General features: G+C 42.5%; 1 protein-coding gene across 1 annotated transcript in view; it reads right to left on the reverse strand.

Moving 5' to 3' along the window:
* Positions 1-70987: 70987 nt before the first annotated feature.
* IPO11 (importin 11) overlaps positions 70988-72089 on the reverse strand; it is a 193482-nt gene continuing 192380 nt past the window's right edge. The window contains exon 30 of the mRNA XM_077751422.1: positions 70988-72089. This exon is cut by the window's right edge and continues 281 nt beyond it. The gene's annotated coding sequence lies outside the window, so the exon portion shown is untranslated.

Consider the following 72089-nt stretch of genomic DNA (forward strand, 5'->3'; position numbering starts at 1 on the left):
ATAATTTTTAGAACAGGGTAAAACCATCTAGCACGTCTCCTTAGAAGTCAGGAGAGAAGCACAACAGTCAGGCTTTCTCAGGCCTCTTCCATGTGTGCTGACAGTGGGTTAGAAATAGAGCATTTCCATGGCAGAGTGGGTGTTATGTACTAGCCGCATCTCAAGCTGTCCAGTAGGCCAGCTCTGTATTTGGTTCCTGTTCTTTGTCACTGTGTAGATTTATTATAGGCAGTTTCCCCAGACACAGAAGCTCAATGTTCCTCTTGCCACCCCCTCAATGTGCACCTGCGTTGCTTTGATGAATCACTTTAATATATACTAAAGGGCTGAAAAATAAAAATCAATGTATGCCAATCAATAGGGCTTTAGAAAGAATCCTGATTTCTCAGCTTCATGTGACTGTAAAGGGAAATGCCCTTGCAGCCTAAAAATATACTAATGAGAAAGACTAATAACGTAGAAGCTAAGTTTTGATCAAACCAAAGTCACTGCCAACCGGCTCAAAGCAGAGCGAGTCAAGTGTCTTCCCAGAGTTCTGTGTTTTCTAATTCCACACAATCAAGTGCCAGAGAAGGAGCAGCCAGAGAGCAGACCCAGAACACAACAATGCTCAAGGCTGGAAGAAATATTGAAACTCAGATCTCATGGCCTTTGTCCCTTCCATCTACCTTATTCCTATTCTGAGCTACCCCTAGGGGCTTTTGGATCAGAAAAAGAAGCTTGGGAGGGAGTCCCCATGTTGTTCTGATTTGACGGGCATGGGTAACAGATGGCCTGACCAGAAACATCCTATACTCTGACCACTGCAGAAATGGAAGTCCTTATTTTGATCTTTTTTTGAAGAGTCCTAGACATTTTTTGAGAGTAAGAGGTGGGTAGACCATGTTATACATCATTAAGAGGTACTGACAATTAGCATGGCCACATAAATCAGTTACGAGGTCTCTATACCCAAGAGCATTCTGCAATGGAAGGATCAAGATTGATGTGGAGAAGGGAACAGGGATGTTAAAACAGTCAAGAGCCTCAAAGCTAAACAGATCATCTCTGCATTCATCTCTTGCGAATGAGACTCCCAAATTAAGCCAGCTTTGAGCTTTCTTGACAGCCATTGCCTCCCTCTAGGCATTTGGCTACACAGGGAGGGAAGAAAAGTGACAAGCATTCATTATGTTAATTATATTATGAGAAATTCTTATCAACACTGCTACACTTCCAGAGGGAAACACTGGTGAAAGTTGAGATCTGCAGTGTCTCTATACGCTGACCATGGCAAGAACCATTTCACCTAGCAAAGCCAAGGAATTCTGTTCCCATTCTGGAGAGTCAAAATTTTCTGAAGCAAAGATACTGCTAGCCTTTATTCCTAAGAACCTAGGTTTGCTAAATTTGCACAGTTACCTGGCCCGCTAACGTCTCTTCCCCAGACTTGATACTGTCACCTGTCTTACAAAGTTTTGCATCTTCCTGGATTGGTACAAAGGATTTTGACTCACCTGTGTGCACCTGAAACTCTCACTTGCTCTGCTTTTCTCTCCTTCCTCCTTTTCCAGGAACTGGATCCTCCCCTTCTCCAACTTTCTAAAACATTTATTTTTCTTTCCATCCAGTAGTTTTCTAAAAATGCTTCTCTACCTAGAAAATGCACCACTTGTACACGTGAATATCTCCCACGAACAAAATGCCATTACCTTTCCTGAATCCAGTTACACATCTGCCATCCCATGTGGACTCTGCAGTCCAGCCTGCAATACTGGCACACCAGACACTCTCACCATCCTGGCCTGCTCTCACTTCCTCATGATGACAGGAGAGTTCCAGACCTCAGGCAGGCATTGCCTACCCCTGTATTCTTTGGTCTGGACAGCACCACCCAACAGAAACATGACAAGAACCACATCTGTAAATTTAAATTTTCTGATAGTCAATTCCAAATGTAAAAAGAAAAGGGTAAGATTAATGTAAGCAATACATCTCATTTATCTCAATGTATCCAAATTTAGGTATCAACATGCAATCAACAGAAGAAAATCGAGGCACCTGGTGGCTAAGTTGGTTAAGCATTTAACTCTTGATTTCAGCTCAGGTCATGATCTCACAGTTTTGGGAGTCTGAGCCCCACATAGCGCTCTGCGCTGCAAATGCAAAGCTTGCTTGGGATTTACTCTTTCTCTCTGCCTCTGCCCCCACTCTCGTCTCTGTCTCTCAGAAATAAATAAAAAAAAAATTTTAAAGAGAGAGAGAAGAAAATTATCAGTGAGATGTTTTACATTCTTTCCCCTCCATTTACTACTGGGAGTTTAGTCATATATTTTAACTTTATAGCATATCTAGTTTGGATGTTTATGTTTTCATACAAGTACTTGCCTTTTACCTAGATTCCATAGAATTTAGAATGGAAAAGTAAACTCACACAGCCAAGGTGTTCCAAACAGACAAAAAGTGTGGCAGTGACAGAATCAGTGTCAGTTGTTAAATTTCAATTATTTAAAATTAAAAGTTAGGCCCACCTACAGTCATCCCCGTTTCAGAGAACTTCAGGATGAAACGGTAGTGTGACATTTCTCCTTGCTCACCGACAACACTTCCAAGTATCAAATGCCCTCTTCTTGGATCTCATTCTACCTTCTCCCCTCATGCAGTCTAGCACAACCCAGACGTCCCCCCACATCTGTCAGATGCTTGCAGCTGCTTCCTGTTCTCTGTCTCCACTTCCAGCCCTTCCACTCCCAGCCTTCCACTCAGGGTCATCTCAGGGCTGTGTGATGTTGCAGCCCACACCTGCCCTCAGAGAGTTCTGACCTCTGAATTCCAGGGACCTTCAACTCTTCCCTATTTCTGCTGCCCAAGTTCAGGGCTACCTTTGAGATATTGTCATAACCCCAAACTAGTCCACATCTCAAGTCAAATGCCTCACTCTGTGTCTCCACTCTCATTTTCTCATCTTCTCATTCCTCTGACTTCTCATTCCTCTCAGTCCCCAGAGGCTTCCCTTCCCTCCTAGTCTACCGCCCTTACTCCTGTCCTCACAGTGCACGATGAAGAGATAAGGAACAGAATTCTGGAAACCAGATTCCCTGAGGTTGCTCCTAACCTCTGCCCCTTAAAGACTATGTGACCTTGGGCAAAGTATTCAACCTGTGTACCGCCATTCTGCCCCTGTCTAAAATGAGGGCAACAACTCTGTCAAACTAGTTTTGTGAGAATCAATTATAAAACACTTAGCATCTTGTGGTCTTTAAACAAATGTTTCTTCCAAAAACAACAGCTTCCCCAGCAGGCCCTTTGTCCTTCTGCCTCAGCTGGTGAGTTACACCATGCCCAGACCAACATGCTTTCTACCTTCTTCCTATCTATACTGTGGCAACCAAGTCCTACTGGGGAAAATGGTAGCATGGTGTGAATTGTCGCTCCTACAAATTCTCTCTCAAGACATCAGCATTACTGCAGGAGCAATTTACTTGTCAGCCCTTGCTACCATTCTGCATGCCTAACAGGCTTTTCCCCAGTCAGAACTTGAGGCTATGAGGCCAGGGTAAGCAGTAACAAATCTCAAAAGAGAAATTTCTAGAGAACTGAACACTAGTCAGAAACTAATGGATTTTTCTATTTATATTTTGCCTGACTTCAAACTGTAGTAGTAGTTACATTATAAAAAGATGTAAATGGCCTCTGCCCAGCTTAATTCCTACCTAGAGAGTCAAATTTTTTTTTTTAATATTTTTATTTATTTCTAGGAGAGAGAGAGAGACAGCGTGAGCAGGGGAGGGTCAGAGAGAGAGGGAGTCACAGACTCTGAAACAGGCTCCAGGCTCTGAGCTGGCAGTCAGCACAGAGCCCGACGCGGGGCTCAAACCCATGAACTGAGAGATCATGACCTGAGTGAAAGTCAGACGCTCAACCGACTAAGCCACCCAAGCGCCCCGTAGAGGGTCAAATTTATACAGACTCAAGAAACTGTGATTGGAAATCAAAACAGAGGAGTAGAAGAAATAAAGCAACTTAAAGAAGACTTGGAAATGAAGATGAAGGAACAAAGGAATGTCCTTCTGAAGAAAGATAGGACTTAAAGGCCAGACTGGGAAAACCCACTTTTAAACCAGCAGCAGTAGGCTGAGTAACAGCCACAAAGATGTCTGTGCCCACAGCACCAAAACCTGTGAGTATTTCTTAAGAAAATCTGCAGCGAATATTACATTAAGGATACTGAGATGGGGAGAATATCCTGCATTATCTGGTGAGTCCCAAACATATTCAAAAGTGTCCATAGAAGAGGAAGGTAGAGGGAGATTTGATGTTGAAGGAGTTGTTGTTATGACAAAAAACAGAGATGAGAATGATGGGAAAAAGGACATGCAAGCCAGGAAATGTCAAGGCAACTTCCAGAAGCTAGAAAAGACATGGAAATAGATGTTCCCCAGGGTCTGTAAAAGGAACCAGCCTTCCGACATCCTGACTTTAGCTCAGGGACAGTGATTTTAGACTTCCAAACTGCAGAACCCTAAGAGACAACAATCCTGTTGTTTTAAGCTATCAACTTTGTGTTAACTCATCACAGCAGCACTAAGAACCTAATATACAAGGCAGTGAAGAAAACCTCTTATGCTCTAGGAACATTTCAAGGGGACAGGCTTGGCCTGTGTCATAAGGGAACACAGTCAGATTTGGTCATGAGGACCTGAGCCCTGATGCTCAGACCAGCCTACAGGAGACTCATCAGGACAGCCCTGGGTTCTATGTTGCCTTGGGAGGAATCAGCCTGCTCAGAGCGGGTGGTGAGTAGGATTTGTTGGGGAAAAAAGATGCTCTGGGTTTTCCCAGAATTCAGGGACTTTTCACAAATCTAAGTATTGGGGACCCCACAGAACCAAAATGGATGGAGTATGTTAGGAAAAGAAGTCTCTGTATAGACCAGTTATGGGTTGAATTGTGTTCGCCGAAAATTCACATGAAGTCTTAACACCAGTACTTCAGAATGTGACCTTATTTGGAAATAGGGTCACTGCAGCTGTCATCGGTGAAGATGTCACTGGAGTAAACCCCCGCCTACAGTATGACCAGTGTCCTCATAAGAAAGGGAAAATCAGACACAGTAACTCACAAGAGAACATCATGTGAAGATTGGCATTCTCTCACGAGCCAAGGAACTACCAGAAGTAAAGTGAGTGGCCTGAAACAGATCATTCCCTGCAGAGGGAACATGACTCTACCCACATCTTGATCTTGGAATTCTGGCCTCCAGAGGCCAAGGCATTGTCATATGCATATCTGTCATATGCATATCAGAGACAATGCATATCTGTTATTTAAGCCACTCAGTTTGCAGTACTTTGTTATGGCAGCCCTGGCACTCTCATACAAAATCCTGAAAAGAAGAAAACATACTAAAGCTGCCTGCCAGCACTGGCCTGATCTGGACCAAAGAAAGACAGACCCAAAGGAAGAAGCTGGATGCAAATGGTAAAGCTCAGCTGGCAGGCAGCTTATTTAAACAAAAATATTAAGTACAACCATACAGATAATACTTCAAATGTTTCTTTCCTTATTGCCTCTTTCAACAAGAATGCAAGTTTTCAGGAGCAGGACTTTGGTTTGTCTTACTCACTACTGTATTCCCAGTTCCTAGAGCAATGCTTGACATGCAGTGGCTGCTCAATAAATGTTGTTGAATTAAGTTTAAAAACAAAACAAAGAAAGAAACAAAAAAACAGGGCACCTGGGTGGCTCAGTCCGTTAGGCATCTGACTTTGGCTTGGGTCATGATCTCACAGTCCTGTGGGTTTGAGCCCTGCACTGGCTTCTGTGCTGACAGCTCAGAGCTTGGAGCCTGCTTCAGATTCTGTGTCTCCCCCTTCTCTCTGCCCTTCCATGCTCTTGTTCTCCCTCTCTCTCTCAACAAAATAAATAAATAAACACTAAAAAATTAAAAAAAAAAAAAGAATGCCTGGGATCTCCTAATGATGAAGACATTCAAAAAGACTGGGACAGCGGACACCGTGAGGAAATGATTCATGTCTGTACCTTATTGAAAAATTCCTGGCAAAATACCTCACTTCCCATCATAGTTCTTCTGTGTTCTCTGCCCACCTCCGCTAAGAAAATGTTCATACAAATTGCACAAAATCTGCTTCCATCAATTAATTATAGGTTTATAACCACTGCTCGAAGAGTGAGAAAATGAACAGTTTATACTGAGAATTAGAAAAGAATTTTAACGGAAAGAAAAGTGACTTCCTGACCAGATGAGAGGTTTCCTGAAGAAGAAACAGAATTTCTTTTTTTTTTTTTTAATAGTTTATTGTCAAATTAGTTTCCACATAACACTCAGTGCTCATCCCCACAAGTGTCCTCCTCCATGCCCATCCCCCCTTCCCCCCACATCCATCAGTCCTCAGTTTTTGTCAGCATTCAAGAGTCTCTCATGGTTTGCCTCTCTCCCTTTCCCCCACCATTTCCGCCCTTCTTCTCCCCCTTGTTCCTCCGTCAAGTTCCTCCTAATCCTCCTATACGTGCAAACATATGATATTTGTCCTTCTCTGCCTGACTTATTTCGCTCAGCATAACACCCTCAAGGTCCATCCATGTTGCTACACATGGCCAGATTTCATTGTTTCTCATTGCCATGTAGTATTCCATGGTATAGATAAACCACATCTTCTTGATCCATTCATCTGTTGATGGACACTTAGGCTCTTTCCATGTTTTAGCTATTGTGGAGAGTGCTGCTATGAACATTGGGGTCCATGTGCTCCTATGCCTCAGCATTTCTGTATCCCTTGGGTAAATTCCTAGCAGTGCTATTGCTGGGTCATAGGGGAGTTCTATTGTTAGTTTCCTGAGGAACCTCCACACTGTTTTCCAGATGGGCTGTACCAGTTTACATTCCCACCAACAGTGTAGGAGGGTGCCCGTTTCTCCACATCCTCGCCAGCATCTAGAGTTCTCTGATTTGCTCATTTTAGCCACTCTGACTGGTGTGAGGTGGTATCTCAGTGTGGTTTTGATTTGTATTTCCCTGATGAGGAGGGATGCTGAACATCGTTTCATGTGTCTGTTGGCCATCTGGATGTCCTCTTTGGAGAAGTGTCTGTTCATATCTTCTGCCCATTTCTTCACTGGGTTGTTTGTGAGAAGAAACAGAATTTCAACACATAGAACCCCACTTGGTTTTCACCCCAGATTTCTTATAGTGGTTGTGGGTGGAAGCCTCATGGACCGTTGAACAGCCCCGGGCCATCTGCTTACCGTCATGCCCTTCCTCAGCTTTCAGGCTCCCAGGGCCAGAGTCATCTTCTCTTGCATCCAGAACAGTCTCCTGTCTTCCTTATCACTTATTTACAAAAACAGATGCACTAAGTCATGCCAACTCATAATCATTTTCAAAGTACCAGACAAGGAAAACCCTTGATTACTGTCACCTTGATTTCTAAACAAAAGCATCATTAGATCAATCCTTGATGGGCCTAGGCTGAGGGAACTCAGGGAAACAGAAGTTTAGTCCAGAGAAAACTTTAATATTTTTTGTTCCCTTCACGGTGTGATTCATCAGAAAATATTTTCTTGTCCTGTGGTATTTAAAACACATTAATTCAGGTCCTTTTTCCCCCACACACCCCTCCCAGGGATCTATTCCCAAGGTCACCACCAGCCCTCAAGTTCTGTTCCTTAGAGACCTTCCACACCTCTTTTAGACATCCCTGTGAGGGCTGTTTTCTTGGAAATTACTCATTTTACCTTCAATTGCCCTACAACTTTGACATTGCTACCACCAAAACAAAACAAACATGAAACACCACTCACCCAAGTGATTAGTGCACGTAGAGTGCAAGGCTCCAGAAGTTCAGAGGGGTATACAGTGGGACAAAGCAAACAGTAAATAATGTTAAAATGAATGTTAAAAACCCCTGTTCGTAAAAGGGCTTGCCCAAATCTCTGCTAGAAAGACCTCTTGGTCCACCCCTTCCAAGCTCCTATACCATGGTCGCTTCACCACCCACCTCAACACAAGATATGTGTCTGATGATGATCAACAATGGTACTTCCTCTAGGCCAGACATTAAGGGAATCACCTTCCTCTTCTAATGGCTCCAAAGGTTTTCCTAAATTGGGACAATGCCCTCCCTAAGATATGGTAACACTACCATATCCCCAGTACTATTCAGATCTGGTTAAAACTGGCTTATTTTTTTTTAAATTCTGCCTGGTTTTCCTTCTTTTTAAAAAACAATTAATGAGATTTGTTCCATTTTTTTAGTTTACTGCTGCATTTGGCTCAAGTTCTTGCTTATAAATAGACCTACTCTGGTTCACCTACTCCATGCATTTTTGCTTTATATCATGTTTTGACAAATTCTGACGAAGTTAAAAAGGAATACGAAGCAACCAACTGCCTTCACTTCAAACTTAAGAAGTTCAATTTTATTCTTGCTAACAGCAACCCAGGAAATGGATACTTACATGAATTAGAAAATCTTGCTTTTCTAAAAACAAAAAAAAAATTTCACTCCTATTCAGAAGTAATTGCGGTAACAGAGTATATGAAGAATTTATATTGAGTTATTAAATTAGTAACAAATGTGTTTTCTTCTAATCCAGGAATAACCAATAAAGGACTTCACACATACTTGGACACCTACAGTGCCCTTAAATTCATTTTGCCTCATGATAAATTTTAAAAAGCAAGGAGGAGAGAAGAAATATCTATTTGCTAATACGTTTTGCTAATTTATCTCTTTCCAGATCTGTCCCACATCCATCAGAGACCAGGAGTTTTTTCTATATATTCTAGTCATCTCCTTAAAGAGTGAATGAGAAGAAGAAATAGGATTACTGAAAAGAACACAGACATGTGGGCATCTGAATTCTGGCTCTGCCATTTCTAGCCATACAACTCTGTTGAAGTTATTTAGCTCCTATGAGACTCAGTCTCCCTATTCATACCTTAAAAGTTACTGGAAAAGCTATCCAAAATCTCAAAATAGGCAAAGGGAATGTTTCTAATGTTTGTTTATTTTTGAGAGAGACAGAGAGAGAGTGGGGGAGGGGCAGAGAGAGAGACAGAAACAGAACCCAAAGCAGGCTCCAGGCTCTGAGCTGTTGGCACAGAGCCTGACACGGGGCTCGAATTCATGGACTGAGAGATCATGACCTGAGCCAACATTGGAGGCCTAACTGACTGAGCCACCCAGATCCCACTAACCTGCCAAGTTTTATCCAGTAGGAATTGATGGGATTTAGGATACACCCACAGTACAGCACTTTGGCATATTCAGTATCATTTACTAAAAGAATTTGAGAAAAATGGCAAAAGGAGGAAGGTCACTCTGACGTCCCTGTCTACCCCTACTTCCCTGAAACAGGTCATAAAAGTCCCATGGGAAAGGTGCCCTCCCTGTACCAGGAGGAAGGAGGATATTCTTACCACCAGAGACAAGGAATTTGGGGCTGAAAATCTACATGAACAAACCTTGTTCAACTAACACTCATCTTCCTGGTTACTTCTCTACACTTACCACCTCTATCCCAAACTCCTCTGTCTTGCTAATTCTTCACAAATGTATTGTTTCTTTGGCTAAAAGGTATAAAAGCTTCCTGCTCTGGCCACTCATTTAGATCTTTGCTCTATTGAAGTTTTCTGTGTCCCTAAACATTTAGGGACATATAGTAAACATTTAGTAAGGGGTGCCTGGGTGGCTCAGTCAATTAAGTGTTTGGCTCTTGGTTTTGGCTCAAGTCAAGATTTCATGGTTTGGTTCATGAGTTTGAGCCCATCAGACTCTGCACTAAGGGCCCAGAGTCTGCTTGGGATTCTGACTCCTTCTCTTTCTTCCCCTCCCTGCTCACACACTCTCCCTAAATATACATTTTTTAAAATTTTTGATAAAATTTGTCTACTTTTCTCCTGTTAATGATCCTTTGTCAGTTTAATTTTCAGACCCAACCAGAACTTGAAGAGGGTCAAGGAAAACTTTGTTCCCAACAGGACACAGGTAATTTCTATCAACTAGAATATAAAACCACCAATATTATGGGTTTTAACCCTGATGGACATTATTCACTTTTTTTTATCTTATCCAGCAACATCATCTTGACATTGTCTACAGAATATCCAGCTTCTCAACTGCTCTCTGAACTAGCGTTAACATCTTAATGGTTCTTTGATTAATTAATGAGCTAACTAAAATCTTTGATGTGTGTTAATTTTATATTTGCATGAAACTCATGAGATTATCTATGTGAAATTATGCCTTAACAAAAGTAATCACTTCAGGGCATCTGAGTGGCTTAGTCAGTTAAGCGTCCTACTTCAGCTTAGGTCATGATCTCATGGCTCGTTAGTCCAAGCCCCGTGCCAGGCTCTGTGCGAACAGCTCAGAGCCTGGAGCCTGCTTCAGATGCTGTGTCTCCCTCTCTCTCTCCGCCCCTCCCCTGCTCCTACTCTTGCTTTTGCTCTCTCAAAAATAAACAAACATTAAAAAAAAGACAAGTAATCACTTCTATCTCTTTGGGTTATAAGAGGATTCAAGGAAGTGAAATTAATAATAATAGTTTATATTTTATTTATCACTTATCCTGGCTAGTACTGTTTCTAAACATGCACTTTACATGTACTAACCCATTTATCCTTACCACCCTTATGGTAAGCATGATCCCTATTTATAGACAAAAATACGACATCAAATAGTAGAGAAAGTTACCCAAGGTCAGGGGGCTAGTAAATGTCAGAACTGATGTACAAAACCTTTACAGAAAGTAAGGGACTTAAGTACTTTCTACTTGGTGATAAACTTCTCCCTTTTCTAGGACTTCAGGAGCACCAGGACCTTAACATACAGCCTGTGAAGAGACTGTTGTCATTAGCAATTCCTTGATGGCTAAGCATTTACTGAGGAGTATATTATTTCAGTGGGGCCATCTTCCACCAGCCAGTCTTGCACCCAGACTATTTTGTCCATCCATTCTCTGTTCATATTCTGATCCACATCACCTCCTCCAGGTGTCCCCCAGTATCCAGGAATGCTCCTTCCTTTGAACTCTGACACAGGTCTTTCAGATACTAAACAGACTGATGCTCCCTGTTAAAATTATGTTGGCCAGTGCCAGGATCCCTCTTGAAACACCTTGGTCCTTTGAGGCTTTCAAGTAACTTAAAACAAGAAAAGAGAAGTCTGGAGATTCATCTTTAGGTCATGGTTCTTGTATAAGAAGACACCCTCACAGCTAAAAAACCAGGTACTTTGAACCAAGCTTCTATGAAGGAAAGCGAGAGATAATGAAAAGACAAAAATCTCTTTCCCAAGTTCAGAACACCATCATAAGCACACACACTACAGGAAAGAAGAATTACGACTTGTCCCTAAGCACTCAAATATCCTGACTCTTCTAGATGTCTTGAGATCTGGTCCCTCAAAGGTGTTCACCATCAAAAGGCCTGAAGGAAAACCATGACTGCAAGACTTGCACATCATCTGAGGGAAGCAAAATACTCCAAATCAGCAGTTCTCAGAGTCCAGCCCACAGAATGTCCAGGGTCCCTGAGACCCTATCAGGCGGTCCGTGAGGCTGAAATGTCTTAATACTATTAGGACATCATTTGCTTTCTTCACAGTTTCTGACATTTACAAATGCAGTGATGAGTAAAACTTCTGGCATTTTAACACAAACCAAGGCAGTAGCACCAAAGCACACTAATGTTCACAGTATTCTTCAGGAGCATACATTCACAGTTAAAAAATAACAAAAAAAAAGCCTGTTTCACTTAAAAATCTCCTCGATGAGTCACTTTAAGAAATAGCTGTTTTATTCATCTCAACCCTGAGTACACGCATTTTTAATAAGCTTTGTGTCAAAATAGGAAGTGTGCATACAGCACTCTGGCTCTCTTGAGATGGTCTCTAGGAGAAGTGACTGCAGGATTGTTCGAGTTTAGAACTGAACTGCTTGGTTCACGGAACATCTTTACTTGAAAGAATGACTGACCAATTGGTTGATGGACATTTTTCCACCAACAAATAGAGTATGCCTGTCATTTCGAGGCAAAGTGACAATATTTGTTAGCAATAATACAAATTTGATCTCTCAAGCAAGAATTAGAATTTTAGGGGGCACCTGGATGGCTCATTTGGCTGACTGTTTGACTCTTGATTCCGGCTCAGGTCAGGATCTCACAGTCATGAAATCAAGCTCAGCTCTGTGCTGAGAGTGGAACTTGCTTAAGATTCTCTCTCCCCCAACCCTGCTCACACATTCTCTCTCTTAAAAAAATAGAATTTTAAAAAATTTCTATCTACCACCATGATATGGATAGTTTCCAAACACATAAAGACTTTTGTGATACGATAGCTGGTGATATCAACATCTGTGATTTTTTTGATACCATGTAACAAAATGTGTCAGCATTTCGAAGACCTACATAACTTAGCGACCTAGTATTTTCCAAAAGACCAATGTATCATGCTACAAAATCGTGTATGGAAAAATGATCCATCCAAACTGCAAGATAATAATAATAGTAAGATAAAATAAGAAAAAACAAAGTACAAGCTAGACCTGTGGATTTCAACATGCAGAGGGAAAAAAATTCACTGCGGGTTCTTGCATGCTGCCACTCAGCATGAAGACACCACCTCCTATTATGGTGCATCGTGGTTTAGCATCAAAGAAGAACGTTCACAATTATCTGAAAAGACTAATGACATAGTTGTCCTTTTTCCAACCGGATATTCAGGGAAGTTCAAATTTCCTTCACATGCTTCAACCAACACAAAAGATTACAAGAGACAAGGCAGAAGCAGAGTGCAGCCCAGTCATCTCCCTTCAAGCCAGACGTTATTCAGATCTGTAAAAATATAGAAAATGTCGCTCTTCTCAATTTTTTGTTTTGGACAACAGAGTTATGTTATATACATATTTATATTTAATAGTGTAAAGGGGACTGAGACCCAAAAGTGCTAGAACTGCTCTCTAAACAGGGGTTTAGATATCCACAGACAGCGCTGTTTAGTACGTAAGGGAGGACCTTCGCAGGTGGAAAGCTGACATGGGCATATCCTGGACCCTGCCTGTCTGCAGGGTGCCATCCTTAAGTGAGGAAGAAAGAATACTCCCCATTCATATCAGGAACTACCCTAACACAATGTCTTTACGTATCAACACCACGTGCTTCTCTACAGCGAAGTGTAGGCATCCTTACGAATAAGAACCACAACTTCTACTGTTTAGTGTTTGCTGAGTACCTTACAAATGATAAACATAATAGATTTCCTAAGGGGCTAGGTTCTAAGATGGACTCAGAAGATTTGCTTTAGTAAATCAATTTGCTGTAGTAACACTTACATAACCTGGGATTAAGTATACTGTACCTCTTTCTAGAAGGATCGTTCTCTTGAACCAAAAGGGCATGAGAAAAGGACGACTCCTATCTAGTCAGCCAAACTGACCCAATTTTACATTCTCCATGTAGTGTTGGAACCAGATTCCCCACATCCTGAGTGCATTCTTTGTGAGCCCATAGCAGAGTGATGTGGATATATATATAATATGCATATATTCTATATATACCACCGGATCGTTATAAAACTGCTCTGAGAAAGGGCAGCATTATACTCCCCATTAATCAATGAGCAAACAGGCAAGGAGAAATGAAATCACCCACCAACACCCATACAGCAGCTTGAAGCACATCAGGTGAAGCCAGGTCTCCTGACCCTCAGCCCAATGTTCTCTCCTCTTCCCTGAGTGAACTCTGACTCTTGCTGCCACTTTGATTTTCAAAGGGCCAAGGGGAAAGCCCGCAGTCATCTTTGCTCTCACTTTCTTGCTTCTTGTGGGCTCTAATTCTTTGATTCAGATGCAAGAGTACTCCATTTTTAAATACACTGGATCCCTATGTGGAATATTTTCATCTGCAAAAATGCCCAATATGTCTGTGAGATTCCTTATTGGCACCCCCATACATCACAACTCAAACAATTTGGCCAGAAACAAGTAAAGTTTGCTCTGTGATGTGGTAATGTGGTTACCTGCCCTTTCTCTCCTGTCTGGCCTAGTAATATGTGTCAGAGCGCTGCAGGTGTGACAGATATATCCTGGCAGTTTATGTTCCCGTACTTTCCAGATGGTTAGATACAGATCAAGTCTGGAGATCACTTTCCAAAAATACTTGGCTGTTAGAAAAGATACAAAAGCTAAAAACCAAAATACTGTAGAATTTCAGGGCTTCCTACCTAAGTCACTCATTGTTTCAGGTGTCTGGAATAATCATTTGGGGGTCTAGAACACTAGTAAATGCAGAATGCAGGAGCAAGGCCATCGGGGTTTCTATGAATAAGAGACAGGTATTTACACACAAGCTCACTTGTTTTTACTTTCAGGCTGTAAAAGCACAAGGTTATCTTCTAGAGAGACTGCAAATACTCAAGATGCATATTTTCAAGGCCATCATAGTTTGCAAGCAGGGTCAGATATGTACTCCGATCTGACAGACCACTCTCAAGATAGTCAGGTTATAACTATTTTGCCAGCGACTTCTCACTTCCACCCATGACAAGCCACGGGTAGCAGAACGTACTCACCTAGGGCCGGCTCCCGTTCCAGAACTCAGGCCTTCCCGAGATGCGCATCTAGCTGAGGTCCTTGGGGTCTGTGGCTCTTTCACTTCATGAATATTAATAAGAACAATGAAGACTGGGACTGAGGAAGGCCTCTGCCCTCTCTTTCTCTATGGAGAAATCCCTTTTGCGTTTCTCTTCTTATTGCTTTGCGCTGCACTCAGCCTTTTCTCCTGCCAAAGCCTCAGCTCCATCAAACAAGAGCCTCCCAGGAAATGAAAGCACAGGAGATCCCAAGCCTCCTTGTTGCTGACTCCCAACTCCAGGAAGATGGGATAGGCCTGCGAGGGCCATCCCCTACCCATGCAGCTGATTCTTATCATGTTTCCCATCTGTTGGAAGCAGATGCCTGCTCAGCAACTCCTCTTAAAGTTTTCCCAGCAACTTTTATACGTTTTCACTGCTAAACTTTGCCAAGGCAGCATTACTATGTTCTGAGACTAGGCTTTTAGAGGAGGACGATGGGCCCAGGTTCAAATCCCAACTGCATCCGAGTTTGTCTTTGAGCAAACGACTTCACTTCTCTGAGTCTCAACCTTTTCATAATGAAGTGGGAGACAAAAATACCCATTTCTAAAGATTAAAAGAGATATGTTATGTAGTTTCCAGAACAAGGTCTAGTACATAAACGTACTGCCTTTGCCTTCCATACTTGTCTCAAAAGGAGAGAAAATCAGGTCCATCAATACAGAAGAGCAACAGCTCTTTCTAATCTTGTCTGTCATCCTTTTGCCATGTTCTGTGTATGTTACATCCACTTATCCAGCAAAAGTTACCAAACATGGGCTCCTAGGAATCAAAACTTATTGCCCCAGAATCACTCCTTTCCTTGGTAATGGAGACAATATTGACCAAAGCCTGGAAAGATTGTTTCTACCACCCACAGGTAAAACCAACGGCTCTTACGCTGGCTACACATTGGAATCATCTGGAGAGCTACGGCAACCTCTAAGGGGTCAAAGAGAGGCCCGAGTATTTGTATTTTTTTTTTAATATTTTTATTTATTTCTAGGAGAGAGAGAGACAGCATGAGCAGGGGAGGGTCAGAGAGAGAGGGAGATACAGACTCAGAAACGGGCTCCAGGCTCCGAGCTGGCAGTCAGCACAGAGCCCGACGCGGGGCTCGAACCCACGAACCGCGAGATCATGACCTAAGCGAAAGTCGGACGCTTAACCGACTAAGCCACCCAGGCGCCCCGAGTATTTGTATTTTTAAGGGCTCCACATGATTCCAGCATGCACAGGACTTAGTGTACTCTTGTTGAAAAACACCTGGGTTACTTGGACTTTGTCTTCTCCACGGATGCCCCTGTCAGAAGTGGATTCAGGATGTTAATATGTTTGTGTCATTGGGACTGATAATAACCCTACCCAGCAACTATTTGGGGGAAACATGCCCTACTCACTTACTTACATTTAAAATTTTTAATTCAGCCCCAAAGCCTCAACCACTTTCCGATCTTGTGTCAAGGAACTACTACCTCCTTACCGTTGATGGAGGACTGAGGCAGTGACGCGTCCTGCCCTTGTTCTTTCCATTATTCTTGTCCTGGCATATTTTGTGCTTTGAATATGTGGCCCTGCTTTTACTATAGTTTATTTCAGTGGTACCTATCATTACTGATTCCAGACAGTCCAACAATAATAATTGGTTAAACTGTAAAATATTCAAGCAAAAAAAGAAGGTATTTTTTATATTCCCCTCCTGTCAAGTGAGATTTAGATTGCATAAGAAAGTGTAAACAATCTTCAAGTTTATTCTCTAGACTGACGTTCTGATATCCAAGCTAGGGGGATGGGGAGAAAAGGAAGGGAGCCAAGGGGGACGTGGAGAAAGGGAAGAGACAGATGAAAGAATAAAAGCCCACTAGGGAAGATTTTCCAGACAGCCATGGCATAGTTCATGATGCTAGAGCCCTGGCTGGAACACCACCACCTGGGCAAGAAGTGAGGGGGCTCCAGGCAGGTGAAAGAATGTCCTGACTTTTCCTCGCCTTTCCTCAAATAGCTGGTGGCTGTGACTTCTAGTGTGCGCTGCCACCTTCTGGAAAAAGCATGAATTTCATTCTCACGTCACCCTTTAGTGGAGCATAGATCACAACCCAATTTAGAGGTGAGTAAACTGAGCTTCTGAGAGGCAGGTCACTTAATCAGAACCAAGGTCAACCTCTAACCTGTGTCTTCCAAGTCCAGTGTCCTTTCCAGGCCCCTCACACATGATGAATATAGTATTTTGTCTTGAAAGCACAAATCTTGGGCACAGTAGGATCACAGTAAAAGTAAATTAATATACCTGCTCTGAAATCACAGTCAGAGGCTGGCCCAGCATCCTTGGCTAGATTTCAGGGTCTGGCCGAGTCCTCTCAGTGGCTGACAGCTTAACTAATCCATCGAAGCTTTCATGGACTTGCTTCCTACCTCAATTAAAAATATTCATTATTGGGACTCAGACACAGTCAATAGAGACTTCCCATGTAGGCCTCTTTTCTCTTCAGGTCCACCTTAAATCTCAAACCCCTGCCATTTAGATCTGGAAACATCTAGGCCCAGCTCACAATTTATCCTTTTTTTTCTGGATTTTCCCTTCATTTCCCTTCCCCTTCACCGGATTTTCTGGATTAACTGTTACCCTAACCCTAATCCTAATCTTCTCAAAATAACAGGGCAATGCTGCCTCATCCTAGCAGACGTGGGAAGTGCACCCACTGCTCCACAGCAGAGGAAGATGAGAAGGCCCCAGAAGAGTCACCCAGGCCCAACAGGCTTTCAGGGAAGTCACAGCACCAAGTCATGAGTACTGAGTTCACCAACATTGATGGAGAGAGTCAAGGAAATGGAAGCCTCCATCACACCACCACCACCACCTCTGCCTCCCAGACTTTACAATCTAATGGTGCAGGAGGGAGGATGGAGACTGGTAGTTCGGGGCCCTCACGGTGCATCAGAATCACTGCGCCCCACTGCCAGAGATGCTGATTCCATTACTGTGGATGGGACTCAGCCATCAGTACTTGTTTAGAGATGCCAGGTGTGCCTAATGCAAAGCCAGGACTCAGATCCACTGAACTGAACCAGACAAATGCAGCCAGAATAAGAGGACACAATACTCACGCCTAAGAAAGTGTCACTGCATTGCTGCTGCAAGAAGACACTAGACTGGTAAAGGTGGCTGAAACAGCTGGGGTTTACATTCCATGAGAGCTTTTGTGAGGCAAGGGGGTAAACCCCAAGGAAGACGAGCTCAGAAGGTGTCCAGAAGGGGGAGATGAGTTGTGTGCCAGGGAAAGAAGAGACACACCCCGCAGTCAGAGTACGGCGCTGGTGGTCCCCCTGAGACCTCTTATTTGTAGTTGTTACAAGCTGACTAAAAAGACAACTATGATAGAGAAAGACAAATACCGTATGATTTCGCTCATTTGTGAAATTTAATGAACAAAACAGATGAACATAGGGGAAGGGAAGGAAAGACAAAAACAGAGAGGGAGGCAGGCCATAAGAGACTCTTAAATACAGAGAACAAATTGAGGGTGGCTGGAGCCAGGAGTGGGGGAGAAGGGGACGCTGTAAATGGGTGAGGGGCATTAAGGAGGCACATGCTGGGATGAGTGCTGGGTGTTACATGTAAGTGAGGAATCACTAAATTCTACTCCTGAAAGCATTACTACACTATACATTAAGTAACTTGAATTTAAATAAAATTTAAAACTAATAATAAAAATAAATTTAAAAAAAGATGACTTTGAGCTATTTATTCCAAATGAGCTCTTCTTTACCCTTCCTTTATTGATTGAAGGCTTTTCTAGAGTTGCAGCTATAGCAACCATCCCTAAGTTGTTCACATCACAGTCGGTGAGGGACACCATTTTTCCACCTTCTTTCTTACCATTTTGTTCAAACTTGTTAGGTGTGGTAACTCAGTTGTTTAGAAATCAGTATCCCCGAACCCTCAAGTGACCTTCTCCTGTGGCTTTTGCTCCAAAACTCAATAGAACCTCCCTGTAAGGTAGGCTGAGTGGGGAGGAGTTGGAGCATTATAGGTGCCGGCAGACCCAAGACCCACACCGGCTTTCAAGTTAGCCTATGGTTGTCCAAAGCCTCCCAACCTCTTATCTCTGTCCATCTCCCCAGCTGGGCTGCAAACACTTTGGGAAGTAGAGCAACCTTCCATTTATTTCTTCTGTACTGTCCCTGCTGCTTAGTGTTTAGGACCTCTCACAGAACTGACCTTAATGAAAATAGAGTACAGACATAAAGGAAAGTCTTTGTTTGTAGTGCCTCAAGTTCTAGTTTCCTGACTGACCCAGTTCTTCCACCTATGGACCCCTGAAGGAAAGTGAGGCTTTCTCCAGCCTCCTTCATGCCGACCGTCAGCATACCCTGTCCTAGGAGTCACCTTCAAAGCCTTTCATGGTGCTGATTCAGATCCTGGCCTTATAGGATAACCCCAGGGATTAATGAACTCCTTCAGGGAAAACTGTTCCTGGTCCTAAACATTAAATTATACAAAATGTTGGTCCCTGATCCATTTTCAAGAGAATTACAAATTTAAAATATGTAAATAAAATCAGGTCCTTTGTATGTACATAAAGCTCGGTACTGTGAGCTTATCAAAGAGATTCTATAAAAATTTAACAGTCTCCTTCAAAGAAGTGAGAATTGCCTTTCCATGATAGATGACTCAGAAATACTAAAGCAATTCTCTGAAATTTTGCTGAAATTTTCCCCTGAGCCTCAAAATCGGTAGAACCTGCTTTTGTATGAATCAGAAAGCTGAATATCTAACGAGCTGAAGTTATGTCAGACACATAGAAATAAATAACCATCTTTCATCAGTTGTCTTCTTCTGAGACATAGGTCTCAGTGGGCCAGTCTTTATTGAGCACCTACGGTGTACACATCTCTTTACCCACGATTCAGCATTTACTCAGCTCATATATCTCCAGACAGAATTGAATTCTTTGAGAAGACCTGAGTTGTTCTCAGTTCTTTCTGACTTTTCAAAGCTCAAAGCTAGCATTGAATAGTCACAAAACACATGTTAATGAAGTCTAAGTCCTCCTTAAGTCTTAGAATAAAAGAACACCCATTTCGATTTGGTAATTTATCAGCAAAATAACAAAATGAGAGGATATTAATCATATGTGCTTGCAGGTATCATTAAAGCATCTCTGTGAGGCCGGATCTACCACAAGCAGTCAAATGAAACAAAACCTTTATAAGGGACATCAGGAAAAGCAGAACGATGCCAGCCCCCTCTTGGTTATGCTTCAAATCAGTCACCACTCACTAGGACTTACTGGATGCCAGGTACACAGCTCCAGGTCTGGAGTGCGAGACATAAAAAAATTATTTTTAAAACAACATGGGAAGGACTGTTGAAGAGGCATGAGCAAAGGCTGTAGAAGCCAAAAGGGAGATTCGTGGATCCTGAAAGAGCCAAGGAAGGCTTCATGGTGAGTTGACATCCGAGCTGTGATGTTGGAATGTATCAGCACTTACTAGGCAAGAAGCGGGGGAGAAGGCAACATATGTCAGCAGAGGAGCGTGGGGGCTCTCTCAGGAATGGGACACATTCGGAGCAGCTGGAGTAGGGCGCATGGTGAGAAGTGAGGCATTCTCTAGCCAGCAGAGAGGGAGCCCCTGGAGGCTTTCAGACAAGATATCCTAGAATAAGCTTTGGTGCCCCGAAAGACCTCCCTGGCAAGAGTGTGGGGGAAATCTGAAGAGGGAAGAGATGTGGAGAAAAGGAACAGGCACAGCTCTGTCCCTTCCTTCCTCTAGAAGACATGTGAATGGTGCCACGAGGTGTCACATTGTCACGGGGAAGCAGTGCTGATGCAGCCTGGGGAGGCCAGACCTTACTCATAAATTCTGCACTGTAGCAGCCACCACATGGAGCTTGATTTGGGACCAGGGACACTGCAGAGGCATTTGTCTTACTTCCATCTCAGCTGTTCCTTGTGCACCAAACACGGTAAGACAAAATGTGATGGATGTATTAGCAAATGTCCTGTATGGAGGACTCCACTCTCTCAACACCCCAAAGTGACAGTGTTTCCCTTGATGGTTTTGAAGTGCCAGTTTCTGTAGCAGCTATTCTCATATTGTCTGACAAGGTGAAAATTTAACTCTTTGCAACAACAGAAAGATATCTAAAAGCATTTGTCTCTGACCCTATAACCTGTGGCTACAGAATTGGGGCTCAAGTTTTGCAGTTCTAGGGATCAAGTCTGCATTGGAGGGCAATGAAAATAAGGGACCAGAGTTGTTTCCTTGGAAGGAATTTCAGAAGAACCAGCACTCTGTTCCCTATTGCCTTCCAGGGCTATGGAATTCCTTCCTTACCTTGTTTCTTTCTTCTCCAGGGAAGAATGACTGAGTTGTTCTGTAGTTTCTCCTTATTCCCTAAAGGAAAACCAATTATTGGGGTGCATGGGTGGAATAGTCAGTTGAACATCAGACTTTGGCTTAGGTCATGGTCTCATGGTTTGTGAGTTCGAGCCCCACATTGGGCTCACTGCTGTCAGCCTGTCAATGCATAGCCCACTTCGGATCCTCTTTTCCCCTCTCTCTGCCCCTCCCCCACTTACACTCTTCCCAAAATAAATAAATATTAAAAAAAAAAAAAACACAAGAAAAACCAATTGCACTGAAGGCAATTTTGAACCCTCCCTATTTTAAATACTTCCCTGTGAAACCAAACCAGACTTATCTGGTCTTTCAGTTTAACACCTTGGGAGAACAAAACTGAGTCAAGTAACACCTTTTTTGAGAGAGGACTGCTGTTTTCTACTCATAGAGCTGGGAAAGAAGAGACATCTCTGTCACATAATGAGAACACACACAAGAAAGCAGAGAGCTCCCTTGTCTCCAGGCAGTGGGGATCCCCTGTGCTGGGGGCTGGTTCCTCATGCACCCATCAGGCCTGCATCATTTCTGGTTTCTTATCTGTCTTCCCTTCCACATCTCAGGCAGTCTGAGTCTTATTCATCTCTGTACCAGCACTGCCTATCACTGTGGATGGCCCCATCATAGGTAACTTCGATAAAGTGAGGCCTCATATATCCTAGGCCTTGTGCCAATTACTTCAGATATATATGAAGTTGCTTAATTTACTCAAAAATCCCATTTTACATATGGAAAACTAAAGCTCACAAGGTTTATTTAACTTACTCAAAGTCACATTTCCAGGAAGAGTCAGCAGAGATTTGAGCTCAGTCCCTATGACTCCAAACCCTTTCCTCTTCCACTCACCATGCTACCTTGAAAGGGGAGAAATGTACCACATGAGGGCTTCAGCTCTTCGGTGAATTCTCCAAAGTCCAAGTCATGTATATGGACTAACTGATTTGCCAAGTTACATTTTAAAGCAAATTCACATTTCCATTTGACTTGCAGTATAAAATCAAAAATATATATATTTCCATTAGAAAATGTCCTTCATAAGACCAAGGTGGACAGTTTTTAGCACAACTGTAACAGACTCTTAGAACATATTACTCAAAGGATGGTCCACAAACCAGCAGCAGCACATGGGAACTTTTAAAATTGCCGCTTTTGATCTTCTTTGGTACTCCATCTTGTTTTATGATGTAATAATATTTTTACTATTTATTGAATTTCAGCAATATGCTGAGCACATCCAGGGATCATGGATTGGACTCAATCCTAACCAAAGAGTTGGTCATATTACTAAGGCAAGCTTTGAGGGAATGCTGTTTCCAAGAATGCAGAAGGAATAGAGTAGAACTACCCTTGCTGTTGAGTAATGGCCCCAGTACTTGGTCCCTCAGTTAAATAGAGATGTAAAGATGTGAAATGGTAGTTAGAGCTGGGGCACCAGAACAAAAAAATGCCACATTCAAAAGTGGGTGTGAGACTGTCATCATGCGGGATTTACATTAGCGGTGATCAAAATCTGTTTTTGTGACTCTTAACTGTGAACCTTCTTCTGTCACACACCCAACCTTCTCAAACACAAAAAGACTAATGTTAGAATTAGGTGAAACACTTATGAGACACTTATTGCTACTCTGAGTCCAGACACCCCTTCCAGGGTCTCTTATTTCAAGCCTAAGGAAAAAGACCACAATATGACCACTTGGAGAGACTGATAGGTGTCTTCTGGCTTAGGGGATACTGTGACTCCCACATGGAAAATCTGGCTGACTGTTTCAAAGCCAGAGCAAAGGATGAGGGCGGTAGGCCACTGCACAGTTGCCTGAACACATTCTTTTGGACTAGATGCAGGTGACTCACAGGAGGGAACCAATGGAAGGCTTCTTAGATTCTCTCCAATATGGCTGTCTAGCGGGAAAAGTAGTCCTGAGCAGAAAGATGCCAGGGACACCACCAAATACCTTGGGCTGAGCAAGAGGAAGCAACCCATCACAGTGAGAACATTACCCTCACTAAAAGAAACTGCAGGTGAGAGATCACCAGCAGAAGCAGGAGAGAAAGTGGAGGTCTCTGAGGAGCCTAAAAAGTATAGCTAAGGAAAGAATCCACCTTAAATACCCACCAGTCCAGAGAATAAAATGCTAGTTCCTGACAGTGTTCGTCAAGTTTGAATTCTCCTGGCCTTTTCTTTTCTCCAATCCTCTGTTACTGCCCTTGAGGGTCAGAAATTGAGATAAGCAAGACGGAGGAGAGGGAAAAGTATGAGGCTGGGGAGAGGTGAAAGGGCAGCCCACAGGAAGCATGGGGCTTCAGTGAGTCTTAGCAGGGGAAAAGAACTGAAATTTATTCTCTCACTGTTGTGGAGGCCAGAAGTTCAAACGCAGCTTCACTGGACTGAAATCAAGGTGTCAGCAAGGATGCCCTCCCACTGGAGGATCTAGGAGAGACTCCATTCCTGCCTCTTCCTGAAGGCTGTCAGTCTTCCCTGTCCCATAGCCGCATCACCATCTCTGCCTTCATGGTCACACTCCCTCTTCTCTTCTGTATAATAAAATCTCTCTCTGATTCTCTCTTACAAGGATACATGCGATTGCATTCTGGGCCCACCCTGAATATCCAAGATTATTTCCCCATCTCAGAATCCTTACTTTAATCACATCTTTTGCCCTATAAAGTGTTATTGAACCTTTTGTCATACAAGGTAGTGTTCACAGGTTCAAGGGATTATGATTCTTGAGGGAACATTATTCAGCCTACCATAGAGGGTTAAGGAAATTAACGAATGTGTTTAGGGGTTAATACCTAATGAATAATGAAACAGTGTTTACATAACTTTCTTAGAATTGCACAGCTGAATAGTAGGCGAGTTAGGTCTTAAAGAAGCCAAGTCTCCTGACTTCTAGTCAAAAGCTTTGCCTTCTTCAATACACAGTGACAAATGACACTGTAGTCCTTTACATGCTGTAGCTATTTTAAAGTTTTATTCAAGCATGTGATAACAGTTTCTTTTTTTTTTTTGCTGGTTTTTATTTATTTTTATTTTATTCATATTTTTATTTTTTAAATTTTATTTAAATCCAAGTTAGTTAACATACAGTGTAGTATTGGTTTCAGGAGTAGAACCCAGTGATTCGTCACTTCCATATAACACCCAGTGCCCTCCTTAAGGTCCATCACCCATTTAGCTCATCCCTCCACCCTTTCCCCTCCAGTAACTTTCTTTAGTTTGTTCTCTGTACCTAAGACTGTCTTATGGTTTGCCTCCCTCTGTTTTTACTTTATTTTTCCTTCCCTTCCCCTGTGTTCATCTGTTATGTTTCTTAAATTCCACATATGAGTGAAATCATATATTTGTCTTTCTCTGACTAACTTATTTCGCTTAGCATTACACATTCAAGTTCCATTCATGTTGTTACAAATGGCAAGACTTCATTCTTTTTGATCACTGAGTAATATTCCATGTATAACAGTATTCTCAAAGAAAATCTCCATTGGAGGCTTCTAAGTAAACATGAAGGAAAAAAAGATGGCATCAAAGTCAGCTTACTGAGGTTCTCACTCATTCCCATGCCAGTTTTGTTTAGGGTCCTCACAGAGCAAACGTGGGATTTCTTTTCTGGGAGAGGAAGGGTTGGAGAAATGATAGATTACCACCTGACAGTGATCATGAAGTCTGTACAGAAAGCGCTCAGAGAGCACCTACTTTGAGCAGAGACATGTCTAATTATTTACCATGAAATTAGAGTAGAAGGGCCAGCAGGCAATTGCTTCCAATCGTCTTCATCACTTAAGCATAGCCAAGGCACTACAGGCACACTTCTGGGTGTTGCACTTTACTTTATTGCGCTTCACAGATACTGCATTTTTTACAAAGTGAAGGTTTGCAGCAACCCTGCATCAAGCAAATCTACTGGCGCTATTTTTCCTAGAGCATTTGCTCACTCTGTGTCATGTGTTGGTAATTCTCACATTATTTCAAACTTTTCCATTATTATTATATTTGTTATCTGTGATTGGTGATTATGACTCACTGAAAGCTCAGATGATGGTTAGCTATTAATTAAGCAGTGTTTTTAAATTAAGGAATGTACATTTTTGTAGACATAATGGTATTGAACATTTAATAGACTACAATACAGTGTAAACATAATATTTATATGCCCTGGGAAGTGAAAAAGTTCATTTGACTTGCCTGAAGGCAATATTCACTTTGTTGCAGTGGCCTGGGACCAAATCCACATTATCTCCAGAGTATTCCTGTATGTATTATGAGTCCTTATGCCCTGGATGTGTGAGTTGTAGTCTGGACTGAAGGAAGAGAGGACTAGCCCAGTGCTGGTGATGGATGAGGGCAAACACACCAACATTTGGAGAAGTCCCCAAAATATCTGCTTGCTGAAACCTCTACAGCGCAGAATCTGTCCACCTCCATGTGTCCACAAGCCTAGTGTTGACATGGAGCCATGCTCCAGAGATGGAACACAGCAAGCCATCTGTGGTAACATAGAAATCCAAGAACCCAAGGAAATGAACCATAGGCATCAGGTAGGTGATGTCGATAGAGGAACTACAGAGAAAACAAATGGGAGAGAAAAGAAGTAGGACCACAGAGGAACCATGAGGCAAGGATGGGTTCCTGGTGGGCCACCTCCCTTCAGACCTGATGATAATGGGAGAAAACAGATGACTCGGAATAGAACAAGATTCACAGAACGTTGCATGGCTTGGCACATCAAGACAAGAGTGGGAAGCTTCATTTCCCTTATAGTTTTTCATAGAGAGGCACTGAGGTAAAGCCAAAGTCTGTTTAGATAACTTGAAAAGCTCTTGTCTTAGACATCAAGAGACCAGTGGGATTTGCAATCTGTACTTATTTTAAAATCAGTGGCTGTCAACATGCTAAGTGCTAAAAATATGTTCGTTCCCCCTTCGCCATATTACAGACCTGAAAATATTGAAGTTATAAGGGTGTTTCTGCCTCTGCCACCCACTTAGTGTCAATTCAAAGGTGAAGCTGTTATAATTAGTTCTTTTCAAACGATCTTGACTTTCTTCTACTGTCTTCTAAATTCAAGAATATAAAATTTGTTGAAGGGGAACTTGCCTCTCTCAAGAAAACTTGTCAGCTAATTATATCCTTGAGTTGAGCAAATCTTGGTTGCTTTCCTCTTAGTGAAATCAGCAAACTCACTCCTACCCTTCCTGAGGTGAACATGAGGTGGTTACGCTTCCTGGATTTTCCACTCAACCCTGACCTCTGAGGTCTCCGGGCTGACGCTAACAAAAAAAGAAAAACTTTTGCTTTTGTTGACTTTACACAGCTTCAGCCCAACGTGAAAGCAGACACAAGGGACTTGACCCTCACACACAACCAAAGTGTTTGACAAGAGCAATAGAAAATGTTTGATCTGACTTGCACCAGTAGTAGCTCCCACTTCAATCCTGAGCTCACCCATTTTATAGGTAAAAGCTACAAAGTCCTGCTCAATCTGGCTCCTCTGCCAATCTGTCCCATATCATTCTATTTTCCATGACAGTTTCCAGCGAGGTTTCAGGTCAGAGTGATATTTCCTTTCAAGAGCCACACGGGGATTGTGATGCAGCCTCTTCAGGCAGAAGACAAGACCTGCTAGCATTTTAGCCCACCTTCTGGATCATAAATGGCAATCCTATCTGTTGCAAACACTGATTGAAATCATGGCTTGGACAGCACTGCTGGGGAGGATTCTGAGGCTACAAATTGCCTGAATGTGAAAGAATGTCATGATCGGTCAGCAAAGACATACCAGCACCCACGGCCATATATTTGCCAACCTTGTTCAAGGGGGAGATATCAGCTGACAAAGTGTTTGTTGACCTGGTACACAGACTTCTGGAAGCTCATCCTAGATCTGTGGTTGACCTCCTGTGATTTCAGACAATATCTCTTTGTTTCACTTCCTCCTGCAGGAAAACATTCTGTTGACAGTAATCCCTCTCCAGGGTATTTGAAGGTGAATCGGTTAATTTAAAAGCACGTAGCGCTTTTTGAAAGGAAAGTACTACGTAAATCCCAAGTGATAGCACCATTATTGTCTAGATTACTTATAAAAGAAATAAGTCTCTTGGGTCATTGAATTTCTTTGACTGGATTTCAGTCTCAGTGAGGAGGAAAAAAATTGCTATCATATGTGGCTGAGACTAACTGACCAAAAAGAATACTACATACAGGTTAATTTTATATTGAAGAGTTTGACATTCTCTGTCAATAGCATCTGGTCCAATCTCTGGCATACTGACAAACAGAACACAGTAATACTGGACATGACCACCTCAAGCACAAACAAGAGATGGCTTTTTACGTTCATGCTGTAAGGCTGGTGGAACCTGGCGTTCCATCGTACGCCTCACTGGACCATCGCCATGGTCATCATTACTATTCCCAGGCACCCGATTTAGCCCTGCACCCAAGGAATGGAGTTGTTGGATTCACCAAAAAAGTAATCCCACAGTGCAGCATTAGCCTCAATGCAACAGATTTAGTGACTTCTGTAGCGGGCACCCAGGGCAGGAAACAAGTATATCTGTCATGGCCTACAACTTGGATCCCCACAGGCTTTGGGCAGAATAAGAAATAGGAACAAATCTACCTTTAAAATTCTGTGTTATTAACACAGTGACAACAGTGGAAAGTGAACACAAATAATGCAGCATTGGAGGCACAGTGAGCGAGAACCCCAGAAATGGACAGATGAAACCCGAATTCCTGTCCTTGCTGGGCACCCTTGACCCATCACTCTACCTCTCTGTCACCTCATTGATATGAGAGGAAATTGAACCAGGTGACCTCTAAGGCTCTTCACATTCTAAGTTCCCAGTGATCCATGATTCTAGCTGTGGGTACCCTGCTAGCCTAACAGCCTTCTGAAATCCACATGATGCCTTTTCACCCTGACAGTATTCGGACAAGACAGGTGCACATTTCTGAGTTGTCAAGGCCACCTGGGGGAAGAAAGTATCAACACAGCCTCCAGGGCCTTCAGCCTTCAGGAGGCAGGAGGCTGCCCTGTCCTCTCTCCTGACACTGGAACCAGTAAGGCAGGAGCACACACCTGTTCAGACACTATCAAGGATGCCGATGAACAAGTGGGTCCACCCCTGCACCTTCCAATGATATCCCAAACCAAAGAGACCCATGCTACCAAGTGTTTTAGGAACATAAATAAGAAATTTGGGGACCAAGTACACCAGAGCCCCTCAGAGGTGAGAGGGCCCCTCTGCATACACTTTCTATTAGTAAAAGGAATTCAATAGCAGGTGTTCCCTTGACCAGTCCCCCAATGGATTTCCACTCTTCAAGGCCTAGAGCTTCCGGAAGGAGGGGGGCAGGCTCCATAATTGGGCAGAGGCTCTCTTGCCTTCTGCTGAGGGAACAACACAGGCACAAACACAGACATCATATCATGAATCGTGGAGAAACCAGGAAAGACTTCTTTCTGAAGTAAGGATCTACTTTGGTCATGTTTAGTGTCAGGACATGGAGCCTGGAAGACAGCACCAGCCTTGGCATTGCACAGGTTAGGCATCCTAAATAATAGCAGTTTAAATAAATGGAGATATAACTTATTATTAAGCTTTTGTGCAGTGCTTTAGCACAAGTGGTCTCCAAAAAGCAAAAGAACTATTTTGTAAACACCTTCTAATAAATGCCCCAAGTCAGGTGATCTACTTCCAACTCTAGAGAAGTTCTGTGACTCTTCACTGTTCCTTCTCATTCTGAAGAGCTCTCCGGAACTTTGTTTTCAATCATGAACAGAAGCCCTTTCCAACTTCTTCACCTTTTAGACTTTTTAAAATTTTATGTGTTTTCACATTTGATTCTGAAAAAAAATTTTCCCATGATCTTCCAAAGAACTTTCATCCAATAACATGACTGCAGGTAGATGGGGGTATAGTGCCATACGGTTTAAAAGGCACTCTCCTTCCAGGGCTGGGGGTGGGGGGGGGGAAGGCTACTTTCATTACAATGCCAGTGAATCCCACAATAATCAGCTGAATCCTGACAAGTGCAATCATCCCTCAGTTGAAGGAAAAGAGACAATTCCACAATCTGGAAGTTTCTATCATCCAGCAGATAAAGAGATCTGATGACTGAATTTTCCTGGCTTCTGCACATGCCTCTCTCTCAAATCTCCATCCCCAAAGCCCTCCTGCCTTTAGGTCTCAGGGCAGGAATTTGGTTTATGTGTTCATGGTTCTGTCCCTTCATTCCTATAAAGATGACCAAATCCACTGTCCTGAAAGCCTTCCAGCTAACAGACGTTTATTGACCCTTACTCAATCCAGGAACTTCTCTGGGGGCTGAAGATAAGTTATTGGCATTAGGAGCTTGCTTTGTAGTTGGAAAAACATTATCTTTTGTTTACTTCTAAATATATTTTGGGGGTGCCTGGGTGGCTCTGTTGATTAAACATCCAGCTTTGGCTCAGGTCATTGTCTCGAGGTTCATGAGTTCAAGCCCCACGTTGGGCTCTGTGAGAACAGCTTAGAGCCTGGAGCCTGCTTTGGATGCTGTGTCTCCCTCTCTCTCTGCCCTTCCCTTGCTCATGCTCTCTCAAAAATAATAAACATTAAAAAAAATTAAATATATATTTACCTTCTTTCCTTCTCTTACTTTAATATATGAATAAGTGAGTAATTTCAGAAAGTAGAAAGGTTTTATGAGGAGCATGAAATTGGGTCATGGGATGGAAGTGATGACAGGCAGGGACAGAGCTCAGGGCATGAATCTGAGGAGCTACACGTAGATCTGGAGTGTGGAAGCTTGTAGAAGTTGCCACATATTCTTCCCTTCCCTCAAGAGGTGGGATCTACGTCTCTGGCCTCCAGCCTGCTTTGACCATAAGACCTGATTTTCCTAAGGGGGTGTTAGCAAACGTCATACAAAGGCTTGAAAAGCATGGGAACGTTGGGACTTGCTACTCCTGAGAATCTATGACTTCCAGCATGTGAAGATGCCCAGGCCTACCTGCTGGATGACAAATTAGCCAGTTGCCCCCATGGTCCTGCTCAACAGTCTGACAACCACCCTTTCCACCAGCCCGTGCCTGCCTGTGCCCAGATGAAACCAGCTGAACCCGCTGAGTTGGGCCTGGAAGAACCATTCAGTCAAATGCCAGATTCCTGAGCTAAATAAGTAGTTGTTGTTTTAAACCATTAGCTGTTGGGACGTCTGTTAGATAGAAATGCTCAATGATACATGGGCACCGTGGGTACTTGCTTGTTACACTGGCGATGGGTCCTAGGAAACTTCATAAAGCCTGCTGTCTCCCTCAATGTTCAGCTTTATCCACACCTCCAAGGCCACTCCATGCTATTACTGACGTACTCTGGGGACACCATTCCCTGTGGGTGGCTCACCTGTCTTCCAAGCAGAGGAACTGACAGTCCTTGTTCTGTAACACCTTTCCAAGGATTTCTGGTCAGTACATAGCCTTGGGAGTCGGGGGATGGCTCTAAGAGCACACTGTAGAAGATTCAAGATCCCTAAGCTCAGAGGTTCTTTTCTGTGACACACCCCACTGCATAAGCAGGCATAACGGGGTCCTGTTTGTGTCACCCTGTGAGTGGGCTGGGGCTTGGAAGCACAAAAAGTTGCCCATATGGTCACATATAATAAAAACCTTTGTCTCCCTCTCAGGAGTCTCCAGTCTTTGCCACCATCCATAACACTGTGGCAGACTAACTTGTTAAACTTCAAGAGGGTAAAACCTCAGACCTTTCTCAGTTCCTGACACCAACTAACCAAAACTCCCGTATATAAAACTATCAGCCAGACTCACATAGGGGTTGCTGCTTCATGCCTATAAAGGTCCATTTCTCTGTAAATGGCCCTGGAAAAGCACACGATGTGCCTGTTCCCAGAAACTCCAGGGTAGGGACATCTGTACTCATCCTTCTTGTTCTTTTAAAGGACTTGGGATAAAAGTATGGGGCCAAATCCATTTTTCAGATCATTACAAAATTAGGAAATGGTGGGCTAGATACAAAAACAGTAAGAACACAGAGCTTTCGAGGCAAAAGGAAAATAGAGCTGGTCTGCCCTCTTTTTGCTTTTGCTCCCCACCTCGCCCAGCCTGGCCCAGGCACTCATCAGAAAGGCAGTCAACTTGAGCAGCCCTGTGTACACACTCCATCACTGGGGCACAGGGATTCAGAAGTCAGTGAAGCCAGGGTGCTTGGGTGGCTCAGTCGGTTGAGTGTCTGACTTTGGCTCAGGTCATGATCTTGCAATTCATGAGTTCGATCCCTGCACTGGGCTGTGTGCTGACAGCTCAGAGCCCGGAGCCTGCTTCAGATTCTATGTCTCCCTCTCTCTCTGTCCCTCCCTCCCCCTTTTATCTCTCTCTCAAAAATAAATAAACATTAAACAAAACTTGACAACAAGAAATCAATGTGGCCAAAATACTTTTTTAAAGCCTTTGATATGCCAGCCCAAGAAAAGCAATCACAGTTCTTGCTCCATTGGCTGCATACACAGAACTTTTCAGACATCTTAGCATTTTAACACCATTCAAAACTCCATTTTCAAGGCAAGAAAGATTTTATCTGTTTCTAATCCCAGTGTCTTCAATTCAGCATTTCCTCTAGGAAGCTGCATCTGTACATTTAACTCATTCTCAGATTTATCAGATAAGCACTGCCCTTATGAGAACATGGGAAGAGAAAGCTAATGTGGAAAAAGAGGCTAAAGCTCCTCAAAGAAACCACTTACGGCATCAGTCCCACAGATGAGCAGTTATTTAACCAGAGCACCTTAGGAGAGCTGAGCCCCCAAGTTGAGCTTCCAAAAAATGTCCTTGCCTTTTGTCTCTGGGTAAATGGTTTCGGGAACCATTATCTCTTCCCCCACAAGGTTCAGATTCTGCTGGACATGCACGATCTCATGCACAGCTCCTTCAGCTGTGAGGTAGGATACTAACTCCTCTAGGCATGTGGAATGGTGGTTTTCAACCCTGATTGCTCAAGATAAACGCCTAGAGACTTTTAAAAATAATACTGATTTCCATAGACCTATCCCAGGCCAATTAAGTTACAATCACAGAGAGAACCAGAAAAGAAAATCTTGTTAGAGCCTAACACAAAGGTACAGCTCAGCATGTAAATGTCAACTCCAATGGCCTTACTCCCAAATTTGTTCCACTCTAGAGGGGAAGATAAAGGTGAGTGTTAAGATATTTATTTATTTACATATTTAGCCTGAACTGGACACCAGAACTCTCATTCATTTGTTCATTCATTCAGTATTTGTTGAGCACCTGGTAAATGGTAAGTACTATCCTCAAGGAGTCACAATCCACTGGGGAAGACAAGAAGAGAACCAGCAACTCTAATGCCCCAGAGCTGAAACGCAGAACACTACAAGAACACAGCAGAGGGGCTCCCACTCTTCATTTGGAGGGCACATGGCTTTCTTTCTTCCACCCACCTCAGTCCTTGTCCTCCTCACCTTCACGTTTGTACCTCCAGTCATCAGGCACTTGTGGCTGTGGGGTCTGGGTCCTAAGGGAAGTTTTAACCTTCATGTGCAATCCTTTTCCAAAGCTAGGTAGTGCTTTTAATAAACCTTGTGAACACCTGAATGACATTTTCCCTTCTGATTTGGAACAGAGATTCTCAGAAAGAACAGGAAAAAACAACTGACATTCCTAAACCCCAAGGTTACATGGAAATTCCGAAGTGACACATACTGAGTGGGTTTGAAGATAGTGAACGAGCTGACACAATGGGTGCCTGGTATCATTTACATGGAGGAAGCAAGTGCCATGGCAGAAACATCTTTGGAAAAATATCTTCCCAGAGCAGAGGTGGATACCAAGGAGCACAGTGTAAAATCAGAGCTGGGGAAAACAAGACCATGCTCAGATCTTGAACTACAAAATATTATTTATTCTTAGGAAATGGGTAGTAATGGATAGTAACTGTCTTCTGTCAGATTACCAACCAGTGTAATTTGCTTTTTTTTTTCATGGACTACCAAGCGTCCCCCACAAAATGACCATATAGACCAACCTCTTTTCTGGGAATGCCGAATCCCATAGTGCACCTTTTTCGGTTTTCTAGAATAAACACTGCTGTGTGGGTCGTTCACACTGTGCTGTGACTAAGACAGGAAAACTGGACTTGAATATCAGCTCCATGACTTGAAAGCTGGATGATTTTAGGAAAGTCATTTAACAGCTCTGAAATGTACATCCCTGGTCTGTAGACTGGGCATGACGAGCACAGGATTGTTGCAGAGAATGAATGAAATGATACAAACAGAGCCTTTAGTCCAGCACCTGGCACATAGTAGTTATTCAGGAAGAGGAGCTACCGGTCCCTCTACAATCCAAACCCACCCTGAGAAGGGAGCCTAACATAGCAACTTTGAATTTCTGGCTTCCTGCAACCATGCCCTGTTGTTTTCCCTTATCTAACAAGGAGAAAGCAAAGAGCCTGCATTTAATAAACAGTATCTCACAGATCAGCACCATGTGACTGGTTCTGAGCAGATACAGGACAATATCAGGAAGCTGACACGCCAAAGCCCAGCTCTCTCACACACTGTTGAATTGAAAATGTCTGTAATATCCTGTTGCTGTGTATCTATTCGGACTCTTCAACGTTAGCACTTTTAAGCCAAGTTTTTCAAAAACTCTGGTAGATAAATGAAAAATGTGACTTCCTTTCAAGTTTGACAAGGTTCTTCTAGTTCAAATCCCTTTTCTAGAGTCAGGCCAGTTACTGTGAGCTGAGGGAAATGAGCAGGGAGGTAAGATGACGAGGCTAAGGACTCTTTAAGAAGCATCCAAGTTAAAGATAAGAAAGGTCTTACTCGGGCGCCCTAATGAGGGTACATCTGGGGCTCAAGTCTGCTGGGCTCAGGGACGAGCAGGGACAGACGCCTCAGACTGCAGGAGTTTTAAATGGCAAGCACTCACCTCCAGGGCCAGCATCCACTTCCTCAATTCATCAGAATGGCTCTTCCTGATGCAGAAGGACCAACTAGGACCATTTACTGACAGCCCCTCTGACAGGGACTTCCAGCAGTTCACTGAGTTGCCAGAAATTAAGCTCCTTTGTACTGAGTCTCCAAGAAAACACAGAGTCATCTGGACTTTTTTAGCAGGCATTGTGTGGAAGCAAAACTGGACATCCCAAGTACTTTCTCATCGTCTTTAATCTTAGACTTTTCTTCTTTTGGCACTGCATAGAGAGTAGGTAAATGTAGATATTACTGTCTTCCTGACTTACCTTAATCGGTTGGCCACATCTGAAGCACTGAGCTAACTCTACATTTTCTTTCAAAATCAGGTAGCTCAGTCAGTTAGCGTCTGACTTCAGTTCAGGTCATGATCTCAGTGAGTTCGAGCCTCACGTTAGGCTGTGCACCAACAGTTCAGAGCCTGAAACCTGCTTCAGATTCTGTGTCTCCCTCTCTCTCTGCCCCTCCCCTATTCACACTCTGCCTCTCTCTCAAAAATAAAATAAAAACAAAAAAAATTAAAAACAAAATCAGGAGACTACTTCAGAAATATATATGTCACGTCAAAATGATTTGTCGGCACTCAAGGAGTTTGCCATATTCTTGAGCCCCAAAAGTGAATATAAAAGGAAAATGAGAGATACTGAAGAACCTAGAAAAAGAAAGAATGTAAAGTCCTCATGTCTAATTGGTCAGTTAATTTTAAGGAATGAAGGCAATAAATCATGAAATCAGATACATCATGCCATAAACTTATTATTTTAACTTAAAATATAGACAAGCACAACACTTCACTAAGGCCTTCCCACTAGATATTAAATAATTTATTAAAGCCTCCCATTGTCCTTTTTGCAAATAAAATAAAATAAAATAAAATAAGACATATCACTCTGGTGGATTCTGCTGGCTCTTCACCCACATTTATTCTCTACCACTCCCTGAGAAAGGGTTTGGAGTTCAGTGTGTTTCTGGCCCAAACCATCCATTTTCTGGCCTCTTGCAGTTAGGCATGATCACGTGACTCAGTTTTTGTCAACAGAGTGTCTACAGAGGCATCGAGGCTTTTCTCCATGCTCTCTTGGCTCTTCCAATTCCAGAACTCGTACCATGTTTGCAGCCATTTAAATAACCAGAGATCTTATGTGTTCACAGTTCAAAATGATGAAAAAATGGGACCCTTGAATACCGACACAGACAGACTTCCCTAGAGTGCTAGGGAATGACCTAGAATGCTTGCTTTGGATTACTACATAGAAAAGCAAACAAGCCAATAAAACTTGATCTTCTGTGAATCATGGAATTACTATGAAGCATCTTTCTTCACCAACCTTAGTATTCCCTCACAGTTCAATCATCTGTGGTGTCCATTTTCAATTTGTTAAGTTGGACTAAAAACGTAGAGAAATATATATACAGGAAACACTCTGAGGGTAGAAACCATCATATTTTAATGACTTTCTCTCCATTTCTTACAGATGTCTCACCACATCTTACTTGACCTTTTTTAAAGGACTTGTTTTAACCAAGTCTTTAAAAACATTCAATTTAGTTTTCACAGAAACAATTTTCTTCATTTTCATGTTCATGTTTCATCCTTTTCAAGTAATATTTGACTAAGTTCTTTTTTTAAGTTTATTTCTGAGATACAGAGCAAATAGGGGAGGGGAAGAGAGAGAGAGAGAATCCCAACCAGGCTCCAGACTGTCAGCATAAAGCCCAAAGTAAGGCTTAAACTCACGAACCATGACCTGAGAACCATCATGAGATCATGACCTGAGCCAAAATCAAGAGTCTGACACTTCACCGACTGAGCCACCCAGGCGCCCCATGACTGAATTCTTAATCACAAAACAACACAGCCGGCAGACACATGTTGTGGCACATACTGACCTTTGGTGTATCAGCCACCGCTTCACTGCAAACCATCTTCCATCTCACATGTCTTGCCTCCAGCCATTCAGGCGGGGTTCTGCTGAGCATCTTCCTGCCTGAGGGGCAAGTCACCCATGCGACTCTGTTTCCGGGGATGGCACAATGTTGCCTGAGGTGAAGGGGTCCATAGGGCCATCAACCAGCAGGTTACCTGGGCTTGTTCAAAGATCCTCAGCGTATAAACCCTCTTGAGGGCATGTGTCACTTCCCTCATATCTTATGGTCCAAAGCAAGCCGCAAGGCCAGCCAAACTTCAAGAATAGGGGAATTGATGCCATCTCTGGCTGGAAGAAACAGCAAAGTCACATTGCAAAGAGGCACAGATACAGGAAGGGAGTCTGTCGTGAACATGTTTTCTCAACAGTCTTTCACACTCAGTATATACAGCCGAGAGGTGGGAACAGAAGTGAATGAGAATACCTCCAGAGTCACGCACTAGCCAAAAGTGTGCCAGTGGGTACCAAGCATGTCAGTCAACATGATCTGCAGTCAGAATGAAGATCAGCTGCTGTTCTAGGAAAACCATGACATGGGTACCATAAAGACACCTCCTGCTATTCTTGAAACTTGAGAAGCTTTTAGAGCAAGATGAACAGCTTTTGCCTTGCAAGTTACAAACATTCTAGGATAAGAATGATGTAGCAGAGAAAGTTGGTTGATGCGCATTAAATGCCCAGGTGCGTACTACATCTCCACACCTCCCTGCAGTTATAGTGGGGCCAAGGGGACTAGTTCTGGCTAATGGACTATATTAACTTCTGGGCTGAAACACTAGAAACCAGTATGCCTCCTCAATTCCTCTTTTGCCTTTTAGCAGTGACCTTGAAATACACATGTAGCAGATGGTAGAGCTATAAGATTAAGGAGGGCCATCCAGTCGAGATTAAACTTTACCTGAGTGAGTAAGAGCAGTGTGTTGAGTTACACCACTGAGACTTCAGGATTTATCTTTAACATATACAAGTGTATCCTGATTTATTCAAATGGTAACGCTTGCTAGAAAATGTACAAGAACTCTGAGGAGACCAGAATCATCAGTGGAGTGCATCCATGCTCCAAAATCAGAGTTCAATGATTAGGGCATGGAGTTCTTAAAAGAGTGTCCCAAGGACACAGAATTACTATAGTGTTAGGTTAGTTATATTCCAAGAAAGTAACTAATTTTTTTTTAAGATGGAGTTCTTAAATTTTTTTAACATTTATTTATATTTGAGAGACAGAGAGACAGAGCATGAGCAAAGGAGGGCAGAGAGAGAGGGAGACACAGAATCTGAAGCAGCTCCCAGGCTCCAAGCTGTCAGCCCAGAGCCCAACGCGGGGCTCGAACTCATGAACCACGAGATCATGACCTCATCTGAAGTAGACCACCCAACTGACTGAGCCACCCAGGCGCCCCAAGATGGAGTTCTTTAACAAGATTCACATTTTCCAAGACTCAGGAAAAACCTTAAAGACCACTGTATGAATGTCCAGTGTCACCCCCAACTCTGGAGCCTTGGTGGAAGTAAAGGAGATCAAGTCCCATGGTAGGTGGAAGGTGTACAGTGTGCTTATTTTTATTTTACTTGGAATAAAACCCATTACTCAGGACCATTGGATACTGACCCAATCTGTAGACCACCCACCATTCTCTCAAATGAAAGAGCAAGGAGGATCCTCATTTCACATCAAGAGACTGAGAGCAGGAAAAACTCTAGTTGTACCACGGACCCTCTGACTAGGAGCTTCACTCCACTCTAACCATCCTCTGAAGGGTATACTACTCTCACATCCGGAGTTCTCTGACTATAAGTGGGAAAGACCTTGATCAAACCCTGAAAACTAAAGTTACAGATGCAACGTTCTGTGGAGAGTCTCAGGCAGGCAAACCCTGCGTTTGAGTGTAAGTGGGCTCTACTCGCTGGGATGCCTTTTTGGCTCCTTGTAGGTGGAGAGAAGGAGTGTCAGCTTCATTATCACAATAATTAGAATTGTACAGAGCAGAAGATAAATGTGTTTGTCCATACTGTACCATAACAATATGACGTTACAAATGCTCGGAACACTGAAAGTAAACACACATTTAGAAACATGAATAAGTCCTCAGGGGGCTGAGCTTCTTTCTCTGACACAACATCACTTGAGGTGACATCCCTCTAAATCTTTAATATCCTCCCAGCCTAGTAATCTGATGAAAATGGGGGAAGTCAACCATAATGTACACACATGAGATGCTTAGGTGGCTCAAGCGTCCGACTTCGGCTCAGGTCATGATGTCACACTTTGTGGGTCTGAGCCCCATATTAGGCTCTGTGCTGACAGCTCAGCCTGCTTTGGGTTCTGTGTCTCCCTCTCTCTGTGCCCCTACCCCATTCATGCTCTATCTCTCTCTCAAAAATAAACATTAAAAAATTTTTTTTATAATGTACATTTTTTTTATAATGTACATAGGGTGACAGAGCTGTACAATGAAAGAAAGGGAAATAGTTGAGGAGGCTTGGCTCGACTTGGCAAGAAGATAGTAACAACCAAGTGAGGATGCAAATGATCCAGTTCTCATGTGCTGAGAATCCACAACCTGGACTCTTCTCTGACATGAGGTTCCATGATTTGCTCTAGAGCCTGAATCACCCAACATCACAAACTGCACCTCAGTTCTTCTTAGATGATAAGAAATGCCAGTGTCCCTTCTCCCAGGGATAATGACTGAAAACCCTAACTGGTCAAGCACAGGTAGTGATAAATAAAACACAATCGAAGATCAGTAAGGCACAGGCATAGATCAGTCCAAAGCAGTGCCAGCCTCAACCCCAAGGTGGTCCCCAATCAGCTGCCTTCTTCCACAAGTCTGGACTCTGCACCGGTGGCCCCTGTCCTGCTTCATCCAGCTCAAGCACATTCACTTTTTAAAAAATTTGTCTCTGAGAACAAACTGAGGAATGATGGGGGTGAGGGAGAGGGGAAGGGGGGGTGATGGGCACGGAGGAGGGCACTTGTGGGGATGAGCACTGGGTGTTATATGGAAACCAACTTGACAATAAACTACTTAAAAAAAAAGTTGTCTCATTCCCCTAAAAAAGGAAGTATTGAAACCATCTTTCAAATTGAAAAGGAAATAGGTCAGGTATTTTGCATTTTAACATTTTGCATCCCTCCTGGCATGTCCAACTCTCTGAGTATGTGGGTGAGGGACTGGAGCCCTAAGGATCTGCAGAAAATGTAGGACCCTGAGATCCTACAAAATGGGGACACTATCAGATCCCCTGTTCATATGCTTTCCATTCCTGAAAATCCAGTGTCAATACCAATTCTGTAAAGTTGCCTCAAACATCTTGCCTCAGACAAAGGACCAAGGGACCAAAGGACCTCATCGGAAGCTTCCTTAGGGCCCTCATGATGTCTTGTCTTTTAAAAATGGTTTCTCTCTCTTCTCAGACTTCAAACTCTGGGAAGCCAGGGCTCACACCTGTGTACTCTTTGGATCCCTGGCAAAGCTGAGGATGAGGTTGTACAGGTGACCAAATAGGTGAATGCAGGTAGTACATGCCAGCCTGGAGGAAAGGCAATGGAAAGGAAGGTGATGCAAGAGAAATGCTGGGAGTAGGGGAGGGAAGAGAGGAAGGAGATCCACATTTAGGGCCCAGGAGTAGACATGGCCAGACTCCATAATGGCCAGGGCACTACTGGGCAGGATTCAGATCCCACATCTGGGGAGGTGAGGCCCTACTGGGAAATCTGATAACATCTCCTCCGCATTTTCTTACTTAACCACCCCCCTTTACTTTCCTCTTTTCTACCGTAGGTACCATGGACTCCATATTGTATGATTGCTACAGGTCACAAAATTAAATGTGTAAGTTACTGGACACCTACGATGGGAGACATTCTATAAAACTAAAGGTCATAGTGCTTCTAGATTTTGCCAAGTGAGTGTGAAATAAAACAGGGAAATTCTCCAACCTGGGAAATGATTAAGTTCATTCCACATTACACTCAGAGATGATGTGTCATCACTTGAGTGAACATTTTCCTGGGACAAGCGCTCTTGTTTGTGAGTAAAAGCCATTCGATACTCAATGTTGACAAGGGTACAGTAAAGATGGTAAATTCGAACACTGCTGGGGGCACTGTAACTAGAAAAAAACCTTCATTTGGTCATGTAATTCCAATCCTGAGACTACATCCTTTGGCAATAAATCAAAGAAGAAAATAAATATACATAGTAGAACCATAGTCAATATCCTAAAATGGAAGCACCCCAAACGTCAGTAACAGAAAAATTATTTCAGAGTTTTACGATGAGCTTTATTACAATGTATTATACATTCATAAAAAAATTTGTAGGTGTACAAAATATTTGTAAATAATATTAGATGAGAAAAGCAGACCTAAAAGTTTTAGGGGTAGTATGGATAGGATGATGCAAAAATCTGTGTGCATATGAACAGGAACAAAAAGAGAACACTCAAAGACAAAAGGAGATGTGTTAGGGTGTTATTTTGAACTTAATAACATTAAAAACAGGGGTGCTACTTGGTGGCATTCCACAAGAAGGGAAGTAGAGGAGGAGTGAGAAGACTAAAGGCAGAAGAAAGACTGACTAGCTCAAGACAAGATTCACCAACAACATAGTTCGTATCTCAGATCTGCGATTCATATTTGCCACTGAGTACTTTCACTAAGGATAACAGTTAGATCAGCTGTAATTTGAAAGCATGATCATGAATAGAAACTATTTATTCAGAAAGATGCTTGTTCATGAATTCTTTCCTCTAACTAAATTCTATGCATGCTTGACTACATTAGATATTTATGGAAGGAGGAAAGTAATTTCAACTTAACATAAAAATGTGTCTGGAGACATGAAACGCTGCTCAGCATCCCTCCTCATCAGGGAAATACAAATCAAAACCACACTGAGATACCACCTCACGCCAGTCAGAGTGGCTAAAATGAGCAAATCAGAGAACTCTAGATGCTGGCGAGGATGTGGAGAAACGGGCACCCTCCTACACTGTTGGTGGGAATGTAAACTGGTACAGCCCCTCTGGAAAACAGTGTGGAGGTTCCTCAGGAAACTAACAATAGAACTCCCCTATGACCCAGCAATAGCACTGCTAGGAATTTACCCAAGGGATACAGAAATGCTGAGGCATAGGAGCACGTGTACCCCAATGTTCATAGCAGCACTCTCCACAATAGCTAAAACATGGAAAGAGCCTAAGTGTCCATCACCAGATGAATGGATCAAGAAGATGTGGTTTATCTATACCATGGAATACTCCATGGCAATGAGAAACAATGAAATCTGGCCATGTGTAGCAACATGGATGGACCTTGAGGGTGTTATGCTGAGCGAAATAAGTCAGGCAGAGAAGGACAAATATCATATGTTTGCACGTATAGGAGGATTAGGAGGAACTTAACGGAGGAACAAGGGGGAGAAGAAGGGCGGAAATGGTGGGGGAAAGGGAGAGAAGCAAATCATGAGAGACTCTTGAATGCTGACAAAAACTGAGGACTGATGGATGTGGGGGGAGGGGGGATGGGCACGGAGGAGGGCACTTGTGGGGATGAGCACTGGGTGTTATATGGAAACCAACTTGACAATAAACTATCTGTAAAAAAAAATAATAATAATGTAAAAAAAAATGTGTCTGGAGTGGGCCCTCGGGCTGTGGCCCTGCCACTTGACCAGGTGGGTGGAGCTGAGGGATGACTTAATGCACCTGGGCCCAGATTCTCCACGAACAACATGAAGAGGCTGAACCACAGCTCTGAGGGCCACTGGGCTTTGACATCTCATGAAACTGGGAACTCTCATCCCATCTTGGGGAACCTGATGCAACATATGAGTGCAGCTCTATGCTCAATTTAGCAAGAGCCACACACAGCCCAGAGGAGAATTAGACAGAGGACCTGCCTTTGGCGGTCCAGGCCTCACTGGGTTAGTTAGTTAGTTAGTTAGTTAGTGATAACTATAGTTAGTTATCACCACCTATAGTCATTTATTTATCAAATTACATTTATATGGTGCTTTTGATTCATTTAATCTTCACCCCAGGATGTAGGAAACCTTGGTTTGTGAGCATAATTCATTCCAGAAACATGCTTATATCCAAAGCACTTATATATCAAAGCGAATTTCAGGAACCATTAGCTCAGTTGTGATCATGTGACATTCAGCATCATGTACTACTCATTTTGCAAGACATCGCTTGTTTACCAAGTTAAAATTTATTAGAAATGTTTGCTTGTCTTATGGAACACTAGCAGAACAAGTTACTCGCAATCCAAGGTTTTACTGTTACATACCCATTTTACAGATTACGAAGCTGAGGCAGTGAGAGGTTAAAAACTCCCCCAGGCCACTCAGCTGACAAATGGCAGAGTCAGGACCTAATATCAGATAATCTAGCTCCAAGTTGATTGAGATGCTCTAATCTATTCATCTGACACTTCCTTCACCAACTCTTCAGCCAAGACCTTAGAGTTTTATAGGAGGGAAGAAAGGCTCAGGCATAGAATTGCCAAAGTATCCTGCCTAAGAATGGTTCAGAATCCTCCAGCCATTATCATTAGCCTTAGTGTTAGATGATCCCTCATGGACCCTTATGGATTAAGCAGATTTACCACTATCTTCTGTGAGTCCAGCATCGAGAACACATCCTGGGGGATTTGGAATAAGAGGAAACGGCAGGTGGACAAGATCAAATACCCTCCAGGGTGGGCCATCTCAGAACACACACATAAACAATGCAGTCCTCCTCAGCATCCAAGGACCAGGTTTAGTCTTGCCAGGGTCCCAAATTTTCCCCTACCATTCCTAGTTCGTAGGGATCATTGCTTCCTCTGAACCCAGAGGGAGGGATTCAGTAAATATTTGTATATATAAACAATATGATCTGCGAAAGAATAGATTCTATAAAGGGAGAATTTGGTAAAGTACCTGTTTACCTGGTTTTGCTCATTTAGACAACAATATTTTGAAAAATAATCTTTTCTTCCCTTATTATAATGGTAATACATGTTCTTTATAGATATTTTAAATGACACATTAAAATACAGAGAGTAAAATAGATACCCCCAATAGATCCACCTACTGTTAACCTCATTGTGGTTATCTGCTCATGTTTTTTTGTGTCTTTGTAAATTTTTAATACAAAATTGACAGATTATTCAATAGTCTCCTTTTTTTTCACTTAACAATACAGTGTCGGCTTTAGTGGCTATCTGAAATTGTATAGGAGTAGCACTATAAAAATAAATATACAAAAACACAAATGACAGTGGATACTTTCGCCTTTTAACTATGAGAGATTATGTAATTTGGGAAGATATTATATACTGTGCCATTTCTTTTACAGGGACTGGTTGGAGAACTACAAAGTCACATCAAACCCTCCCAATCCCTTCTGCATTACCAAAGGAGACACATCCTTTGTGAGTCTTTAGATTTATAAGCAGAGGGCTAAAGACATAGAAGGAGAAAGAAGTAGAGTAATAATGTGGGGGTCTGGATTGAGTTAAAGAAATTTTTGAAAGAAGAGAGCTCAGCACTGAGTACTCCCATAAGAAATGAACCATGAAATTCATGAATCCTAGAGAGGACACTGAAATTTCCACTGCCTATCAGAAAGCTTAAGCCAAATTCGCTTCCATCTCAATAGATGGGGAGGCCTCACATGCTACATAGGTTATACTGATATCCCATAATTTATTTATCCAATCTCCAACTACTGTTTAGTTTACTTGTTTTTTCATTTTACCAATGAAATAGTGATAAATACAGTAGTAGAGACTGCTAACTAGTCACTAAACTCCTCCTCTTCCTGGGCACAAAACTTGACTACACTTCATAGCCTTCCTGAAAATTAGTTATGGCCATGTGACAGAGTTATAGCAAATAGAACATGAGTGGAAGAGATATGCCATCTCTAAGCCAAGGCTTTTCAGTAATCGTGTGCTTCATGCTTTCCCTTTCTCCTTCTTCCCACTAGATGTAAAAGATGACAAAGCCCTAGGGAACAAAGGAGCCACAAGATGGAAGGATGCTGGATCCCCAAATTACTTCATGGAGGGGAGCCTTCTTCCAGCTTGAAATTCCACTCCAAATGGTTTCATGAGTGCGAAAGAACCATTCTACACTTTGTGGCTTATCTGACACTGAATTATTAGCCTATCCTAACTATACAAACATCTTTATATATAAAAGCTTGCACATTTATCTGATATTAGTTAGGACAGTCGATAACTCATGTTCAAGTTTATAACATTTGAAGATATTTGATAAAACACTGCTAAATTGAATCTAGAATTTTCACTCTGGTAATCATTTAAAGTCTGTCCAATTCCTAGAACAATGTATCAAATGGTTCTTCAACTCACCCCTTTTTAAGGAAATTAAAATGTTGAGGATGACTGAACTCTCCCTCTGTACTGAGCACACTACATATTTAGTTTACTGCACACATTTAACCACAAAAAGTAACGTTAATATTAGTTTTAATTTCTCCTCATTAGGAGAAACTAGGAGAAATTAGGAGGAGAATTTTTCCTCATTAGGAAACTACTTGGCACTCTTACTCTGGAATGTCTGCCTCTGACTTTAGAGCCTTTGATATCCAGTCACAATTTTTTATGCTTGTTGGCTCAAAGTTGTTTTATGCTTATAATTTTTAAGTGATTTTATGTATTGTCTGTATAGGAATTCCACTAGAGAAAAGTAATTTTTAATGGCTTCTTAACTCATATGGGTAATCAGGTTCTAAAACTAGCCCTTAAAACAAAAATCTGCATATGTCCCAATCCTTGGAAATCTCACTGAATCACCTACAAATAAAAATGTAAGATCTGACATACTCAACCATGTACAGACTGTGTGTATTAAAAAAAGAGTATATTGTATATAAGAATATGTGGCATATAATATGGACTACCTAAGTAACATCTAACTTTCTCAAGTTTTGTTATTTTATTCTCTTTTTATACTTAAAGTACACTTAAAACAGGTAAGGGTTTTTTTTCCCCCCAAGGCTGCTTCTAAGGCTGACCTCCCAGAAAAAGAGTTGCTGTTCTACACAGCATCAAGGAAATTGGGTCAGACCCACAGCTTGAAGCAAGATATCCTGGTCAAGCACAAGATTTGAACTTCAGTTCCCCATCTTGTTAGGATGGAGTTGAGGTGGCTAATCCTGCTATTAACTAGCTACAAACATTCCAAAAGTTTTGGCCCATGGCCCCTCTCCCTACCACATCAGCAAAGAGCTAGTGATTGCCTGATCATGGAGCTTAAAAGCCCACAGCTTTTTTTCCTCTCTGGAACTTGATCATTCCAGATCATTAGGCTCAACCTAGATGGTCAAGAGTGGACAGACACATTTTCTACTACTCCTGTCTGCCTGGGTTTTCCCAGTGAACACTGCTCCAGCAAATCTAGCATGTGTTGCTTGACCATATGGTTTTGTTGGCATGAAAAGTATATACTTGAATTTACAGAAGTTAAGAAAGATATAGCTCTATTGTACTAGATTTCCTCTCTCACCTCCTCTCCAGTTTTGTTAGTGAAGAATGACATTTTCAAAAATATTTTTTAACATCTATTTATTTTTGAGAGGGAGATACAAAGCATGACTGGAGGAGGGGCAGAGAGAGAGGAAGACACAGAACCTGAAGCAGGCTACAGACTCTGAGCTGTCAGCACAGAGCCCGATGTGGGGCTGGAACTCATGAACCATGAGATCATGACCTGAGCCTAAGTTGGATGCTCAACCAACTGAGCCACGCAGGTGCCCTATTATGATGAATGAATGACATTAACAGCTGTTCTAGTATTCAACCATCTTCGCATTTTAATGTTAAATCACATCAGGTCATTAAAGCTTTAGCTACAAATATAGGTATACTTACATCATAAACTTGGATTTTCATTCCTATCTGGCTTCTTTAGTTTGGATCCCAATATTACACTAATTTTATAAGGTGAATTAAGGAACATTTACCCTTTTGCTCTCTTAAAGAATCGGTTTAAGATTAGAATTATGTTCCACAAATACTTGGCAGAATTCACCTACAATGCAGGTGGCTTAGGAGGACTGTAGAACTTTCACTACTGATTCCATTTCTGTATGACTGTAGTCACTGTCACAGCACTGCTAGAAGCTTTAGGTGACAAGTTCTGTTCTCATCATTACCTGTCACTGCATATTTTCCTATCAGACTGTAAGCTCACAAAGCAAGCAACCGTGTTGGTCACATTGACCACTGTGTTTCCACCTCCTGGTACCAACTTGAAATACAGTTGTTAAATTAATACAGTGTTAAATAAAACACCACGAAGATCTACCAAAAAGCTATTAGAAATACTAAAAATAGTTAATAATATTAAGTTATCCCACTACAAGATAATTATGTAAAGCCTTCTTAAGTATCACTATTAATTTAAAAATATTTTGAAATCCAAATTTCAACAACTTGCAACAACTACAAAGGGCTTAGAACAACATGACAGCATATAATGTAGACAGCATTTACCGAGTGCCAGATACTGTTCTAACATGTTTGATATGTTTTATCCTTGAAACAACACTGGAAGGTAAAGTAGTATTATTGTTTTATCCCCATTTTTACAGATGGAAAAACTGAAGCCAAGAAGGTGGAATGGAGGAAGGAGCCAGGGTCCCTATGGAGACTTCATGTCATCTCTGTGTTTATATATCATGCTCATGTCCTCTGCCCAGGCCAATATCCCCACATTGCCAGCCTCTGTGAGATTAAACCTCCCATCTCCTAGATGATAGGGGTCACCTGGGGTGGTGGCAGTCATCTGGGGGTCCCACTTGTTATACAGACTTCCAAGCAATCCTGCTCTCAGCCCCCACACTCCTCTAAGGCATGGGACATCTCCAATCCCTAAAGCCTTCAGGGTTTCCATGGTTTCCTGGCCTCCTCCTCTGCAGGAAACTTGGGTTTTAACTTTCTTCCCTTTGATTGATCTGTTAACATTTATCTTAATATTTTTCCATCTTCTAAAATGTCTATGAAAGTCTCATCCATTGTTGCTCTAAGGATTAAGTTCATAGATTTTGACTTTGTTGGTCTCTTTACATTTTTTTACTGAAGTGAGATAGCCCAGAAACACTTGTATTTGCAACGTGCGCCAGAAGTCTGCATATTAATTTACTGTAAGGAAGTTATCAATGAAGAACACAAAGATATATGCCGAATAATGTTCATTGTTTCATCATGTATAATGGCAAAAAATGACAATGGTCAAAGTAGTTAACAATAAAGGGTTAATTCAAGAACTTTTGATACCTCTGTGGTGACCAGTGAATTGTTCCATTCAGATCTTCTTCAACACAATCCTCTGTGGGGATAGAATGGTTGACCAGAAGCCTCCAGTTGTCACCCCTTTGGATCCACATCAGTGTTCATGTGGACACCATGCTTCCTGCTCACTGTCCCCAGCCACTGACTGAACATGATGGGGTGCTAGATCCAGGCCATGCTGGTCCAATAAGAGAATGGCCCAGTGGGCAACCTTTGCCTAGGTATGACTCCCCACCAGCCTGGGCAAGACCTGCTCAGAACTATGCTGCTCTTTCTACCAAAAACGTGCTTCCAGTCTCCTTTAACATCCATTTCCTGCTCCATTTCCTTTGTCCTTCACAGGGACTGCTCTTGATACATTCCTGTACAGTGAGTCCTCTCTTGGCATCTGCTTCTTGGAGGACCTGAACTGACAGAACACTCTTCACCAAATATTAGGGCAATTTTCAAATATTATTTTTATAAGAAATACATAAGTAAAGGAAAAATAGCATATGATGCTATCAAAAATGTATATACAACATAATCCTAGGGTTTTTTTTAAAGTTTATTTACTTATTTAGAGAGAGAGAGAGCACAAGTGGGGGAGAGGAAGAGAGAGAAGGAGTGAGAGAGAATCCCAAGCAGGCTCTGCACTGTCAGCACAGAGCCCAGTGCGAGTTCTGAACTCATGAAACCATGAAATCATGACTTGAGCCGAAACCAAGAGTCAGAAGCTTAACCAAGTGAGCCACCCAGCTCCACCAATCCTAGTTTGATTTTCATTAAAAAAAAAAAAAAAAGGATATAGAGATACAGAGCAATAGGTGTGTGTGTGTGTGTGTGTTTATGTGTATAAAAATAAAATCTTTTACACATACGCACCACAACACTGAGAAAGGTTATTTTCAGTTAAATGGATTGTAAGTGCTTGTTGTTGCTTCTATACCCTTTTCCTTTTTTTTTTTTATTTTCCAATGACTCAATAATAATCATTATATCCTTTATAACCAGAAACAAAAATAAAGTACACGTGCACACACACACATACACACACACACACACACACACACACACACACACACACACAAAATGCCCATATGCACCGTCAAGTCCCTCTTAGGTAAGACGCTGTCTGAATGGAGTGCAGTGGCTGGCGTCCTCTCTGGAGGTTAGTGCACAGTAGCCAGGCACAGCTCAGTAGCAAGAAATACAGATTATAATGTCACTGATGAACAGGTTCAGAACTGTATGTGACTGATTCCAGATGTTTAGAAAATCCAGACTGCATTTAGGAGTCTTGATGGAGCATTAGAAGAGAGCAAAGCATATGGAGTGCCATTCCTACCGAGCATTGCTTCCTTTAGCTTCATTATGTTTCAAAACAATTTTCTACCAAGGTGGTATTTAACCAAGCTACTCTATTTTTCATTTTATTGCTTATTCTGTAAGCAAGAGTGGTGTCTTCTCCTCTGTGAAGGACAGATGACTTTCCTCCCCAGTCTGCAAAAGAGACGTCAGGGAACAATAAGCTGACATGCATGGCGCACATGCACTATCCTTCCACCTGGCCACCATTCGACTTGCTCTCTGTTCCTCCACCATGGAGCCACCTCTGTGTGTGCCGCTCTTGAGGAACTGCAGGGAATCAACATGCGAGAACAATGTGACCGCCACCAAGATAACAGTATGAACTGACATATATCAGATGACTCTTAGGTGCCAGATAATTTTCTAAACACCTTCCGTGTATTAAATAGCTCACTTTAATCTTCATAGGTAGCCTACAAAAACGTACTAATAACATCCTTATCTAACGGAGGAGGACGCGTGGGTGTAGAGATGTAAAGCAACTTGGCCAGAACCATGGTGTTTGTGTAGAGTAGCTGGAGTTTGAATACAGGAAGTCACAAAGGAGAAATAAGAGAACAAAACCCAAGACGCAGCTCAGGTACACAGTGGCTGTCCTTGACGGAAATCAAAGTTGGACAATGCTAGATAAGCAGCATGGAAAGTGCGATTTCACTGGGGAGTGAATCAGTCAAAACTGATTTAAAAGAGGATATTAAAAAAAAAAAAAGAAAACAAAAGAGGATGTCAAGCAAAGGCCACTAAACGTGCACTGAAAGACAAACAGATGAGAGGAAGGGAGTTAGCATGTGAAGACTGGGTATAAGGGGTATGTAATAAACAGAGAAATCAGTGACAGAGAGATGGACTGTCAGCCAAGAGGAAGGAAGGCAAATGCAGGGGTTCAAATATCTCCACTCTGAAAAAGCAGGAGGCAAGCGAGGGATTTGCATCATTTCCTGTTATTTTAACCCTTGAATTCCTCAGCTACCCTGCCAAACAATCTGGGAGAGATGAACTCCTCCCTCAGGGCTTCTTCCATTAATGAAATGGCACCATGCCAGTCACCCATGTCCCAGGGTGCATTGAATTAGGTTGGATGGTTGATTTTCTATATCTCCTTTATGTTTTTAGGGACTCCTGCCAAGAATAAAGTCTGATTTCAGGTGAGAAGGTACCATTTGAGAAGGGGATTCTCCTCCTGGAGAATTATTGCTGCCATAAAACAGAATCACATGTGTAAAGAAGATATGTATGGGCTGGACACTTAGTATGTGTTCAGTGCATGGTAGTCAGGAGGAGGCAGGGTCTCCCTCTTACTCAAAAATAGTTGGGATGCCTGGTTGGCTCAATTGCTAGAGCATGCAACTCTTGATCTTAGAATTGTAAGTGTGAGCCCCATATTGGGTGTAGAGATTACTGAAAAATAAAATCTGAAAAAAAACCCGAACCCATAAACAATGGCTCACCAATGGAATAGGACCCAAGACCAGGCACACTGGTCTGGCTGTGACACTCTCAATTGGCTAGCCCTTTACTTACCTGTTTCTATAACATTTTGTAACATTTATAACAGAATTAACTCACAGCATGTACATTATGGCAGCTTTTGCCCTCCCTAGGAATGCTCAAATGGCTCTGCAAGATTTACAAATTAAATGACACAGGTCCCCTTCATCACAGAGCTTAGTCATAGATCACATGAGTTTATCTACCAGTTCAGGCTTTCAGCTCCAGGTGGCCCAAGTGAGGAACTATCTTAAAGCTGTATTCTGAAACATCAGTCACATTTGGGTAAGATGAGATGACAGGCCTGGGTCATGGGAGAACAGCCTTCTGTTCGGTCAGTAGCACAAAAAGAGGGGGACAGTGGAGAATTCAAGATCAAAGGAACAAGAAAGGAGAGTAAATGTCGTATGATTTCAATTAGAAAAATGAAGCTGGTGGGGTGGCGCCTGGGTGGCTCAGTCAGTTAAGCAACAACTTCGGCTCAGGTCATGATCTCGACGTTCATGGGTTCAAGCCCCGCATCTGGCTCTGTGCTGACAGCTCAGAGCCTGAAGCCTGTTTCGAATTGTGTCTCTTTCTCTCTCTCTCTGCCCCTCCCCCACTCGTGCTCTGTCTCTCTTGGTCTCTCAAAAATAAACGTTGAAGAAAAAGAAATTAAAGAAAAAAAAACAGAAAGAAAAATGAAGCTGGAATACTGTTTTAAGATTGATGGCCACAAGGGGTCAGGCTTAAAAATATGCAAACAACAGTGTATGCAGGGCCCACTTAGCAAAGCCTGAAGAATGCAAGAACAAGTAAGAAAAAAGCTGCTCTCCATTTAACTGACACCAAACATCACCTGGGTCTGTATTCCATACACACACACATCTCCTTTTTACCAACCACTTTGTTGGCTCAGTACAAAGAAGCTACTTTCATCTTACTTGTTGTCTGTCGTTTTTGCCCTTCTTCTGGCAGTTTCCTCCCTTGCATTCAGTCCACATCCTCGTGATTCTAGTCCCAGTTCTAAATGGAGGCTTGAGACTCAGAACACCACGTTCACTGGCCACAGTGGCTAGTTTAGGGTTGAGCCCGTGGCCTAACGAGAAATAATGAGATGCGACAAGACCTCTGTTGGGCAGCGGGAAAAAGGAATTTGCTTTTTTCTACTGGAATTACCATAGGTAAGATAACACATACCTGGGGCTGCCCTGGAAGCCAACGCTATTGAAAACAGAACAAAGAAATGGTGAGAAAGTGGATCCTCCCAACACTGTCTGAGCCCTTGGATCAGACTATACCTGAAGCCAACATCTCCCAACAAAGTCAGTTAAACTAGTCAACGAACTCTCATTTTTCTTAAGTCAGGTTGAATTGCAATGAATCCTTGAAACTAAAACTGTCACAACCAATAGAGAAACAGTAGCTGAGGCTCAAATAAACTTATCTCAGCCAGGGAGGTTGGGATGGCCCCCAGATTGGGAGGCACTCCTGGCTTCTCTCTACCTGCCCAGCATGCAAGAGTCTTCACTCAAAGGCTGGGCCTCACTGAAAGGAGAGCTGGTATGGACTCCCAAAGCCCCAAGCAGCTCTTTGCTCAGATGTGCTGGGAAAATAGCCATCCATTTTTGGATGCGGATAGACATCAGGCAGCCAGGAGGGAAAGCTAGCTATAGGAGGCCCTCTCTGTGGTTTCTGTCCCATAATCCTCACCATAGGAAGCCTTCTTGCCCACTGTCCTCCAGCTCAATCCACCGTCCCCAGTGGAGCTGGTGTCATGGATGTGCCCAGACCACATCAGGCAACCTCCTGACTCCACAGACGGATTCCTCCCTAACCAGCTTCCTCTAGCTTCTCCTGTTCAGCCATCTCCCTTGCCCCTATTCCATGACCTGGCTCAAATCTTTTCCATTTTCTTTGGCCACAACAGCCCACACCTGAACTCACATTCCCTATCCATAAACTAGGGCAATAATCTATTAGAGATATAGCTATTAAAACATGTTTTTAACATTATTATGTTAATCATAATAATTATAAGAGCCAACATTTGTGGAGTTTTTAAAAAGGTTTATTTTTCTTTAATATTTTTATTTATTTCTAGGAGAGAGAGCGAGAGACAGTGTGAGCAGGGGAGGGTCAGAGAGAGAGGGAGTCACAGACTGAAACAGCTCCAGGCTCTGAACTGGCAGTCAGCACAAGGCCCGACGCAGGGCTCGAACCCACGAACTGCGAGATCATGACCTAAGCAAAAGTCGGACGCTTAACCGACTAAGCCACCCAGGCGCCCCTAAAAAGGTTTATTTATTTTCAGAGAGAGGGAAAACACAAGTCAGGGAGGGACATAGAGAGGGGGAGAAAGGGAGAATCCCAAGCAGGCTCTGCATTGTCAATATGGAGCCCAATGCAGGGCTCAGACTCAACGAACTGTGAGATCATGACCTGAGCCTAAATCAAGACTTGGATGCTAAACCAAATGAGCCACTTAGGAGCCCCTGGAGCATTTAAATATATGTTAGGCACTGCCTAAGTCCTGTTCATGCATGGCCTCATTTAACCTTTGTGCACCCTTATGAGAAAGATATTGTTCTAAAATACATTTAGGCAACAAAGGCACAGGGAGGTTCAGTAACTTGCCCAATGTCTTACAACTAGAAGGTGACAGAGCCATGTTTCCAACCCAAGGAGTTTGGTGGCTGAGTTGTCATTCTTAAGTGCCACACTCCAATGCTCTGAATCGTATCAAGATGATGTAAGAGCATGGAGTGTGGGAATGGGAGAACTCTGCCCAAACCTCTTCTACCCTAAACTATAAATCCCCTCAGAGAAGTACATCTACAAGTGACAAAGGCAAGATATCTTTTTTCCAAATTACCATTTTATCCCTGGACACCTAAGAATGAGGTCTAAGAAAGGCTGTGCTGCTGGAGACCAGATCCAGCAGGTCCAGGGGTCCCTGAAGGATGGATGGTGTTGGCAAGAGAGAGACTGAGAGAGCCCGAGATTCTTTCTGATCACCAGGCGGGCATCTCTGTCCTGTCAGTTTTGGTGTCTTTATTTATAGGCCAAATGATAACATGACATCAGAAAAAGGAATTTTTACAATGGATAACTCTTTGTGATAAGATGCTTTGGAAAGTGTACAGAAGCAGGTTTTACGGAAGTATTCTTGCAGAACTACTCCAATCATAGTGAGGTTGAGTAAATCTTACAACTAAGGAAATAACAGGATGTTCTTAGTGAAAAACAAGATGACATGCATATTTGTTCTAAGTTAATAACGCTAGGATTAGGACATAGTTATAAGTTGTATATAGATAGGCTAGGAGTCATTCTGTCTGGCTCACAAGAGGATGAATGTTTTTGAGCTGGTTAATAAGTTGTTTGTGGAAATTTTTTGACTTGATGCTGAATATGTAAACACCATGGAGGCCCTAAATGTGTCAGCCTTTGTTTTTGGGTTATGTTTTAGCTACTCTTATCTATCCTCATCCCAGCCACCAGTGTAAGGGGTGGGGGTGGGGGGTGGGTGTTTGCGGAAAGTAGGCCTCAGGGAAGGGACTGCCATACATCACCAGTTAGAAAAGGTGTAAGTATTAACTTAAGTTCTGCCCTTCTCTATTCCTTAACTCTAAATTAGGCTCTTTGTCTCAGGGTCAGGCTCAATTGTCTTTGATCTGCGAGGCCCATAGGAAGAGCCTTTTGACAATCATCCACAGTGCTTTCATCTAAAATCTCTTTTGAAAAGGCAGGAATATACTTTTCCTTATGAGGTATCATCTGTGTGCGGAATATCGGTCTGATTTGGAATATTGTGCGGCCTGTCAATACCAGCAGGCTTATTTCCAACATGAGGCAGTAGTAGCAGAAAGATACCAGTTTTCATTTCTCATGGCAGGAGCTGTGTAAACGCTGCCATTTCCTTGCTGTGACTGTCATCCAGAGAGGCCGGTGCGGCTCCCAGCACTGTGCCTTCCCCTAAACCTAAATACAGGTCTTACCTATCGCCAGCCTGCTGCCCAAGCCTGAAGCAATGGTACCTTCCCCCCACCCTCCCTTTGCTCCCCCGGGGCACTTTTGACAGAAGAGCCAGGGATGGATTAGGACCATTTATCACCAACCAGGAACTATCAACTAGCATAACCAGCATTCCAATTTTCCCTGACAGTCATGGTTCCTAGCTATCGCCCTGGTGTAGATATGAATAATTTCAGAAGTTTGCTTTGGCCTCTGAGTGAGTTGGTCACCAGATGTCTACCTATATGCCAACTAAGTATAGGATGTCCTATACTTCTTACCTTTCCCCATATGATGAACTCTCTGACTCATGTTCCTGCAACTGTCTATCTTCCTGGAGCTAGGGAGCGGCCTTCCAGACCTGTAGGGATAATTTCTCCAGCTTGCCTCCAACAAGTTCTGAAATGAATAAGAGTGGACATTAACTCAACAAGACAAAAATCAAATTATATTAGTGAGCTTGGGCTGCTATAACAAAATCCTGCAGACTTGAACAACAGGTATTTATTTCTCACTGTTGGGAGGCTGGGAGGTCCCAGGTCAAGATGCTAGCAGATTTGGATCTGGCGAGAGACCCCATCCTGGCCTTCAGAGAGCTGCCTCATGTCCTCACAAGAGAGAGCAAGAAAGAGCTCTGGCATCTCCTTTTCTTATAAGGGCACTACTTCCATCATGAGGGGTGCCCACCTTCAACCTCAGCTAAACCTAATTATCTCCCAAAGGCTCCACCTCCAATTTACCATCCCATTGTGGGGGTGGGGCTTCAACACGCGGACACAAGCATCTAGTCCATAACGAAAACATTAATCCTAATTTCATTACCCTTTTCAAACAGTATTTAGCCATGCCTCCCTTCTCTCAGATATTTGCTTAAATGTCACCAGCTGTCCTTGACTAACTTTTCTAAAACACCAGCCACCAGTTTCAGCCTTTTCAATCTTCATACACAGCTTAATCCTTCTTCTTGGCAACACAGTGTGTGTGTGTACGTGTGAAAACTATTTTTGATGGTCTTCCCTTGTCATGTTCCATAACAGCGGTCCCCAGAGAAACCTACCTGAAATTTCAAGAGGGAAGCCACTCCAGATACTCTTGCCTCTCACCACATGGCCCTCCCTCCCAGGGCTATGGAGACAAACGTGTTAAAGCACATCTGGTACATATAAACTGACACAGTCCAATCTTCCATGGTCCAATATGAAACATCTTTTATTTGTTTAACTGTATGGTCTTTCCTTAAAAAGGGAGCCTTGTTCCCACTCAGCAATGATAAAATGAAATTTATCCCTATCCAGTAAATTCAGGCACAATGTTATTATTATTTTTTTTTTTCAGTGACTACTATTTGAAAACGTAGTCCTTCTTGGGTAAATATTCAAGTTGAGGTACTTGTGCGATGGCCACCTTTCCAGTTAAAAGTGCTCCCTTGGGTCAAACTCTATGTTACCACCTACCTCCTCTGGTCTACCTCAAATCACCAGAAGGTCCTGCCCCTGCCCATCACTGGGCAGCAATGGCTGCTGGGGAAAGGTAAGAGTCACTTATTCAAACAGGGGTGGTTTGCTCCTGGCCTCACCAGACCTCCAACAGAAGACAGTTAACAGCCTTGCTTCCAGAATTACCTGAGCCTCATAATAGAACTCCCCAGGCTCTGCTCTAGGTGGGGGTGAGAGGGAGCCCCCTCCTACACACTTGATCTCAAGTCTTCTAGGAAGCCGTTTCCTCTTTCTAGCAGAGGCTACAGCAAGAGGAGACCGGCAGGGCAGACACAAGCTCAGGCACCTTCTCCGGGCTGTCCCATGGTTTCATCCACTGCTGCCCAGAGTGCACTGTCCTCACCTAATCATCTGCAGGCTCTTTGATCTCAGAGATTTGAGGGAGCTGGACATGAAGGAAGGAGGGCACACTTCATACTTTGTCTCAAGTACGGCCACAAAAAATACATTCTATACAAGATTCCCCTCACATAATACACAAAGCCCCACTGCCTGTGAGGGAGTGACAGTGCCTCGTTCCAATCAGTCCTGATTTCCTCCCGCCTTGTTTTGATAATATTTTATCCTGCAATTTGCTGTCTGCAGAGATGAGAAGGCAGGAAACATTCGGATCCTGATTTATCTTTCTCTGCGTGGACGCTGGAGCAGGAAGCCTGGCTTCAGAGCTTTGCCTCTTGCAGCGTGACCTTGAGCAAATCACTTAACTGGTTGTATGTCTTCACTGTAGAGGGGGAATTATCATGAAAAGTAAGTAAGTTGATACATACAAAGCACTTTAGGATTATCCCTGGCACAGTGGCACACAGTAAGTGCCAGGCCAGAATTACTCGCTGCACAAGGATAGCCTATGGACGTTAGAGCTACTGCTATGTCTGTAGAGGGTTCACATGATTCAACCAATGTGCCACTCATCATCACCGCACCTCATCTGCAGGCTGTCCCCATGTGCTCCAGGAGGATGACATTAGCAGCCTTTAGCAGGACAGGGGGCACAGCGATCTCAGAAGAGACGATTGGAGCTGGGTCCTGGGACGATGGCAAAGTTGCTTTTCAGAAATTTGGCTTGGCCATTTTTAATTGCTCAGTCTTACTTTTTTTTTTTCCCCATCAAAGATGAGACGTTCCTGGTTTGACAAGGAAGGTCATTGCTCACCAGGGGTTTTTCTGTAGATGCGAACATCTGCTTCCAACAGCCACAGGCAGGTCATCAATCACACAGATCCGGCAAGTGCAAAGGGACTGTAGGGTTGCACCTGAGCAGGATCCTTTACCTGTTTGAAGGAACACTGTTCTGGCACTATGCCTGCTGGGCCTGTGCCTGGATGGTGGTGAAATGCACAGACTCGATGGGCAGAGAGGAGCCGGGCAGGGTAGCCAGAGCTGGCACCACTCCAGAGTCTAGGCCTGGCTGGCCATGTGTACACCGCAGTGTGAACACTGGCAAGGGTGCCAGCAGCTGGAAGAACAAGCGCCTCTCCTTTGCTGGGAGTTTTTAACTTGCAGACCCCATGAAGCAGCCATGGGAGGCTCTGGTGGGTCTTTCCTTCAGACAACCCGCACATGCACAACCTTAGAGACTGTGCGTGTGTGTAGGGCTGGGCATCCTGGGAGAGGATGTGTGGGAAGGCTGGGGGAAGGACAGAACAGGGCAGAATTTGAGAAGGCGGTGTGGCAGAGGACGGAAAGCAGGGATGGTGGCCTGGTGGGTCTGGGGAGAGAGACAGTGGATGGACAGCAGAGGGGGCATGCCACATGGTGAAGGGCACTTCAGATACCGGACAGCCTAGTTAATGCCACGGACAACAGTGACCATTTGACCCAGGGCAGACTGCATGGCCTTCCTAAGTCTATCTTCTCAACTAGAAAATGGAAGAAATTGCACTTTTCAGGGTATTGTGAGAACTAAATTAAATAGTACCACCACCATCATTATTTTTGTTGTTGTTCACTGCTGGGTTATAATCATGGATCCAAAGAGAAAAGGGGTTTTTGTTGAGGGAGAGGACCGCCTAGGGGTGGCTCTCAAACTTAAGAGTTTAACTTTTATATGGTCTGTCAATGAAAATAGAATGCCAATACATTAGTCTACAGTGAGAAGTTCAACTTAATAAAAGACCAGACCCTTGTGCTCCAACAAGGGACCATCTCCAAAGATAAGTTCTAGGGTGATGACAGCCCTGTTGTATCGGTCCAAGGTTCTCTCCCCTGGGCCCTATGGCACTGACAACCCCCACCTCTGGGGCACCTGATGTTCTGGTAGCACATGTCGGAATCATACTGGAAGTTACACAGGGCGTGATGTGTAATTTGATATGATTTACTGGTATTAGACAAGGGTGGTTTGGGACGTGGCGTGTAAGACTGTGGAGACAGGAGAAGGGGCAGTGGATACGAGAGACAAAGAAAATAAAAGAGAGGAATAGGAGAAATATCCCATATCTGAGTCACCAGGAGAGTTTGAGTGCATTAGTCATAAGTCACGCCAGTCAGTAGCACAGAATAAAACTCAGTCAAGTGTCCAGTCAGCGGTCCCTGCAGCCTCTGTGGTAAAACCAGATTATATCTCCATTTTATACCACATGGGGTTTCTTACATGTTATTTTAAGTGGCTTATTGAGGGAAACAGCAAGCTTAATGAAAGAATAGGTATTATATACATGTCAGGACTCTGAAAGAAGTATAGAAGGAAGTATGTCTTGTTACTTTTCTTCTAACAGAAAATTGTCATTTCTGATAATAAAAAGGCTGACACAGGGTTTTAAGTTCATGGAGGTGGCAACCCCAGAATGGCCTGCCCAGGTCTGCATTACCAGATTCTACCACAGATGCTTGCCCGTGGGCACAGCTCCCATTGAGCTGGGCCTAGTGGGAGCCCACAGGACCACTTCCAGAGCAGGGACATGCTCGAGAGAGCACGGTTGTCAGAAGCTCTTGTAGCAAGTGCGCTGGGTTGCAGAGCCCTCGCTGGCTACAGGGATGAGTTTTCTCTTGATGTCCCCTTGGTTGGACATAGGTTTCAGTTCATTCTGTTTTTCATGGTGGAAGCTCCAATTCCCCAGAGCTGTTTGAGGTAACTGCGTGGGAGGTTTGTCAGTGTCTTCCTAACCCACAGCCCTGTGTCCTGGTTTGTGCTCAGCTCCTCGTTCTCAGTTTTGACCCTTGTCTATAACCCTTATCCAGCTCTTTGTACCGGGAGCTCCTAGGTAAGAGTCAATCTGAACGCTCTCTCTGGATCTTCTGCCCTGGGTGTGCCGGAGAGAGGCCATGTTGGTATTGGTTCTTGGAAAGCAACTCTGTGCTCAGGGTCATGGCCACCTCCAAGCATGGCTGGGCTGCTCTAATGGAACTGCTCAGTTTCCTCCTTATGCTTCTGTCCATGGAGGAAGGGGTGCAGGTGCTCCCACGATGAAGAAAGCTTGCCAAATACTCTCGCTTGTCTTCTGATAATAGTAAGAAGTATTTAGATCTCTCTTGCTAAAGAGGAAATAGCCAAGAGCTTTTAAATGCCAAAGTTGCATAGTCATAGAGTTATCTAAGAAATCCCTCTAAATGAAAGAAAGCTGGCTTTGTCTTATGGAAGAAATCTAATTATGTGCACATGATAAAGTTAGAATAGGCATCAGAACAGTGAGAAAGTGTCTCTGCTGTTCTTTGATGTTTCCTCTTTTACAGATCTTTTTTAAATGTAGCGCTTCATAATACTTACATAGCATGGCTGTTTGCCTCAGAGAAAAAGGTATTAATTCAAAATTTTACAGTTCTGATTTGAATCTCATGTACTGAAGTTCATTTCTATGTAACTATTCCAGTAGTCATAACCTTCCGTGCATTAGAAATAACTGGAAAGCATATTAAAAATACAGATGTGAAGCCCCACCCCCATCAATTCTGGGTACAGGCATATGTTCTGTTAGCATCTAGGATGTTTGCGAACCACCAGTCTGGTATCTCTCAAACTTTAAAGTGCCTATGAATCACCTTGGGATCTTGTTAAAAAAAAAAACTGATTCTGACCCCATGGATGTGGGATGAGGCGTGAAGTTCTGATTTTCTAACAAGATTCCAGATGAGGCTGATGCTCCTGGTCCACACATCACATGGTAACCAAAAGGCACAGACCACAGAACATGATTCAGCCACTCACTTGATGGCAGCTGGGCCCAAACTAGAGAGAGAAAATTGTCAGACTCCTCAGGACTGGACTCTTAAGTCACGAAGTGATTAACAACAGCTTTGACAATATATCACCTCAGCAAATCCACACATAAACCACACAGGATCAGTATTACTACATTATTGTTTGTGGATGAGAAAACCAAGACTCAGAAAGTCATACAGTAAGCAGGTGTATGGGTTTCCTATGGCCGCCTTATAAAACACCACAAACAGTGCTTTAAACATGACAGCTATATTATCTATTGGTTCTAGAAGTTAGAAGTCCTAAAATCAAGGCATGGGCCCTAGGGGAACTCTGGGACAGAATGTGTTCCTTCTGAAGGGCTCTAGGTCACAATCTATTTTCTTTCCTGTGCAGCTTTCAGAGGCTACCTGCATTCCTTGGTACACGGTCCCATTTTCCAACTGTAAAGCCAACATCTCGGACCCTTCTTCCTTCATTATGTCTCCAACCACTGCTGGGAAAGCACCTCTGCTTTTAAAGGCTCATTAATTATTCTGCGCCCATCTGAATACTTACATGACACTCTCATACTTCCAGGTTTGAAACTTCAACACATTTGCAAAATCTCTTTTACTGTGTACATTAACACATGTGCAGTTTCCAGGGATTAGGGGACAGACATGCTTTGGGGGCCATTATTCTCCCTACCATGGGAGGAAAACCAAGGTTTAGAATCTGGAATCCAATTCAGATCTGATTCCAAAGTCCACGTGTCTTCCAGTACACAACTCAAAAAGCAGCTAAATTGAATGCTGTTGTGTTTTCTGGAGACTAAATCAAGAATGGAGCATAAGTTTGCTATAGCTGTCGGCAGCCTGAATTCCATTATCATTTTAAATTGAACTAAAATAGGGCTGAAGTGGATTTTGTTTATTGCAATTCATTTTGCATTCTCCTTACACTCAGTGTAGCCCAGTTCTTCTGTGCAACAGTGGTACCTTGGGAGAATGCACAAACATCTATCGTTCCTACTCATTATTTAACCCAACTAAAACCTAAGATTGAAACCAAGGGATAGCTTTAAGATTTGGCAATGAATTACGTATACTTCCAAGCAAGCACTTTGAAGCAAGGTTAGTAAATGAGCCTCGAACATTCAACTCTCTAGCATAAAGCTTGATGACTACTGAGGGACTCTGATCACCTCACCACTTAGACTCCCTACCGCCCCAGCAGCCAGGCATGTCTGCCTACAGAGATTAACCCTGAATACCAGCCAAAACTCATTCTACACTTCATGAGTGCATTCAGAACTTGGCTTTATTTTTCGAACAGCAATTCCATGCACCACAGTGAGGCTTATAGTTGTTAGACACATCATCAGGACAATGTCAACAGGAATATTTAAGGTGAGTTCTTTTCAACTCATCTGCTACAGGTTGAACCATGTCCCCTTGCCAAGAAAGGCACTGAAGTTCTAGCCCTTAGTACCTCAGAATATGGCCTTGGTTGAAAATGGAGTCACTGCAGATGACTGGTTTCCCCTTAAGAGGAAAGAGGCACAGGAGGAGGAGGTGACAGAGGCAGAGATTGGAGTGACCCATCTACAAGACAAGAACACCAAGCACACAACAAGCACAGAAGGGAGAGGAGGCAAAGACTCCCCCACAGGCTTCAGAAGAGAACCTTCTATGCCAACACTTCAATTTTGAATTTCTAGCTTCCAAAACTGTGAGAAAATCACCTTCTATCAATTGAAGTCCCCCACCTTTGGTTTTTGCTCTGGCAGCAAAGTGATATATGCCATCTCTTGGGATGTTATAACTTCTTTTTCTCACTCTACACAATGGCTGTATTTCAGAAAAGGTGGATGAATATAGACCAAACAGTGGTCAGGTTAGGACTTAAACACTAGAGATGTGGTCCCAGAGAATGGCTTTAATTATAGGATGTTATCTAAATGACACCACAGAAATCTTGCCAGAACACTATTCATGATAAAGTCTGCAGGCATTTCTAAGCCTGGTTTCAGGAAGCTCTCAAGAAATTTTAGAGCACGGGCCGAGAGAGCTCAGTGATGGCAGTCCATGAGGAACCGCTTGCGTGTAGAGCACTTACTACACGCCAAGCACATACTTTTCCAGACTACTACTCTTCCCTTTCATGAAAACAAACAAAATGTTTTCCTTCGACCTTCTGCAGAGGGCAGAAGGAGAAGAATGACTAACACAAGCAGGTACAACTGTCTTCTCTGGTCCCACAAATATGCTCGTCATCCCTGAAATGCTCCTCCTTCTGAAGCAGTAACTTCAGTGCCTCTGTCTCTCACGGCCTCCATCTGCAAGTCCTTCTGACTTGCTTCTCCACAATTCCAGCCATCACTGTTGTAACTGTAGTTCATTCAATCCCCTCTTCACCCCGACCCTGGACTTCCCCATCTTCACTTCCGTTTTATCCATCCTAGGATCCACTGAGCATCATCTGGCCTGAAATCAGTGCATCTTCACACCAAACTCGCCTCAGTGGCTGCTGGGAAACTATATGACATCGCTGGGGAGAGCCACGCACCAGAGAGCTTAGTCTCCCTCTGAGTTCATTAATTCCTACTCATATCAGCCCTTAAATGTTTCTCTAATTACTCACTTCCCTCTACTTTGACCATTACTGCCATGAAAAATGATTACAGAAGACAATTTAGGTGACACAAAAAAAACGCTTTATTTAACATGAAGCATTCAAGTTCCAGAAGGGGGCAGTCTCCATTTCCAAGTCCAGAGAACTGCAAAATGGGGGTGGAAGGCAGGAAGCATTTACAGGATAATAAATAAAGGAACAGGGAAGAGAAAAACAGAAACTGAAGGAAGATCAAGGAAGTAGGTACAGAAATGAGTTGGCTTGGTGTCTGGCACTGGTTGAGCTCATCTACTGTGTCTGGTCAAGCAGAGAACATACAGGAACATCCATGAAAGCTTGCTGACGAAGCACCCCAGGCAGAAGCAGTTCCATCCTGGGCCTAGAAACTGATTTCAGTACCACTTTCATTCAAGCCACCATCATCTCTCCCCCAGATTAGCCATAGTTTCTGCAGTCACTTGTCAGCTCCCTCCAATGTGTTGCACTCTGGCAGTATTAAGGATTCTGGACTTGAAAACTGCAAATCTGTTCTTGTTGTCCTTCCAGTCTCCCTGGACTTCCTACTGTTCTTAGAATAAGGACAGAATCTGAACTTGGCCAACAAGACCCTATGGGAGACAGATCCACTCCAGGCATGCAGGCCCTCCCATGTGCTCCCTCCATTCATGCTGCCAAGGAAGCTTTTCCTATGTTGCTCCTCTGACAAGAACACTCACTGTCATCCTATACTCCAGGCCATGTAACCTCCGCATTCTTCATGCCTCCCCTTCATCATCACCTCCAGAATGGCCCAGACTTCTGTAACTCCTGAGGTCAGATCTGCCTATCAAATGCTCTTAGAGCATAAGACCACTGTTCCATAGTTACATTTATTTGCGGGCTTATCTGACAGATATCTTTTCCAGTAGATTGAAAACTCAAAAGAAAACCAGGCTTATGTGCTTTTATCATTGTATCCTTAGCACCCAGCATATGTCATATGCAGGCACTCAATAATTTGTTCAATGAAAGCTGAATGAATATTTAATTTTCACAACCACCTGGAAAGGAAGCAATTATTCCCATTTTACAAATACGAGAAATTAAGAAGCTGAGGGAAGTTAACTTAAATTGTAGATAATCAGAGACCTACCCAGGTTGTTTGATTTTTGTAAAGCTCATCTTCTTTCCTGTGTACTCTATTTCTCATAATATCATACTTAAATGTCACAAGATACTCTGCCAATACTGTTAGAGGCGCGATCAAAGGTAGCATCCCCATGGTGCTAAATGCAGGTGAGAAAACCTTTACCACCCAAAAACGATTCGCCTATATCAAAAGTGCAAGAATATTAGGATTTTCTGCATGTTAATAGCTTTTCATCTAGTAATTCTGTTTTTCCTAATTGTAAGGAAATTTTAAGACATGTACACAAGAATTTGTGAATGATATTCACCACAGTACTATGTCCAGGTAATCAAATTTTGATACATCCTTATAGCCAATTTTTTTATGCAGACACTAAGTATGTATTTTTAAAGTATATTTAAATGACGAGAAAATGGTTAAATAGTGCACTCGGTATTCAAAGGGCAGTGGACTAACAAAAGGAAACTGATATGATCCCAATTTGGGGGGCATGTGTTTCTATCTACACATGATAGATAGAAGAAAAGTAAAACAAAATACAGCAAAATGACAACTGATTATCTCTAGGGAATAAGATGATAGGCCATTTATATTTCCTTTCATACACCTCAGTGTATTTTCAGCTGTTTACCATAAGCACACATTGCATTTATCATGAGGAAATAGTTGCTTTATTAAAAAGCAACTGACATGCAATTTGCTAAAAAGCTTTCCCTGGTGTTGTACCAGTTTTTCAATTGCTGTTTCTGAATTATTTCAGGGACAAAATTGCTAGTCTTTTGAGGAATTTTGCTTCTCTCAATGTTCATCGTTTAGGTTATTTATATAACAGAAGGGCGTATGGAGAGTACCCTGGGCCAAGTGCTCCGGCTCCACCACATACAGGGCTCAGATACATCCTTGTATCTCAGGAGGCATCACTCAGGTCCTTACAATGAGACACTAAACACACTGAAAGCCTCTAACTTGGACTCAGCAGTCTACTCCTCGGGATAAAGACTTTACAACAATGCTTTGCCCTGAGGTCCTGAGCGAATGGTATTCCTCTCACTCCAGGGCCTTCTCGCCTTCCTGTCTTACCTCAGAGGACAGGGAAGCTATCCAACAAGAAACACAAGTCGCAAGGCAGAGACTCAAGCTCACTAAGAGACTTGAGGTTTACTCCTAGGATTGCAGAAACTCTCTCCACACACTCAAGAATCACACACACCAAGAGGGCTCCAGTGGATTGCTGCAAGAGCTGTAAGGCACAGGCTCTCTGCACAGAGTACTCGGGGAAGCCCGAAGAAGGGAAATAACAAGAACCCCAGAATGTGAAGCCTGTGACACCAATAGCTACAGCACACAATAACCATAGTCTAACTCCTAGATGAACACAGATGCTCATACTAGACAACTGTTTATCTCAGCTATTACCCAATAGAGTATGTCCAGTTTTCAACAAAAAATTACAAAGCTTGCTAAAAAGCAAACAAAACTCACAGATCAAGTTCTGTGATCCAACAAAAAATCAGAGAACATCTCAAGCAAGCTTCAAAATGAGACTCCTATGTGATACAGAATTCTCAGGAAACTTAAAATAACAATCATTAACATGTTGAGAGCTCCAAAGGAAAAAGCAGCCAAAAAGTAGATGGGTAATTCAAGCAGAAAGATGGAAATTCTGAGAAAGAATGAAAAATGGGGCACCTGGGTGGCTCAGTTGGTTAAGTCTCTGATTCCTGATTTCAGCTCAGGTCACGATCTCACAGTTTGTGGATCTGAGCCTCACATCGTGCTCTGTGCTGTCAGCATGGAGCCTGCTTGGGATTCTCTCCTTGACCCTCCCCCTCCACACTCTCTTTCTCTCAAAAATAAATAAACTTAAAAACAAAAAAAAAGAGAGAGGGGCACCTGGGTGGCTCAGTCGGTTAAGTGTCTGACTTAGGCTCAGGTCATGATCTTGCAGTTCGTGGGTTCGAGCCCCGGTCAGGTTCTGTGCTGGCAGCTCAGAACCTGAAGCCTATTTTGGATTCCGTGTCTCCCTTGCTCTCTGCCCCTTCCCTGCTCATGTTCTGTCTCTGTCTCAAAAATAAATATAAACTATAAAAAAAAATTTTTAAATAAACAATAAAAAATTAAAAAAAAAGAATCAAATGTAAATGCTAGAAATTAAAAAGACACCCAGGAGTATCATATTCAACTTGCAGAAAACAAAAGACAAAGAAAAATATGTTGAAGAAAGAGGGTAGGAGGGAGCGAAAATCATTTTATTTATAGAGGAATCCCCATTTAAGAATAAAGATAACAGTGGGATTCTCTTTAGAAACCATGGAAGCAAGATGGCCATGAAGTGAAATATTTAAAGAATTGAAAGAAAAATCCTCACCAACTTAGAATCCTACATGCAGCAGAATATCCTTCAAATTTTAGAGATGTTTTCGCAGACAAGCAAAAACTTGTCCGAGGGACAATCTGAGGGAATTCATCGCCTAAAGATCTACCCTGAAAAAAAATGTTAAAAAGAAAATTATGTAGGTCAGAAATTTGGGTCTACATGAAGGAAGGATGAGGGCCGGAGAAGAAACAAAGGTAAAATCAAATCTTTGATTTTTAAAATTCTTCATTGGTCTACAAGGTAATACTAACAAACAACGTATTGGTGATTATAATATCTGGATTAAGTGAAATAAGAAAGAGCAACATCAGAAGGGATGGGGGAGGGATTGGGAATACTTTGCTCTAAGATGTCTACACTATACACACTACACATGAAGAGCAGTGTTCTATGAAGGTAGACTTAGGTTAAAGATGTACAGCATAAACCTGGGCAACCACTTTTTGAAAAAATATATAAGTGAAAGTACACTGGAATAGACACCAGGGACCCAACACTGTATGCCTCACCTTCTGAGTCCATTTCTTCATTCGTGAAATAGTAAAGATAGGTCATGTCTCCTGATTCCCTTCCTGCTTTAAATTCTGTGACTCCAGGAAAAAAACTAATTAAAAGAAAATAGCCTACCTGCTTCCTTTAAACCTACCTACAAGGAGTGATATCTGCAAAGAATAACTTTTGTAAGGTATAAAAGGTCTGTTAAAATAATCAATTCTCTAATATTACTTCAGTAACTTTGTGTTTCCCTATTTCCATACTGTGAGTTGTCTTTAGCAGGCTTATCTGGTAAGTATTATAAAAAATGACACAGATACTAGAAACTACCAGAATTATTAGACAGGAAACTATTGCTCACCTGTTTCAGCATTTCTCAATGCGTTGCGCTAGGAGTAAAGAACATAACAGGCCAAAAGGAAAAGGTCATTTCATGGTATTGATTTCACTGCCTGAGATGGCACAAGGTATGCGCCTTTCAATCCAAAAAAGAAGTAAAGCAAACTGCCTTCCTTACCTAAACAGAGCTCATGCTTAGTTTGATTACCTCCAGATCTGTCAACAGACTTTCCTGCCCTCGCTGTCTGTCAATGCACTTCTGAGCTCAGTGTGCGCGGTTATGAGCTACAACTTCCTTGTCAATCAAAAAGTCTGGCTCTTCTAGATTACTGCTTAAATTGCAGAGTTCAGTAAAAAGCGGGGTGGGGAGGGGAGTCACTCTGGGCCAGCCTTTCGAGCGCTGGGAAAATGACCTGCCCTTCTGAAATGAGATAGTAATCTTGCTTCAGGTTAAAGCTACTGAGAAAAATGAAGAGCTCACTTGAGATCTACTCACAGACCCATCTACAGCCTTTTCTTCTCTAACCCCTGGCAATAAAAATCCCCAAATGGCAGACTGCTCGTCATAAGGCCAATTTCCAAATTTAAAACCATGTGCCCAGTGCCAGACAGATATAAATGTGCCAAGCTTCACCGGACTCATACTTGTTCTGGCAGTTCCTTCCATTCCACTTCTGCCCTACCGGGAAATTAACGAGGCATGAAAATCAATACTTCATTTTGAAGGGAAAGAGGGGCAGATGACCACAGATCGATACATTCTTTCCCGGATTAGGCAGTTCTTCAAAGCACACTGGACTAAATCAATTCCAACGGCCCAAATGAGTTGGCTGCAGGCATCAGCTGGAACCAGGATCTTGCTTGTTAAGATCTTTGGCTAATTGGGGACTCTACTTGTTACAGTAAGAAAGAATTCAAGAAAATGTAGTCAATGCCTCTCAGTTTTGAATTTTATCCAAGTGCTTCAGACCGTAAGGAGTCCTTCAGACCAGGAATTCAACTGCCCCGAAGTAAAGATGGAGAAATTCAGACTAACAGCTATAGCGCAGGGTATTAGGGTATTCATCCAAGGGCTCTAAAGTTCAACTCAGTACCAGCTCCACAGCTAGATGGATCAGTTTGTACAACGCTTCAGAGGACGTCAGTTCTGTAGAACTTGGCTGTGATCGGAAAGAACGCATTTCTTAAGGAGATAAAGGTGACTTTAAACGGCTTCTTCAGATGTAAGAGTCTATGGAGGTACCAAGATCAAAGCTTCACATTTCCAGAAATGATTATCTTTTCTTTCCCCATTTTGCCAGCTTATAACGTCCAAGTGCTTCTCATCCTAAACCAAACTAAAAGAAAATTCTCAAAGCCTCAAACGGTTCTGCCATTTAGGCCTGGACCATATATGATAAAGCATTTGTAAAGTAAAAAACAAAAAAAAAGGAAATGGCAAACCGCTTACAAACCCAAATGAGAAATAGGAAAGCAGTGCTTGCCTTTGTTTCTTCCTGTTTAGCAGTGTGTGAGTTCAGGTTATACTGGTGTTCACTAAGATCTACATACCTGTCCAAAACCTGAGGTAGTAGTGGGGAAGAAAGAAAGAGGAGGGAGGGAGGAAGGAAGGGAGGGAGGGAGGAAGGGAGGGAGGAAGGGAGGGAGGAAGGGAGGGAGAAAGGAGGGAGGGTNGGATGTGTGTCCTAACAATAATGGATTTTCAGAACCTAAAAAGGTTGATAAAATTCATACCAGGTTCAATTTACCTTTTCCACAGCTGAGCCGCATGACTTTCCTAGACTAAAATAGAATTGGAGAACTTTTTGTAAATGAAAAGGCAACCTGGTGGGTTAAGGACTATAGGGTAAAAACAAAACCCACCAAAGAAGCAAAACCACCACTGGAAATTTCTAGCACTGTAAGGTTCTCTTTGAAAACTTAACCTTATAATGGAGTGGCCTAGCTACCACCACCTTAACTGTTCTAGTTCGAATGGAGAGACCACCTCACATTACATGCCTCAGGATGTGATGTCGGGGCAGGTATACAACATTAATGATGGAGTCTCCTCGCCAACAAATGCTAACCTGAATCGAATTACGAGGAAACAATTAGAACACCAGACCAGAATGGACATTCTACTAGACAACTGTTTGGGATTCAAAAAAGCCAATGATATGATAAAAGGACTATTCTAGATTTAAAAATCGAACAGCAAATGCAATGAACAAACATTCAATGGATCCTGGATCACAAAATGAATGGGCAAACATAAAAGGCATCTTTGGGGCATTGGGGAGAACTGGAGTATGTACTGTTTATTAGATATTATTGCATGACCCTTCTAATGGATTGGTGGGTATGTAGAGAAATGCCCTTCTTAGAGGTACGCCAGAGTATGTGGGGGTGAAGTGTCTCTGACTTACTTTCATATGATTCAGCAAAAGTATATAAATACTATACATATGTGTGTGCATGTGTATGGAGAGAATAAAACAATTTGGTGAATCCAGATAAAGAGTATAGTACTGGTCGTTACACTAAATGTTTTTCCTAAAGTTGAAGGAAGGGAGTATTTTTGGTTTTCATGACAGATACCTCTTGTCTTCCTTTTATCAGTTCTCCAACAACTTACAAATTTCTCTTTGTGTGGGATTTATGAAGTTTGTAGAACAAAAAACCACTACCCTCAACAGGTGAGCCTTACATTTTAATCCATGGAATAAGGGATCAGTTGTGATGCTAATGGGCTCCAACACTGCCAAAATTTTAGGGATAGCATGTCAGAGTCATTTCAAGTGGCTCTGAGTCTGACATCAGAGGGTGCCGAGTTGAGCCTAGTGCCACTGACTTCTACATAACCTCACCAAACTACGCTGTTTAAGAGTAGCTTTTAAATATCTATCAAATCCTATAGTGCCAGCTGCACTGCTGCGGCTCCAGGACATATGTTCCCATGATATGCACTATTTTTATAATATCATGTTGGCAAGTTTGTGTTCCCACTGATTTATAAAATTTCTTAAGGTAAACACCCTGTTCTAACCCCAGAATTTAATGTAGCACCATGGCACAAACAGGAACTCAATAAACACTAGTTGAATAAAGGAATAGGTAAATAAGGATCTATGGTGAAGCTTTTATTTTTTCCAGTGAATCTTTTTAAAAAGGGAAATAATTAAATGTGAGTGTTTAATATGTAATGATGTGGTTTCTCTAAAATGGTAGGAGACAGATGGACAAGGGACCACTTATAATAAAAACTTGAAAATGTTATTGTTGGCCACATGGACCTTTGTTAGAGGAACAGGAGAAACGTCTGGAACAGAAAATAGAAAAGAAGTGATGTTTATGGACTAGAAATGATCATTACCTGGTATCAGGAGCCATAGTTCAACCAGAGGCCTGGCTCAGTTGACTCATTTTGTCCATGTTTGCTGGAAGGCTGGATTAATGAATAGAATTCTGTAAATTAATACTTGTATTTTATGTCTAATTGAACATTTAAAATTTTCAAGTACATGATTTTTTTCTGACCTATTTTAAACATTTTCTACTTAATATTCCTTAAGTAATGTTACTTTACTCTTCCTACTTAAAGCCTATTTCAAACATTTTAGTTTTAAAGACATGAGCTAAACTCTTTCCCTGAGAAGTTTTTTTTTTTTCTTACTGTTTCTGCAAGGTAGCTATTTTAGTAATATTTGCTATAATGAAATCTGTCAGGAAGTGGAAAGAGGAGTTACTTTACTATAAGTGAAGAGCTGGAGAACATTTGAGAATTTCCGGTAACGTTGGGGAAAATGGCTTAAACGAAAAGAATTAAGTCAACAGAAAGAAGTTATTCTTCTTAGATCAGTCTTGAGAACTGAATAATAATGATTAAGAATTACCACATTAGGGGCACCTGGGTGGCTCAGTCGGTGGAGTGTCCGACTTTGGCTCAGGTCATGATCTCGTGGTCCGTGGGTTTGAGCCCCGTGTCGGGCTCTGTACTGACAGCTCAGAGCCTGGAGCCTGCTTCAGATTCTGTGTCTCCCTCTCTCTCTGTCCCTTGCCGCTCATGCTCTGTCTCTCTTTCAAAAATTAAAAAAAAGCATTAAAAAAAATGAAAAACAGAATTACATTTTCTTTAATGTAGTCTTTTAGTCTTTAAATGAAAAGAGAAATAAAACAGTAGCTAGGATTTACCACACACAGCACCAGCACCTACCAGGACAGAGCCAACACCAGGTATGAAAGAAAACATCCCTTTGAAATCCATGGGGCAATTTTTACAAACTCATTTTTCGAGGAGCAGGAAAAATAGACAAACCAAAGGTAGGTATCTTTGGAAAATTTAATTTGGACCATATTTTCTTTCTCTTGCTGAAAACACCAAGTAGTTCCACACATTTTGAGTTCCACAGCTTACAAAGGGGCGGTGGGGTTCCTGCAGTTACATAGACTGTACCCAACTTTCTATAGAAAGATCAGACATTTCCCAACCTTGCTTCTGAGTATTTCCTTAAAAATGCTTTAAAGGTTTCTTAAAATAAATGGCATGTGAAACAGAGTAAGGCTTTATTTTCTCCTTTTTCCCCTTTTTTGGTACTGCGTGTTGGAGGAACAGGGAAGGAAGACTTGTCCTAACAGTGCTGGTGCCCCAGGGGATTGTGACAGGCGTGCTGTCACAGTGTGGCCCTACGTGGCCCTGTGGTGGGTGAGGACCCTGTGATGGGGCAGCGGGCGGCACAGCACAGGAGGCTGTGCGGGGACAGACCAGCTGTTGTTGGTGTTCACCGGGCTTCTGGCCTCCGGAAGTAACGGAGGGACTGGAGGTCTCCCAACCGACAGCACAGTACCAAAGGCTCCCTTCCACGGGCCTTACCATATGCATTTAAAGACTAGAGGTAATTACTGAAAATAAAACGAGGAAAAAATCCCTTCACTAATTGTTGCGTCCAATTACTAAAATGAAAATAAAACATTTGATAAAACACATTTTTCTATGTCAGATGAAAGCAACTCCCTTGCAAGATAACCTCAGTGATATATATTTGCACTATTTATATATTTGTCTGGTGCACACCCTTCTTTAATTGCATCATCTGAACAGCTTTGCCATTTGTCAAACTTGCAGTTTCATTAGCTTAAAAAAGGGATAAAGCAGCCAAATTAATACTAATTTTGGTTGCAGAAAAACATCGCAGACATTAACCTTCATCTTCTCAAGTGTTAAGAGCACATGATTAAAAGGTAATCAAACGGTGTCTTCTCTTAACAGAAAACTAAGCAGCTAGTGTCATCAAATCTATATCTAGTAAACACGGGGCCCCTCTTAAATATAAAATTAAATTCTTTTCAGGAATAGGTTTGTAATTTTAGTTGGGCGGGATTTACATTTATTCACTCATTTTTGTAATAAAAATGTATGGTCTTCACTTC

The sequence above is a fragment of the Crocuta crocuta genome, unplaced genomic scaffold (genome assembly GCF_008692635.1).
Source record: "Crocuta crocuta isolate KB4526 unplaced genomic scaffold, BGI_CrCroc_1.0 scaffold91, whole genome shotgun sequence".
NCBI classification, from domain to species: domain Eukaryota; kingdom Metazoa; phylum Chordata; class Mammalia; order Carnivora; family Hyaenidae; genus Crocuta; species Crocuta crocuta.